Below are 72,089 nucleotides of genomic sequence, written 5' to 3'. Positions count from 1 at the left end.
AAGCTAGAAGGGCCTGGAACAACATTTTTCAAGCCCTGAAAGAAAATGGATGCCAACCAAGAATCTTATACCCAGCAAAACTTACCTTCAAATTTGACGATGAAATAAAATCCTTCCATGATAAACAAAAGCTAAAAGAATTTACAAAAAGAAAGCCAGCATTACAGAACATTCTCAACAAAATATTCCATGAGGAAGAGATGAAAAACAAAGAAGCAAATCAGCAAACGGAGGAATTATCCTAAAGGAATTGTCAAATAAAGGAGGAAACAAGTTGTGTCAAACAAATAAATAAATAAAATTTAAAAAATGAACCAAATGACCAGGAAACCAAATCATATCTCTATAATAACCCTGAATGTTAATGGCCTGAATTCATCAATCAAAAGACATAGACTGGCAGATTGGATTAAAAAGAAAGATCCAACAATATGTTGCCTGCAAGAGACTCCCCTCATAGAAAAAGATACCCATAGACTAAAGGTGAAAGGATGGGGAAAAACATACCATGCACATGGACTCAGCAAAAAAGCTGGAGTATCCATCCTCATTTCAGATAATGTGGACTTCAAGTCAAAGTTAGTCAGAAGGGATAAAGAAGGTCATTTCATACTGCTTAAGGGAAGCATAAATCAGCAAGATATAACAATCATAAACATCTATGCCCCAAACAGTGGCTCATCCATGTATGTCAAACAAATCCTTCTCAATTTCAGAAACCAAATAGACCATAACACAATAATACTACGTGATTTTAACATGCCTCTCTCACCACTGGACAGATCTTCCAGACAAAAATTGAACAAAGAAACCATAGATCTCAATAACACAATCAATAATTTAGACTTAACAGACATTTATAGAATATACCATCCAACCAAGAGCGAATACACTTTCTTCTCAGCAGCACATGGATCCTTCTCTAAAATAGACCATATATTATGCCACAAAGCTAATGTTAGCAAATACAAGAAGATAGAGACACTAGCATGTATTCTATCACATCATAATGGATTGAAGTTAGAAATAAATGAAAGAGTAAAACACAGAAACTATTCCAACATCTGGAGATTAAACAATATGCTATTATATGATGAATGGATAACAAAACATATTAGGAAGGAAATTAAAAAATTCTTAGAGGTAAATGAGAACAAAGAAACATCATATCAAAATCTCTGGGACACTATGAAAGCAGTACTTAGAGGGAAATTTATTTCATGGAGCGCATTTAATAAAAGAAGTAAAACTCAACAAATAAACGACCTAACACTACAGCTCAAAGCCCTAGAAAAAGAAGAACAGAACAGCACCAAAAGTAGTAGAAGACAGGAAATAGTTAAACTCAGAGCTGAAATCAATGAAATTGAAACAAAAGAAACAATACAAAAATTGACAAAATAAATAGTTGGTTCTTCAAAAAAATAAACAAAATTGATAAACCTTTAGCCACACTGACAAAGAGAAGACGAGAGAAAACCCAAATCACTAAAATTCGGAATGAACAAGGAAATATCACAACAGACACGATTGAAATACAAAACATAATTAGAAGCTATTTTGAAAATCTATACTCCAACAAAATAGAAAATTTTGAAGGCATCAACAGGTTTCTAGAGACATATGAATTGCCTAAACTGAATGAGGAGGACATAAACAATTTAAATAGACCAATTTCAAGTACTGAAATAGAAGAAGTCATCAAAAGCCTACCAACAAAGAAAAGTCCGGGACCAGATGGGTTCTCAGCCGAGTTCTACAAAACCTTTAAAGAAGAGCTCATTCCAATACTTCTCAAAGTATTCCATAAAATAGAAGAGGAGGGAACCCTCCCAAACTCATTCTATGAAGCCAATATCACCCTGATACCTAAACCAGACAGAGACTCATCAAGGAAAGAAAATTTCAGACCAATATCCTTAATGAACATCGATGCAAAAATTCTCAACAAAATTTTAGCAAATCGCATACAAAAACATATTAAAAAGATAGTGCACCATAATCAAGTTGGTTTCATCCCAGGGATGCAAGGTTGGTTCAACATCAGGAAATCAATAAACGTAATTCACCACATTAATAGACTTAAAGTCAAGAATCACATGATTATTTCAATAGATGCAGAAAAGCATTTGATAAAATACAGCACCCCTTCATGCTCAAAACACTAGAAAAAATAGGGATAGTGGGAACATTCCTTAACATTGTAAAGGCCATTTATGCTAAGCCCATGGCTAATATCATTCTAAATGGTGAAAAATTGAAAGCATTCCCCCTAAAAACTGGAACAAGGCAGGGATGCCCTCTTTCACCACTTCTATTCAACATCGTTCTTGAGACTCTGGCCAGAGCAATTAGACAAACCAAAGAAATTAAAGGGATACGAATTGGAAAAGAAGAACTCAAACTATCCCTGTTCGCTGATGACATGATTATATATTTAGAGGAACCTGAAAATTCCACCAGAAAACTCTTAGAACTCATAAGTGAATTCAGTAAAGTAGCAGGTTACAAGATCAATGCCCATAAATCCAACGCATTTTTATACATAAGTGATGAATCTTCAGAAAGAGAAATTAGGAAAACTACCCCATTCACAATAGCCTCGAAAAAAATAAAATACTTGGGAATCAATCTCACAAAAGAGGTGAAAGACCTCTACAATGAGAACTATACAACACTAAAGAAAGAAATTAAAGAAAACCTTAGAAGATGGAAAGATCTTCCATGTTCTTGGATAGGAAGAATTAATATTGTCAAAATGGCCATACTACCTAAAGTGCTATACAAATTCAATGCAATTCCAATTAAAATCCCAATGATGTACCTTACAGAAATAGAGCAAGCAATTATGAAATTCATCTGGAAGAATAAGAAACCCAGAATAGCTAAAGCAATACTTAGCAGGAAGAGTGAAACAGGGGGTATTGCAATACCAGATCTTCAACTCTACTACAAAGCAATAGTAACAAAAACGGCATGGTATTGGTACCAAAATAGAAAGGTAGATCAATGGTACAGAATAGAGGACATGGACACAAACCCAAATAAATACAATTTTCTCATACTCGACAAAGGGGCCAAAAATATGCAATGGAGAAAAGATAGCCTCTTCAACAAATGGTGCTGGGAGAATTGGAAATCCATATGCAACAGAATGAAACTAAACCCACATCTCTCACCATGCACGAAACTAAACTCAAAATGGATTAAGGACCTCGGAATCAGACCAGAGACCCTGCAGATTATACAAGAAAAAGTAGGTCCAAATCTTCACCTTGTTGGTCTAGGATCAGACTTCCTTAACAGGACTCCCATAGCACAAGAAATAAAAGCTAGAATCAACCACTGGGATAGATTCAAACTAAAAAGCTTTCTCTCAGCAAAGGAAACTATCAGCAATGCGAAGAAAGAGCCTACAGAGTGGGAGAATATCTTTGCCAATCATACTTCAGATAGAGCACTAATCTCCAGAATCTATAAAGAACTCAAAAAACTCTACTCCAAGAATTCAAATAATCCAGTCGACAAATGGGCTAAGGAAATGAATAGACACTTCACAGAAGAAGATCTACAAGCAATCAACAAACATATGGAAAAATGTTCAACATCTCTAGTAATAAGAGAAATGCAAATCAAAACCACCCTAAGATTCCATCTCACTCCAATTAGAATGGCGATTATCAAGAATACGAGCAACAACAGGTGTTGGCGAGGATGTGGGGAGAAAGGTACACTCATACATTGCTGGTGGGGCTGCAAATTAGTGCAGCCACTCTGGAAAGCAGTGTGGAGATTCCTTAGAAAACTTGGAATGGACCCGCCATTTGACCCAGCTATCCCACTCCTTGGCCTATACCCAAAGAACTTAAAATCAGCCTACTACAGAGACACAGCCACATCAATGTTCATAGCTGCTCAATTCACAATAGCCAGACTGTGGAACCAACCTAGATGCCCTTCAATTGATGAGTGGATAAAGAAACTGTGGTATATATATACAATGGAATATTACTCAGCCATAAAGAATGATAAAATGATGGCATTTGCAGGCAAATGGATGAAATTGGAGAATATCATGCTAAGTGAGATAAGCCAATCTCAAAAAGCCAAAGGACGAATGATATCGCTAATAAGTGGAGGATGACACATAATGGGGGGGAGGGAAGGGTTAGTGTTATGGTTAGAGTTAGGGTTAGGGAGGGGGGCAACTATGGAGGAAGGAAGTACTGTATAGAGGGTAAAGAGGGGTGGGAGGGGTGGGTGGAAGGGAAAAAAATAACAGAATGAATCAAACAACATTACTCTATGTAAATTTATGATTACACAAATGGTATGCCTTTACGCCATGTACAAACAGAGAAACAACATGTATCCCATTTGTTTACAATAAAAAAAAAAAGACTTATTTTGGGAGGCAAAAGAATTGAGCAAGGTGTATCGAGGATACAAGAGCAGGTAAGAAATTTAGAAGCAGTTATTTCTTTTTTTTTTTCTTTTTTTATGTTTTTTTTGTTTTTTGTGCTACTGGGATTAAACTTAGGGTCTTGTGCATGCAAGGCACATACTTTACCAACTGAGCTATATCCCCAGCCCTAGAAGCAGTTATTTCTATTGCAGTCATGTTATTAAATTTACACATACCAATTTATTGGTTGGACCAGGGAAGAACATTTGACCAAAACCCCACCAATGAGGCTCCTCCTCTAGGGAACTTTGAATGGGAACCAGTAATCACAGTTACTCACATGTTATGGTTTGAATCTGAGATTTCCCCCAAAAGCTGGTGTGTGGAAAACTTGGTCCACAAAGACCCAGGTTTGGGGAGGTGACTGGATCATGAAGGCTCTAACTTCATTAATGGATTAATTCATCGATGAATTAATGGCTTACCTATGTGCTGAAAGATAATGGAAACTTTAGGAGGTAGGGTCTTCTTGAAGGAATTAGGTCATATGTAGTGTGTGCTTGAAATACCCTTCAATATACCCATTGGTCCCTGATCTCTTTCTCTTATTTTCTCTCCTCTTCTTCCTCTCTTCCTGACCTGTTTATTCCTGGCCGCCATGAAGTTCACAGATTCCTCAGCCTTCCCTTCCACTATGATGTTCTGCCTCACCACATGGCTCAGTGACCACGAACCTAAACCTCTTAATCTATGAGCCAAAATAAGTTTTGCCTCCTTAAAATTGAATTTCTCTGGTATTTTGTCACAGTGATAGAAAGCTTACTAACACACCAAGTGTTTGTACTGTGGGGCATTTCTACCATGTGCTTAGAAAAGAACAATAATCAGTCAACCTATAGAGAGAGCCTTATTTGCTAGACTAGGCAACCCCAGGAAAAGAGGAGTGGACTTCTTTGTTCCTGGCAGGTTTCAAAACCCTGGTTTCAGTTCCATGTGAGACTCCACTGTGTGGTAGGAAGACAGCCTATACCATCCAATAACTTCCCTCTTTGGGCTTAACTATACCATATTACTTCAGCAAGACCAGCTTGCTCATTGACCCCCAAATACCTCTGGCATTTATTTCTAAGAAATGCAAGTTTACCATATCCTTCCAGCATCCCAACCAATCCTCACCACACCTGCCCCAACCCAAGCCTCTTGGTCTCAGTAACATCTCCAATCTCTACAGTCAACATGAGTCAGTAACATGTAGATAACTCCTGGGAAAATACTGGAACTGGAAATAAGGTTTTAGTCTTATTTTACAAAACAGTGTCTCCCCACATACACTGCAGCATGAAGGGTCTTTGAAATTCAATATTTATTTTACTTTTGGTACACATTGTAATTTGGACTAGATACATTTCAAGTGCTCCATCATCGCATTTGGACAGAAGCTACCAAACTGGTCAGAATTGTTCTAGAGTTTGAATCTGAACTCTGCTTCATCCTTACTATGTTAGCCTGAGTAGAAAACTTAACTTCTTTTAACCTCATAAAGTTGTTTTGAGTATTATATGATATATTACCTGCAAATTCTTTGACATAGTGCCTGTGGAAATCTCTCAATAAATATTAACCCATAATTTTATCACAAATTATAAGGGTTAAGCTGAAGGGAAAGTCAGAGAAAGCTTGTGTTTCAGTGGCACTCAGTAAACCACATTTAAAATGAAGCAACAAATGAATAAGAACTCTTATGTCTGTTAGAATTTCTTTGTTTTTTAGTGGTGAAGAGCCGGTTTGGGATTCACATCCTGGTTCTGTTACTCACTAGCTGTATGCAATTGGGAAATTCATTTAACCACATGATACTTCAATGCCTTCATCTGCAAAATGAAAATAGTAATGGCTTTTTAACTGACATGATTGGAATGAGGATCAAATGAGTTTGTAACTGTAAAGCACTTAGAACAGGGACCAACACAAAAGATAAGCAGTAGCTGTCATTATCATTATTGTCATCATATTATTATCATCATTGTTACTGTTGTTGTTATTCTGCCATCCTGTAGTTAATGACACTGTAATCATTGGGTCTTGGCTTCTCAGCTTTCATTAAACACATGCTGACTTGCAGGTGACCCCAAATCAAATAATCTATTGTGCACATAATTGTGAATTTCTCTATTCACTATATAGTGTCACAAAAGGGCAAAAGTATAATGACAACAGACTGGTTAGAAACATCTAGTTCACAAGCATCACAATCCATTTCACAATCATAAGCACTGAGATAAAGAACTAAGTTGCTGCAACTGGGCATTTAAAATGACTAACAGATGCTCTCTATTGACTCTCCCCTCTCCCCCATCCTCTTCTTCACACTCTTCCATCCTCTTAATTCCTAAGGGAATTAAATGTCACATACTCAATGGCCAGCACAGTACTGGGTCTGGTTTGGTTTATAACAATGAACATCTCTCATTGTTATAAAGTCATTCAAGATTTAGACGGCAGAAAGGAGACAGAATTACTCCTCTTCCTATGCCAACCAGGCAAGCATGTGAGCTTCGTAAGTGGGGTATTAGTAACCGTTTCCGTGTTCCCTTGAAATCTGGCCCCTAGAGGCTGCAGAGGAGCTATGGAGTCAGTGGTGATGCCATCGGCTCCTGACCTCTGAGTGGCATCAGCAGATCTCTCTGGTTGTCCTTTTGACTTTTGCTTCTTCTGTTCTCTCAGTGATTGGTGTAGGCACCTTGTTCCCCATATTAAATCTTGTTCTATGTGAAACACCTAGAATGATTTCTTGTCTTCACTGAGGCTGATGTTACTGCTTTTCTCTGAAAACTGACCTTAACCCCTTAATCTAGTTGATATCTCTAAGAAATAAAGGTAGTAAATGTCACAGATGACTTTAGAAGTTCTAATTCACTTACGAAGTTTAACAATGATGGCAACAATGATGAAAAGCAGAAGTCACTGCCATTTCTAAGAGGCAAAGTAAATAAACGTTTTTTCTAAGAGAACTCTTTTCCTTTCCCTCCACCTCAACCAAAAACCATGGGACAAGTCCAAGCCCTTAATCATTAGATGGTATCTACCACATTCTATCATAAGTGAGAAATCACTATTCATTGGGGAATTAGACTTGGGTCATATCAATACCTACACTCAGACTCCAACATCAGTGCCATCCCCATGGAGAGAAGCTGCATCCATAGTACTCAGTTTAAAATCTTGCTTTCTTAACCTCAGAAGACATGGTCCCTGAATTAGTATGGTCTTTCTCATTTCTGGGAACAGAGAGACTAATGCTCAAAGACTCTACAGGTTCAAAATAAGTCTGAGTTTAAGATGTATTCACTTGATCCTAGATTGAAACGAACATATGCTTGGATTCCCAGCAGTAATTTTTGAAAACCGTGTATCACAGGAAGATTTTTGCTTCCATCTCATTTATAAAACCTTATCCCAAAGTAGCCAAGTTTCCCACACTCCCAGGAAAAAGATCAGGGGTGGAGCCCTTCTTTATGGAGCAGGGTTGAACAGCCTATCTTACTAAGCTCCTTTTGCTAATAGAGACTCAAAGCAGAAGGATGAAGCAGCTGGGATTAGAACTGAGGCTCCAGACTCTGTTTCCACAACAACATCATACCTAGAGAAAAGCAGTCTTGTGTTGAAGCCCAGCATGTCTGTCTCCATAACAACAGGATCATGGCAACTTGGCTGTGATACCTCCCTCTTTCTCCTCAGCAAGGACCATGGTAATGATGCCATACACTTTCACTTACCAAATAGACCAATGTCCACCTCTGAACTCCTTTGATTGATGTCTTAGGTCAGATTTTTCAGTTGTTAACCCTGAGATTAGAGTTTGTGTGCAAGCAATTTATTAAAGAAGGACTCCAAAGGGAGACCAGAAAGGTAGGGCAAAGTGGTATGGGAAAGGAGAAAGGCAGCAATACCACCTGGACACAGCGCTACAGACGATAACCTCAACCCATCCTATGAGGGAAATCAGAGAGAGTATCAGTGGTCCCACAGAGTTGCCTGACTCATCTGTCATCAGTTAAGGTCTATCCCAAGGGGATGTCATTCCCATGTACTTTTACCTTTATACCTTTTTGAAAAATTAGACTCCAGGGACCAGAGCATTTTGAAGATAGGCTGCAAGTACTGGCTTTTAAAAACACAGTAAAACCAAGTGGTGCACAAAAAATGGTAACACAGCGTTCAGGGGTGTCTGAGTGGAGCAGCACCATTATCTAATATGTTGGAAAACTCTAGAGAAGCATGGAGAGACCGATGTAAATGAAAAAATGAAGTTAGCCAAACCTTCTTTCTCACACATCTCAGATGGTGTTTGCCTGAGTTACCCAACCTTGGCTTTAAACAACCAAGATCAACTAATAGCTACTGATCATCCCTATTTGTCTAGCATCAGAGTCAGAATTACAGAAATATCAAACAGCAGGACACCTTGGCCTGGTATAATAAGCTTGGACTCATGCTACTTAGAAAAGGACACATTTTGATGCAAGAAGCAGGAAATGAGGAGTTGGGCAACTTTTCAGCATGACTTCAATGATGACCACTCGATGTGGACATCAAAAAGAGAACTCAAGTTAACAGGAAAAAAGAAAAAAAGATACCAAAGTGATTTGAAAGGGATTGTCCCTCAATTATGGCATCCAGGAATTTACAACCTGAGTTTTGATCCTGCCCTAATCCTAATTTTCTGTGTGATCTAAGACAAGTTAACATCTTTCAATATGAGATGTTTCTTCTAAAAAATGAAAATATTAAAACCACTCTGGACTTTCACTTTTGTGAAGATGGGATAGACTTAAATTTCCCTATTCCTCTCATTCAGTACAACTAGAAATTCTGGATGTTATATCTAAAACTAACAAGAATCTAAAAGAAGAATCGAAAAGGTGGAAGGAAGAAATCAGAGTGGTTAGGGACCTGAGAGCCCAAGAAATAACACAGTGATGAGATTCCTGAAATTTTTCTCTTTTTCTTTTTCTTTCTTTCTTTCTTTCTTTTTTTTTTTTTTTTTTTTTTTTTTTTTTTTTTTTTTCTTTATATGTCACAGACTTGAAACTGAAGGAACTGGCAGCCTGGAAACACCAATGAGCACAGGGAAAACAAAAACAAAAGCTGCTCTCTCAGCCAAAGGACTAAATGAGCAATCTAGCAAGACAGAAAACTTTTCAACAGTAACTACTCTACTCCAGCCAAGTACCACAGAAAACATTATGATCCAACCACCATCCATGCCAACAAAATCAAAGTGGATTCAAATTCAGTTTTAAAACGCCCGAAAACGAAATCTCCAGGCCCAAATGGTTTCATTGGAAAATTTTATCAAATGTCTAAAGAAAAATTAACACCAATTCTATACAATCTCTTAGTTTGTGGAAGAGGAAGAAACACTTCCTAATTCATTTTAGAAAGCAAATATACCCTGATACCAAAATCATACAAACACATTACACACAGAAAAATAAGTAGAAGGAGGGGAAGAAGAAAGAGAAGAGAAGGAGGAGGATGAGGAAGAGGAGGGGGAGGAGGAGGAAGGGAGGAAAGGGAATAGGAGGAGGTCTGATTGCAGTGGTGTACACCTGTAATCCCAGCTATTTAGGAGGTTGAGGCAGGAGGATTGAAGGTTTGAGGCCAGCCTAAGGAATTTAGTGAGACCCTCCCTGTCCCAAATATTTAAAAAATGAAAAGGGGCTGAGGATGTAGCTCAGCAGTAGATGTGCTTGTCTAGCATGTGTGAAGCCTTCAGTCCCCAGAGATGAAGAAAAGAAAAGCAAGTCATTTAAAGACCTTGAATAAATGGATTTTCTTCCTCATCTACAAGACTTATTAAACATTCTAAAACTAATCAGTGTAATCTAGCATATTAAACAAGCTAAAAAAGAAAAAAAACTCACATGATCATTTTAGCAGATGCATACAATCATTTGACAAAATTCAATACCTCTTCATTTAAAAAACTCTAAGAAAAATAGACATAGATGAGTAGCTCCTCAACTGATAAGGGGCTTCAACAGAAGTCCCTATCATTAACCTTATACTTGATGTGACACAGTGAATGCTTTAACTGAATTCAGGAACAAGGTAAAAATGTCCATTCATCACTCTCATTCAACATAATGATTTGTCTAATGTAGAAAGTTTCAAGAAATCTAAAACTAAAACAAAACTCTCACAATTAATTACCCATTTTGACAAGGTCACAGAATACAAAATAAATATACAAAATCAATTGTACTTCTACATATGAGTGATAAACATGTGGACACCAAACTTTATAAAAACACTCACAACTGCTCAAAAAAATAAATATTTAGGTATAAGCCAACCAAATCATGTTCAGGCCTTCATTGTGAACTGAATATTTGTGTGCCCCCAAATTTATATGTTGAATCCCTAACTCAGGATGTGATGGCAATAGGAGACAGAGTTGGGAGATACTTAGGTTTAGATGAAGTCATGAGAGTAGAGTCCTTATGATGGTAATACCAGAGCAAGAAGATACCAGAGCTCTGTTCCCATCTGTAAGGACACAGTAAGAAGATAGCTGTCTGTAAGACAGAAAAGGAGATATCACCAGGAACTGAATTGGCTATCATCTTGATCTTGGAATTTGCAGCCTACAGAACTGTGGAAACTAAATATCTATTGCTTAAACCACCAAATCTGAAGTATTTCCTCATAGCAACCAGACCTGACAAAAACAAAAACTATACAACAAGACCAAAACTGATGTAGCAGCATAACATGTTGTTGAATCAGAAGACTTAAGATAGTAAATATGACAGTTCTTCCCAAATAAGTATACAGGCTTAATGCAATTCCTATCAAAATCCTGGAAAGATCTTTTGTAGATATAGACAAGATTATTATAAAATTTACATGGAAAGGCAAAGGAGCAAGAATAACTAAATTCTGAAGAAAAATAAAGTGTGAGGAATCAGTCCACCTGATTTTAAAACTTACTATGTAGCTACAGTAATCAAGAATGAAGGGTATTGGCAGAGGGATAGAGACATAAATTAATGCAATAGAATAGCATCCCCTATAGATATGTGTGTTGGCTTGTCATCACTATGACCAAAATGTGGGACAAGAACAAGTTAGAGGAATAAAAGCTTATTCTGGCTCATGGTTTCAGAGGTTCAGTTCATGGTTATGGCTCTATCATTCTAAACCCAAGGTAAAGCAGAGCACCACAACTGAAGGAAGCAGCAGAGAAAAACTCCTCAACTCCTGGAGGGCAGAAAGCAGAGAAAGGGGAAGGGCCACAGGGAAGATGAACCCTTCCAAAGTACACCTCCAGTGACCTACCCCTTCCAACCATGTCCACCTCTCTACAGTTATCACCCAGTTTAATCCATTCAAACTGGAATTTACTGATTAGGTTACAGGTCTCACAATCCAATCGTTTCGCCTCTATGCATTCCTGCATCAACACAGGAGCTTTTGGAGATATTACATATATAACCCGTAACATTCCATGCATGTTCCTCCCCAAAATCATGTTCATCTCACAATGCAAAGTGCATTTAGTTCATTTCTAAGAGTTTCCAAATCTTAACAGTTCTGGCTTTGCCCAAAATTCCAAGTTCAAAGTCTACTCTGAGACTCAAGGCAAACTCTTTGCTGTGAGCCACTGTGAAAATCAAAAGCAAATTACATATACCCAATATATAATAGCACAGATCAGGCACTCCCATTTCAAAAGGAAGGCATAAGGGCATAAAAAAGAAGGGATGGGACCAAAACAAGACTTAAATGCAGCTGGGAAAATAGGTCTTTCTGGTAATTCCATGTACAGCATCTAAGACAAATGGCAGCAAGAGGTACTCTCCAAACGGTTTGGGCAGCCCCCCTTCTTTGGCCTTGCTCATTTTTCTTATAGCCACCCTCTTAACCTGGCTTCCTCTGCAGCCAGTAGTTTTTTTCAGCAGAAAACCCATATTACTGGCATCTCTTAATTCCCAAGAGTCTCCATCCAAACATTGGCTTCAACTTCACAGCTTCACACTTTGCCCTCTCAGGGGCAGCAGGAAGGGATTCTGACTCTGCTACATTTTGCCTTTCAGGCCTTCCTTTGAAGTCTCTGTTGAGATGACCCTTAACTCCAGCATCCTGCATTACTGCAAAACCAGCACCATGTGGATAATACCAAGGTTCACGGCCAGCTCATGCAGTAACTAGTCCACTGGGATCATAACTACAGCAGTTCCTGAGTGCCTGAGCATAGTAAAACAATTTTCTAGTTCCCCCACACACACAACCATGCAAACAGGATGCCTCAGGATCTCTTATCAAAAGAATTTTCTATTCTATATCTTTAAGCCTGCAATGGGTGTGGTCTTGTAAATTTCTGAGAGACCCTTAAGCCATCTTTCCTATTTTCTCTGTGCCAAGTACTTAGCACCTCTTTGTGGCTGTAATCTCTTCAAAAACCACATCCTTCCTAGCCCCAGTTCTACATACACTTTTATGCTCCAGCTACAAGTTTTTAAAATCCTTGGGCCTGTTTTCTGCTCCCAGTTTTCACAGTAAACCTGGCTAAAAGCTGACAACAAAACCCATGCCACTGGCTGAATGCTTTGCTGCCTTAAAATTTCCTTCATCAGATTAATTAGTCCATCACCTTTAAAGTCAGCCTCACACAAAGTCTTAGGACATAGGCAAAATGTAGACAAATTCCTTACTGAATATAATACAAGTTGATTCTAAGAAACTCCCAATAGAATTCTCATCCCCTCTGAAACTCTATGAATACTGTCTGAATTCTAGTCTTCTGAAATCCCTACAGACTCTCCCATTAAACTCTGCTTACAACATTCTAAAGCTTCTTTAGCCTGCAACTCCAAACACTTCCAAACTCCTCCCACAAATATATCCAATGTCTTCTGAATCACATGATCAAGTTAGTCATAGCAACAACCCCATTTCTCAATACCAGTATGTGTGTTTGTCAGCTTTTTGTCACTGTGACCAAAGTACCCAACAAAAAAGCAGCTTAGATCAGAAAAAAACTTATTTGCCCTCATGGTTTCAGAGGTTCAGTCCATGGTCACAGTTCCATCACTTGGACCTGAGTTAAGGTGGAGCATCTGGCCAAAAGGTGCAACAGAGGAAAACTACTCAGCTCAAGGGGCTGGAAAGAAAGAAGGAATAGGAGCTACAGGAAAGATGAATCCTTCCAGGCCTTGCTCCCAGTGACCTACCTCCTCCAGCCATGTCCCACCTACCTATAGTTATCACCCAGTTTAGCTCATTCAAACTAAAATTTACTGAATAGGTTATAGCTCTCACAATCCAATCACTTCACCTCCAAACATTCCTGCATTAACACAGGCATTGGGATAGGGGGAGAGGGGGAGGTGGTTGTTTCCAAACCATAACAATATGACTAACCTTTTTTTTTACAAACATGCAAAAGCAATTCAATGGATAACCTTTGCAACAGATGGTACTAGAGCATTGTACTGGTCAAAAAATAAATCACAACCTATATCACATTTTATACAAAAACTAAACCACAACCTTAAATGTAAGACATGAAACTGCAAGACCTTTAGAAAAAGATAGACTATCTTCAGAAATCTTGGGCTAAACAACAAGTTCTTAGACTTTAAACTAAATTCATAAAAATTCATAAAAGGAAAAATTAATAAACTGTACTTAGCAAAATTTAAAACTTTTGCTCTTGTATAGATCTAATTTTAAAAAAGGAAAAAGCTACAAACTGGGAGAAGATATTGGCAAATGACACAACTGACAAATGACTAGTAAGCAGACTATATAAAGAACACAAACTAAATTAAAAAAATTAGAACATGCAAAGAACATGAATACATATTTCATCAAAAATGTTAATACTGAACTGTTTTTACTAACAATATTTCAGACACAAAATATATGTTTTTTCCTAAACCAATCAATTTTCTGATCGCTAGGGACACAAATTGACAATTCTGCAATTCAATTCAATTTTGACACTAACAACCTGGAGTGAGCATCAGAATTCCCAGGCTTAAAGACTCATCCCACGAGACTGCCCTCACTTCAGATACCAGTTACAAGTATTGGGCTCCCAGATTACCCACACTTCTGTCCCAACCTGGCTTCAAATCATGAATTCCCACATTACCCTTCCACCACCACTACCACCCTGTCAGTTTCAGTAATTTATAAAAGACCTCTAAAAACAGTTTACTTACATTTATTTTTTTTATTATAAATGACACAACACAAGAACAGCCAAATGGAGAAGTAGGGGACAGGGAAGCAGAGCCTCTGTGTCCTCTCCAGGCCCATCATCTACCCTTCCAGCTCCAGGAAGCACTCTCAACCATATCTTTTGGGAGTTTTTTAATGGAAGTTTCATTAATTAGATATGATTGATTAAACCATTGGTCATTGGTTATTAATCCAATCTCCAAACCCTTTCCTCTCCCCAGAGGTTGGAAGTAGGGCTGCATCCAATCTTATAATCATGCCTTGATTTTTCTGACCCCTGAAGCTATCTAGGGGCTCCCAGGCACCCAGCATCCCATTTGCAAACAAAAAACATTCATCACTCCTGAGATTCCAAGTGTTTTAAGATTTCTGTATCAGGCACCGGGGACAAAGACCAAATATGTGTTTTTTATTATACCACAATTACATATAAACTTTTGTATGCTGCACAGATAAAAAGGTGGAGAGATGGATAGACAGACAAGTAGGTAATTGACAAAACTAAGTCAACTCGTTAAGTTGAACATTTGCATAAAGTATGCTTCATTTATTCCACCCTTAACTGTATCTGCAAAAGAAAATCTTGGCCATGAACCTTAGGAGGCATGCACAGGAATGTTCAAAGCAGCACTGTCCATAATGGCAAAAATCTTAACACCTTGGATAAAATGCTATGTTCAAGTGTCAAAAGAGTTTACAGTAGTAAAAATGAATGAACTATAGCTATTACATCATGGATGAACCTGAGCAGCAAATGTTGCATACAGAGTACATGTACAAGATTTCATATACTCTTTTTAAAGCTTAAAAACAGGACTGGGGATGTCGTTCAGTGGTAGAGTGGTTGTCTAGCATGTGTGAGGCCCTGAGTTTCATTTCCAGCCCTCCCTGGGGTATGGGAGGGAGTTGGTAAGGTTTAAAAACAAACTAATAGTAAATAATGTTGTTTTGGCATACATATACCCACATATGTATGTAGGAATGTATATGCCATATTTATGTGAGTGTGTATACATAATATTCATGTGTGTATGTACATATTAATAGATAGGTTGAAAGATAGATGGTAACACTTTTTAAAAGAAAGGCAACCATAAGCACAAAATTTAGGATTACTATTATATCCAAGGGGAAGCAGGACATTAGGGTAGAGAGAACCACACAGGAAGATCCAATTTTTACTGTTGTGCTTCTTGAGTTAAGTGGTGGGTTAAAATTCAAAACAAAAATCTTTGGGAAAAAAGGATAAAAGACAAACCTGCTGGCATGAGCCAAAAAAAAAAAATCAAAGATAACAATTTCAATATTAGATTAAAAAAGGACATACAAAAGGTAAGACATGAGGTTATGTATTGATATTAGGAATAACAGACCAAGAAAATTTAATTATGTATTTGATAATGCAGTTAATAATGCAAATTTAAGCTTATATGGAACACTAACTGTCAGAACAAGAGAAGAAATTATTAATCATTCTACTTGGAGATTTTTTAACTTACATTTTTGTCTTTGTCCATTCAAACTGCTATAATAACAAAAATGCCATATGCTAGGTGTCTTGTAAGGAACAAAAATCTATTTCTCTCAGTTCTTGAGACTGGGAAGTCTAAAATCAAGGTGACAACATATTTGGTTTCTGTTAAAGTTCAGTTTTTATTATACCACATTTATTATAAACTGTACTTTCTCACTTTGTCTTCACATGAGATCAACCAGCTCTCTGGGGATTTTTTTATGAAAGTACTAATCCAGTTTATAGAGGCTCCACCCTCTTGATCTAATCACCTCCCTCAATCCCCACTTCTTATTACTTTCATACTGAAAAGTGGGTTTCAACTTGTGCATTTTGGGAAGACACAGACCATGGCACCCATCTGAGAAACTGATAGCCCAAATAAATAAAGGGGGCAGGAAGAAAGATACAGACGAGTTTATTCCCAAATTAGTAGATACACAAACTGAAATCAAGAGAGGTACATAGGACATTATCCCACACTCAGAACACATACACGAAAATTACCTATGTTGTAGAGCACTGAGGAAACCTATATGCAGATATTTAGATATTATAAATACTGATATAGTATCATACTGATCATGCAAGGATAGTAATCAATGTAATGTAATGTCTGGAACTGAAAGACATGTTACAAAACATAGAGGCAGAAATTACATCACCCATTCCAAGGAGTTTGGGGCTTTCTGAGAGCTGCCTTTGTTCTTTTCATACATTTTTACCATTTAGCCTTGAAAAAAGAGTGGTAGGTGTTTCCAAATCCGGTGAAGAGTTTTTTCAAATTAAGGAACAAATATTTCCACTCTCCCCTGAAGCTACCAAAAAAGCACAGGATGTTCTGCAGCATACAATTGGCCTGACAGCATCATTCTAACAAAGATTTGTAAGACACCTAGAAGTCAGAGACTGTTATTACCTCCTGGGGAAATAGTTCCTCAGCTCTAAGAAGCTGAGAAGGCTGATTGGTTGTCTTATAATGTGTTGCCCTGGTAATATTTAAATTGGCATCTTAAAAATACAAATACTTGACTTTCTTTATTAAGCCAGAAAGAGATCATTGGCACTTAACATGCCTAGTAAAATGACTTTCAGAATGAAAGTCTCATCCTATTTAAATAAACGATTAATGCCAGGGTTAAACAAAATCACAGGGACAATTATAAGCTACTTAGAGATGAATGACAGAAAGCACTATATATTAAAAAACTGAGAGATTTACCTAAATAGCACTTAGAGAAAATTTCTGAACTATGTTGAAGGAAGATTAAAAACAAATTATGTCTCTTCTTCCTCTTCTTCATCCTTCCATTCTTTGTCCTTCCTACCCTTTCTGAAAAATTCAGCCCTAAATATATTAAATGAACTCAAGAGAAGTAGGCATCCACTCCTTTGGAATGGAGAGAGGGCCAGCCTTGGTGGCTCAGAGCCCAGAGTTGGAGCCTGAGGAGGGTGAGAAGGAGCATGCAGGTGAGGGGCCCAGCGGAGGTGGAAGGTCACCTCCAAGCCCTGACCTCAGGATTCAGAGCCTGAACAGGGTGAGGACCGCATTCCCAAGAAGGGGAGGCCCAGCATGGGAGGAGGTGGGAGGGTACAGGCAGGAGGGCACCCATACCAGGCCTGTAGGGCTTGGCTATCTGTATGAGAAGGTAGTTACACGGAGGGGATCAATGGAAGAAGCAAACAAAGATTGTTCTAGAATTTGAACTTTAATAACTTCTGCACCATAAGTTCTACAGACTTGTAAAAAATAATTAGAATGTTGATTTAAAGTTCTTCTATAATAATGTTTGTATACTTTGAGTGATATTTAATTTTACATTTATGTTTCAGTCTCTCTGATCCAAGAGTGCAAATGTTGACTGAGAAAAAGATCAAATTAAAAATGTATTATTCGAAATTCACAAAAATAAATAAATGGAAAGGAAATTTAAATAAACTTTCAAATGATGACGGAAAGGGCAAAAACTAGATTATACCTGTGTTGTTAGATTGGAAATGAAGATTTGATGCAAATTGTGGTTTTCAATTTATGAATACAAAAAAAAGGTGTATTTGTGTGTATGTGTGTGTGTGTGTGTGTGTGAGAGAGAGAGACAGAGAGAGAGAGAGAGAATATTCACCAACACTGTCCATTAACCGGCACTGGAAGCAGTTACCTCAACATCAAGGGGCACACTTAGCTCCCAGATAATATCATTCTCCACTTTAAGAATACCAGGACTTCTTGGAGAAATGGCTGACTCAGGACTGGGACTAGGTTAATTCAAAGATGAACCTATGTCATATTGTAGCAGAAAGCAAAGAAGCCTTCAAAGAATGATAGGACATGTTGACAGAACACACATACTATCTAGAGGGCTTCCACTGACCAGTTGGACACATTTTGAACATCAAAACAAATAATAATAGGGAAAAATTTTAATGCACTGAGTGAAATAGGCAACATGAGTCCATACGAATATAAACAAATCAACAAGTAAATTGGGAGTTTAATGAGAAATGAACTATTTATGTAGTTTCAAATGATCTCCTGGAAAATATTAATCAAAAATAATAAGAGAAATAACTTCACAGTGGAGTGGTCTGGTATAGACACCATATTAATCAAGCAATCAAAATTTATATGATTAGTCATGGAAGGAGCATCATGCATGTGTCATCTGGTAGGACACAATGAGAGGAGCTCAGCATCCCTTCTATGATGTTCCTGTCAAAAGTGCGTAACCTAAATCTAATCATGAAAAAACATCAGATAAATCCAAATGTAAGGACATTCACAAAAAAAAAAAAAAAAAAAAAAAAAAAGTTGTGATCTTCAAAGTACCAAGGAGATGAAAGTCAAGGAAAAACTAAGGAACTATTCCGAAGAGACATGACAGCACATGATTATGAACTGGACTCTTGTAATAAAGGACATTAAGACAATTTATAAAACCTGAATGGCTTCTACAGATTAAATAGCAGTAATAAATCAATATTTCTTGCATGAATTGCGTGGTTGTTTGCAGTAGTAAAGGAGAATATCCTTTTGTGTTTGAAATATATAACTTAAGGCTACTCTTGGCTCTGGATCCCTATCAGCAAGAAGTGTTATTGACTTTATGTGTTTTCCAGTCTGACAGATATTAAGTAACATCTCACTGTTACTTTCATTTGTGTCTACTGATTACTACTGAGTTCAGCTACCTTTGATATGACCATTGCCATTTGGGGAAAAAAACACACACATACAAGTATGCATGTGTAAGCATGTGCACTTGTGTACACACACACACACACACACATATACACTATAGACTTTGTGTGTTTGGTCTTGCTTGAGATGTTTTCCATCCTTAAATAGTAGTTTATTACAATTCTCTTGCAGAATTTTCATTATGATTTCTTTTCTTTGTTTACATTTTTAAATGATCTTGAAATTTTATCTGTATATTGTATACTATAATGTTAAATTTCACTTTCTTCTAGAATTAGTATTTGCTAAATAATTCTAATCTCTCCCAACATATTAAAATACCAACTTTTGCATTTTAACTTCTCTTGTATGCTAAGATCTATTCCACCCTCTCTATTTTGATCCATTTGCCTACCTGTCAATTCCTAGGCTACTATCACGTTGATTTGATTTGAATGGCTTTTTAGTATGTTCTAATATCTGACAAGAAACACTCTCCTATGTCAGTCTATGCTTTTACATTTTTGACTATTATTAAGCATCTCTTCTTACTCCAAAACTTTAAGGTTGTTTTACCCTGTTCCAAAAAGATTTTTTAATGCCATATTGGTATTATGATCTAAATTTCATCAAGTTTACATTAATTTAGGGGAAATTAACATTATTATTATATTATCTTCTCATTTTAAAATATTATCTCATGTAAATCAAAGGGGGATCAACAGAGTAGAAGAGGTGGCGGGGAGGAGCAGAAAGAAAGGGGAAATACTGGGAATGATATTGGTTAAATTATATAGTTACATTGTGTGCATGTACAAATATGTAATAAGAAATCCCACCATTATATACATCTATAATGCACCAATAAAAATGTTAAAACAATAAAATGAAAACCTCATCTTACCATTTATTCAGATCCATTTAATGCCTGTTATGGTTTGGATTGGTGTCCTCCAAAATCTCCTGTGTTAATGCAGGAATGTTCAGAGGTAAAATGATTAGATTATGAGAGCTCTGACCTTATCAGTCCATCCGAGTTTCAATGACTGAATGGTAACTGTAGGCAAGTGGGGTGTGGCTGGAGGAGGTGGGTCACTGGTGGTAAGCTCTGGAAGCGTGCATCTCTCCTCTGCCCCTACCTTCCTCTGCTTCCAGACCCTGCCACATGAGCTGAGCATCTTTCATCTGCTGCATCCTTTCCCCCATGATGTGCTGGGATCACCTTGGGCCCCAAGCAATGGAGTCAGTCATCTATGGACTGAAACCTCTGAAATCATGAGCCCCAAATAAACTTTTCCTCCTTTAAGTTGTTCTTGTCAGGTATTTTGGACACAGTGATACAAAGTTGACTAAAACAATGTCATACAATAAATTAGTATCATTTCCTTCATATTGTTCCTATGCTTTCCTTTTAAAAATTATTTATAAGTACTGTATCTTATAACTTACATAAATGCTATTTTTTCCGTTTCTCTTACTCAGTGCTTATTATTAAGAATTTTTAAATGATTCTTGTATATGAATCTTATGTTGGTCACCTCACCAAATTTTCTCATTAATTTTTTGTGTGTGTTTTATTTACTGAAGTCTCAAATTTCATCATCAGCAAAAAAAAATGATAGTTTTCTCTCTTCTTTTCTAATATTTATGACAACTATTACATTTTCTTGTCTCTTTATCACTGACAGGGATTTCCTGTAATGTATAAAGCTGCTCCCCCGCCCATCAGGTACAGCCATTTTGCCCGCCTCCCAACCACTTGTCAATCTGTGAACATCCTAGCTAGCTATTGGTTCATTAGTCAGCTTGCAAGTATCCTTCTCGGATATTGGTCCCTGTTAGCCCGGCAGAATTCAACTGTTTTACTGTAGCTTCCCCGCCATCTTTTTTCCTTTCTTCTGTCTGTCCTACTCACTTTTCTCTATCCTCCTGGCTTTCCACTCTCTAGCGCGTGCCCTTTCTTTTCCTTTCTCTTTTCCTCTCATTTTCTCTCTCACCCTGCAGGGAGACACTCTGATTGCTTAATAAATTTCCTTATGTGATTTCCCATGTCCGGCATGGTTTTTGTGGGATTCCTTACATTTCCCACTCAATAGTAAATAACAATGATAATAGTGAACATCCCTGATTAATTCCCAATTTTAATAGAAAAAATTTTATAATTTGATTTTAGGATAACATTTGCTGTAAGGTTTTGGTACACACTGTTTCTATTTAATTCTGTAATGGAACTGGAAATAACAAAGCACACCAGTAGTTAGTGTGCAAACAAAGGCATAAAATCATAGGAGGAATTCATCATTAGGTTAATCTGCATACCTGCATGCCCTTGACCTTCAGTCTAGATGGTGCATAGTTTTCTACCATCAAAAAACTGTTTTTCTACAAACAAACAACTAAAATCTCATAACATTTTATATCACAGGAATTGGGTGAATGTTATGAGCATTTTGTAATGGAAAGAAATTCTGTAGTTAGCTTAAAAAAGGAAACCTGGTCTGGCTAACCATTTAGTTGGCTAGCTATTTGAAGTGAGTTGGTGAGCAAGTTCAGAATATAAATATTTTGTCATAAAGATATGTCAAATCTGGTTCAGGTTACTATAACAAAATACCATAAACTGGGTGACTTATAACAATAGAAATTTATTTTTCACAATCTGGTGCTGGCATTATCTAGTGAGGGCCTACTTCCTGGCTTACAGGCAGCTATGACTTTGCTTTGTCCTCTCATGGCAGAAGTGAGCTCTCTGAGGTCTCTTTTGTAAGGGCACTAATCCCATTCATGAGCCATCACTCTTATGGTGATCTAGTCACCTCCTTTGGCCCCACCTCCTAATAACATCCCTGTGGAGATTAAGATTTTAATATATGAATTTGGCGGGTGGGCATAAATTTTGTTGCAGTAAGAAAATCTAATTTTCAAAATAGGATAAATAATGGTTATCAGCTAAAATGATGTCCACAAATTTCCTTCTGTTCCTAGTTTACTTATAGTTTAATTGGCATTTTTGGTATGGAACTCATGATCTTCCTGCCCCCCCCATCCCTAGTAGCTGGGATTACAGGCCGGCCAGCACTATTATGCCTGGCTCTTTTTAGTTTAATTAGGAACAACTGATTAATTTTATCAAGTACTCTTCCATATCTATCAAAACAGTAATGTGATTTGCTAATATGATAAAGTATGTTGCTAGAATTCTTGCTATTAATTCATTTTTACATGTCTAAAATAAAAATATTTGATCAAAAGTATAATTCTTTTGATTTATTGCCAAATTATTTTTGTTAATACTTTTTGTAATTTTTTGCTTGTATAGTCATAAGTGAGATTTGTCATTGTCACTTATCTTTCTCAAGTTTCAGTATTAAAGTCATGATAGCTTCATGAAACCATCTGTTGAGATGTTTCTCTTTTTAAATGGCCTGGAATCACTTGGAAAAACAATGAAATTATTCATTTTTTAAAGCTTAGATAATTGTGAATTCATCTGTTCTTGGAGTTTTAAAAAATAGATCTCAAAAAATAAAAATAAATAAATAAATAAAAAATAGATCTCTAATCACCTTTCAGTTTTCACCAGTAGTCCATATCATCTTTCTTTGTGATTATTTGTATCTTCTGAGAAACAAATTATTCCCTTCAGTCTTTCAAATTTGTTATAATGAAATTGCAAGCAATACCTCTTAGGACTCTTAATTTCTCTAATATATATGTCTCTGTCCCCTTGCTTATATCTAATTTAGTGTGTATACTTTTCTCCTTAGACTCAACAAGTGGTTTATTGGTCACTTTTAAAGGTAGTTTTTTAAATTATTTTATTTCTAATTCAATTCATTATAGTTTTACTTTTAATTCTTTTCCTTCTGCTTGATACTGTTTTTCTAATTTCTTAAATGAATATTAATTTCTTTTTGTAGCCTATCTTCCTTTGTACTAATAAAAATATTTCAGGTTATGCATTTTTCTTTGGGTATGTATTGCTTTTGTAGTGTACATTGATTTGGCTGTGAACTATTCTCTTTTTTTATTCCTTCCTAGAAAACTTATAATTTCCCTTTTGACTTATTTAGGGATTATCTAGGTAGTAGCCCTTGTTTTAATCCTAGTAGTAAATCAATTTTAGGTTACCAATCTATCTCTTTGTTTTTACTGGTTTATAATCTGAGAATGTGACATGTAAAATCTTTACTCTTTAACATTTAAGGCTTTCTTCGAGGTCAAGTACATTAATTTTTATAAATTATCCAGTTACAAATGAAAAATGAATGTTCTCCATTCAAACAGTTTGTTTCAACAAATGCCAATTAAATTAAATGTATTAAAAGTAGCATTCAGCTCTTCCGTGTGTTCATTTAATTTGATTACTAAATATCTTTCATTGAAAGAAATGTTGAAGTCTCCCACAATTATTGTGTCTTTGTCAAGTTGTCCCAGGTGTTGGGGGAGGTGTTAAGTTTTAGAGAGAGCAGTTGGGGAAGATGAACCCAAATCCTGAGGGTTAAGAGGTCAAGTCATGCAACCATTTGGGAAAATAGGGTGCAGGCTGGGGGTTATAAAGTCTCTCATCACCAAAGATCTGTTCCTTCTGTTACTCAGAGTGTTTAACAGTGGAGTAAGACACAGAGCCCTGCCTGATAATGAGTTAGAACAGTGAAAAAAGTGAGAGGCAGCCTCAGAACCCCAGCAGCCTCTCTCTCTGTTATAAACACTGTTCTTCTCATCGTCAGTCTGCATTCTGCACAGCATTATGTGGCTGCTCTGCACGGGTCAGGGGAATGGGCGAGACAAAAGTGAGTTTCTATCTACCACCTACGTGTGACCTTCTGCTTCATCCCCATGTAGAACCACTCTAACCTCATCCCTGGATGCAAGTCTCTTAACTGGTCCTCTGTTCCTTGCTTCTCTAGCAGCTATCCTCCAGACAACCATACGAGTAAATTAGATGAACCATCTTGCTTAAATTTCTCCAGTGTTTCCCAATGAACCAGAAAAATCAACACTTCTTACTACAGCATTCAATGACAGCAGAACTGACCACCCCTTAATCTCTCTGAATGCATCTCGCTCTATTCATTCTCCAGCCCTGAGCCCCCACCTCTCCGTTTTTCTCCCTGAAGGTGCCAAACTTGCTTGCACCTCAGATCCACGCAATGCACCTGCTGCTCCTTGAACTTGGAATGCTCTGCGCCTCCCAGCCTGCCGCCCCCCACCCCTCATCACTACATGCTTTCCTCCTCCCCAGTGTCTGTTTCTCAACTCCAACGGCACCACTTCAGAAAGGCCTGGTGGGACCAGTCCCAGCCCAGACACTCCTCTTCACAATACTATACTTTACCTTTCTTATAGTACTTATTATTCATTCAGAGTTACCTTACTTCTGCATTTGTTACCTGTCTTCTTCCACTAGAATAAAGCCCTTTCAGGGTAAGGACCTCATCTGACTTAATTCTCAGTGCCTATTCATAGTAAATATTCATCAACTATATATGACCAATTACCATTACTTTCTGCATAAAATCCAAATGTCTTATCCCAACAGTCCACTTCTACTTCAGATCGTGCTGGCTCACATCTTCAGCCTCATCCCCTGCTTTGCTATCCTCTGCCATGATGCAACTGGGTATCATTGAAGTGTTGCTGGTCTGATAAACCTAAAAAGAGTAACCCTAGTTATATGCATGGTTTATATAAAATTGTTAGCACAATCCAAATACCAAGAAGGAAGTTAAGAAGGGAAGGGTGGACAAGGAAGAAAAGAGGAAAAGAAAAGCATTTCTATGTGCTGGGCCTATGTCGGGGTGGATGAAGTTACAAAAGCACCAAGATAGTTTATTTCTCATAGAAGAGGATTTGAATCAAGGGACAAATGAGAATAAAAAACAGGTGAACTTCTACTGCACATAGAAAATTATAATACAAGATAGAAGATGATGTAAGTGTTATAAGCAAGAAAGGTATTTTAAGACACTGATAATTTACTGTGGAAATTTTAAGCATTTTAAATCTCCAACTAGAGAGTTTACCAAAATCAGTTGTCACCTACCTTTCTTCCTCTCTTTCCTTTATTTCTTTCAGATTTCCTTCTTTCCTTCCTTTATTTTCGTGGAATCCCCATAACCTTGAGTATAGCATTCCTCATGCAGGAGGAAATCAGTAAAAGCTTGCTGAGTGTAAATAGATGAGTGCTCAGGGTTTTGGGGGTAGAAAGAGGATAAGAAATGGATAGTATGGGTAGAATGTGGCAAGGAAAAATGGGTGCCTCCTGCTATGCAGTCAAGAACATCACCTTGGAGGTGGCCATGAACCCATCCTTGCAAAGACCAGGGTCAGAACCAAGAGCCAACCTCCAGCAACAAGTGAAAAGTAGTGGAAAATATGTCCTGCCAAGAGTAGATGTAAGCCTACAAAAGCATCCATTAATGTAGAGAAAAGGAAACCTGTACCTGGCCCTCTGATTGAAGCTACTGCATGCTTTCAGAGCAAAGCGATAATTTTCAAGCACCAGAGCAGAAAACACTTAACATAATGACTGGCCAAAAAGCACAATTATCTCTTCTAACCTCCCACTCCACCACAGGCAGAAATATGGCTGCCAGGGTCAGCTGTAAGGGCGCGGTGAGACTGAACAGCAGCTGGAGGGAATCCGCCTATTTCAACAATCTGTGGAAATGCATTCCCAGAGCATCTGACAAACGATGCTAAGTGCCTGGGAACAGCAGGCTGATGGGGACAGGCCACCCATCAGTTCCTGCTCTGCTTTAGTGTCTGAGCAGCACTTTCCTCTGGGCATGTCAACAGCACTTGTCTCTCTATTAGATGAACAGCAAGTACAGATGTTTAAAAAGCAGAAGCATATTCTCAGTTTAAAAGCAAGGGGAGGAGATGTAAAATAAAATTCTTCAAAAATAGTGAAGAAATAATTTCTCTCTCCTTCCCTCTCCCACTCCCTTTATCCTTCCTTTCTCTCTTCCTCCCTCCCTTCCTTCGTTCATTCTCAAGTGAAAAATCCCAAGCACTTTGTGACTATGAACTCATTAATCCTTGTAACATCGCTATAATGTAGGCACTTTAAACCTCTATTTTATGAGTAAGGTACCTGAGGCATAAAGAAGTTACATGGCTTGTCAGGGTCATGAATCAAAGCAAGAATTCAAAATACATAGACAGCCTCCAAACACCAGCCTCTTAGTCAATGATATTTTAGTTCTCACGGTTATGACCTGCTGGTACCTACCCTAGAATCAAAGTCTATAAGAAAACTAATCAGTACATTGTTAATGTTTGTTATGAAAAATGCCAAATATATAGACTAGCAGATGAAATAGTATTTATTTGTATTTATATCTCAGTTTCAACAATAATCATGTCACAGCCAATCTTTCTTCATTCAGAACCTTAGCCCCTAATAATGAATTATGTTCAAGTAAATCCCAGGTATCATGTCACTCTATCTGAAATCATTTTTTGTAAGTAACATTAGCAGATTTGGGAGGGAGGGTACCAGGGATTGAACCCAGCTGTGCTTGACCTCTGAGCTACATCCCCAGTCCTTTTGTATTTTGAGACAGCGTCTTGCTATGTTCCAAAAGTTGGTCACAAACTTGCGATCCTCCTGCCTCAGTCCCCTTAGTTGCTGGGATTACAGGAATGTACTACCAAGCCCTGCTTTGCAGGTATTTTTTAATAATACCTTTATTAAGCTATAATTCATGTACTATAAAATCACTGAAGTACATAATTCAATTGGAATTTTTGTATACTTACAGTTGCCTGATTATAATCACAATTTTTAAAAACTTTTTATCACCAAAAAAAAAACCCATAACCATTAAAAGTCACTCCCTATCTCCTCCTACCCCTTGCTGCTAGCAACCACCAATTTACTTTGTCTCTATTTGCCTGTTCTGCACACTTCATATTAATGGTATCATATAATAATATGAGATTCTTTTCTACTGACTTTTTTTTGGGGGGGGTGTTGGGGACTGAACCCAGGGCCTTGTGCTTGCGAGGCAAGCACTCTACCAACTGAGCTATCTCCCCAGCCCTTTACTGACTTCTTTTACCTAGCATCATGTTTTCAAGCTTCCTCCACATTGTAGCATGTATCAGAGCTTCATTCCTTTTCACAGATGAATAATATTAATAATAATGTCCATTCATCAGGTGATGGATCTTTAGGCTCTTTCAACTTTTGGGATGTTATGAATACTGCCACTATGAACATTCATATACACATTTTTGTCTAGACATATGTCTTCAGTTCTTTCAGGTATATACTTAGGAGCAAAACTGCTGGTTCATATGCAACTCTGTTTGAACTTTTAGGAACTGTCAAACTATTTGCCAAAGCAGCAGTACCATTCCTTATCAACAATATTGGAGGGTTCTAGTTTCTTTAAATCCTCATCAATATCTTTTATTATCTCTCTTTTTTATTCCAGTCATTCTAGTAGGAATAAAATAATATCTCATTGTGGCTCTGATTCCCTGATGGTTCATGATGTTGAGGGGTTTTTTTATGTGGCTAGCAGATTTAAATCAGTAGAACTTCCATTTAAGTCTTTTCTTTGAACACTTTCATTCTAAAATGATTGTTCTCTCACCTTCTACCAATAAAATGTTCATCTACTCTGATACCCTATTTTCTGCTTCCTTTATCCCTCGTCCTCACACTTCCAACAAATCCAAACTTATTGTCTAGCAAAGACCCATAATGAGCTACTATTTTTTAAAAAATAACCCCTCCAATATTGTGTAATCTTACTCATGGGGGGAATCATAAAAACTGATCTTGTACAAGTTTAGAATAGGTTATCAGATACTGGGGATAATCAGGTAGAAAGGGATGAAGGAAGGTTGATAACAGGTACCAAGTTACAGGTAGATAGGAGCAAAAAGTTCTAGTGTGCTATTGCAGTCAGGTGACTGTGAATAATAATGTACTACATATTTCAAAAGCTAGAAGGAAGGATTTGGAAAGTTTTCACAAGAAATCAAAACCAAGGGGACAGACATGTTTAATCTGATTTAAACATGATACTGTGTACATGTATGTGTACTGTGTACATGTACATAGTAAATACTCCATTTATATGTGCAATTTTTATATTTTTATGTATCAGTTAAAAATAAATTTAACAAAATAAAGTAACCCCTCTGCTCTCTAAAATAATAAGTAACACTCCAGTCTGAAACAATATTATTTATTTTTAACTGTCTTTCCAAACACACTAAAATATAAGCCTTTCGAGAGGACAGACCACTTACCATTGTGTGTTGCCCAGTGCTAAAGGAATCATAGTAAAAGTTCAATAAACATTTGGTGATTAAATAAATAGTTCTCAGACTGTGGTGTTCTTATTTGATTTTGTTATGCCACAGTGAACACTAATCTTTCTTACTACTTTAAATAAGATGCATTTCATAAGGATAGCATCTGAAACACAGGCCACATATTGTGCATATCACTCTTCATCACACCATATTTACAAATGAAAAACATCAGTAGTGCTCTAAATGCTCAACATCTATAAATTGAAACACTGTTCAAGACACTTAAATGATATTTACAGAGAGATTGTAGTGTTACAGGGATATGTTTGCACTATCACATGAAAATTAGCAAGATATAAATATGGATTACATTATGATCACAAACAGGTTGTGTGTGTGTGTGTGTGTGTGTGTGTGTGTGTGTGTGTGTTTAATGTTTAAAGAAGAGATTGTAAAGAAACAAACCAAAAATCTCAGAGGGTGTCTCTGGGTGGTACAATTAAGGACCACTGTTTTTCTTTCTTCTTTTCTACATAATCTAATTTTCTATCATGAACATGTATTACTCTTAGCATAAGAAACAAAAACAGCTTTAATAAAAATTGTCAGTGTTACATTGGAAGATCTTGTTGCAGCTATCTTGGACTATTCAATCTGCCACATTTTGCATCCCCCTTGGTAAGCGCATTTGATTATCTGGCTCTGAACAGTTTTCAGTTATCAGCAAGACAAACAGTGCTTTTCCTGCTTACCACTATCATCTATTTGGTCCTGCACACCTCTTAGATTCCACATGGTTCCAAAGCTCACATTAGTACAGTAACGGTGCTGCTGGCTCCCAGACCCCTGCCCTTACTCCTTGACCTCTTAATCCCTCCTGTAACCCTTGCCATTCCAAAATGTATACATAACAGCAGATTGCATTGGTCATATACTTTTGAAAATACTCTGCCTTTACAGACCTGACCCAAGAAGTACAAACAGACAGATGTGAAATATGTTGGCAATAGACATGCTTAATTAAATTTTAGAACTATTCAATGATTTTGCTTTCTCGATGTTGGTTTGTGTGACTATTATATAATGGACAATAAAAGTCCTCAGTGTTGATGTCCTGAAAAAGCTCTTACTTTTAAATACCAGGTAGGGGGAAAAAATCATTCTGCATAGATTTCTGTCACTAAAAACATTATGGCACCCTCTACTGTCAAGAAATAAAGTATAAAACTACCTGATTTGGGGTGGGGGGTTATTTTTTGTTTTCCTGGAGCATTCTCTAGCATCCTTGTACCATAGGCTGTGTCAGTCATCTCATTCAGATGTGAAAGAATAATTAAAGAAAGGAGAAAAGGCATGGGTCTTCATGCAGTCAAGATACTAAAGGTAAAAGAATGAAAATCCAATCATTGTATGTAGTTGAATGGTAATAAATAGGAAAGGGGAAAGGAAGCTATATAAAGAATCTCAAGAGTTAGTAGACATCAAAATACAGCTACCTTTGTCTAAGCCCTTTACATAGTAAAATTAATCTTGACAAATAACTCATGAAACACAGAAAGTTGAAATGTGTACACAAGGTCATGCAGCAAATAAATAGTTGAGCCAAGATACAAACCCCACTAATCTGTCTCCAGAGTCTATATTTTTAAACATTCTTTTGCTACTGCCTAATAAGTAATTAAGACTACTAATGAGAAGCACAACTTCCTTAAATATGTCAAGAATTATTGTTAGGGATTATTGGTCTTACCTGAAAGAAAACTGATTGCCAGGAAAATTTTTTGCCCCATACTAAGCAGAGAAATTAAGAATTCAAGTCTCCCACCCACAATTAAGTCATTTTCCCTTCTATATTTAGAAACAAATTTGTTCCTTTGAGAAATCAAACTTTCTTACAATAACCTGAAAAGTAACGTCCCTCCTCACACCACCATTAGAACCGGTCAGCACCTATAACAGGCTTGAGGCCTATGCAGCCTGTTTCATCCAGCAGCAAACTAGTCAAGTGAGCAGTCACTCAGAGAATTCCAAACACAATGACTGATCCATTCGCCAAGTGACAGTGAGGTGGAAGTGGGGAAAGAGGGCAAAACGTTCCCATCCTCCTCAGTGAAAAAATGAACCTAATTGGTCTGAGCCAGGATGAGAGGGGGCTGGAGAATTCCAGGCTGCAGGCTTCAGGCTGCATGGGGCAGGATGAAACTCTGGTATGGTACTGGAAGAACTACCTGTTCTATGAGACCCTCAAGGCAGAGCAAGGCCCAATCCATACAAGGCCATTTGTCTCTGGGAAGACTCCCAAGTCCTCCCTGTTCAGAACCCAGGTGATTAAAGGTAGGACCTAGACTGTTCCAGTCACTGGATTCTTGGAGAAATTGGTACAGCTCACTAGGAGCATATGCTGGAAACCACCTCAATGCAACAAACAGGAGGAGCCAGAGCGTAACATATACTGAGGCTCCAGAGGCACCAGCACAGACCCTAGTGCATTAGACTTCATCCTATTTCAACCCTGCCACGTAAACCCCATGAGGTTGTGACTCCTATTCCTATTTCACAGAGTGTCTAAGAATTAAGAACTGACCCATGGTCACACATCAGTGTTAGAATTCAAATCTCTCTGCGCTTTCAAAGTTAAGCCACATCTATTATATCAAGTTGCCTTTGCAACAAATGATTCCTGAGATTGGGAAACTCTGAAAGTCGTTTCTGGGCCCTTGCTCTGAAATTTTAGACCAGTCTTAAAAGTCAATATTTTCCACCTTGGTTGTGAAACCACTGTGATGAGGGCAGGAAGAAAACCAGCCTGGAGAGGATGTCTCCCCTATTTACTTCTCCATGGTTTCCCTTCTCCTATCCTAGATCACCTCTCTTGATCTACATGTCTTGGGTAGGTGTTTCTCAAAGGGCACAACCCTATTATTCCAGCATCCATTGTATTCATGTATGGAAACTTAAAGGAAATAGATGTTGAAAATAAAGAATAACTTTTCCTTTGCAGGTCTTCTAAGAGAGCTTGGGCAAATAAATTGAAGTTTTCTGGGCTTCAGTTTGGTCAGGCAAAATTAGACTAGGTTGGACTGCATGATGTCTGATTCCATTAGTTTAAATAAATCCATTAATCTTCACAATGAAATAGCCCCAAATAAATACATCAGCTCATAAACAGAAAGATTTATTCCAACAAATACTGCTTTGTGCCTGGGACATCGATGATTTTAATCAAAAGATTTAAAGTGCACAGATTTAACAGTGGCCGGCACTACTTCATTCCTAAGATCAAAGTGGAAAGGGGTCTTGCACGGTGCCACAGTCCACTCTCCCCAGAGGTCAGGCCAATTTTAGTCTTTTCTAGTAAAAAGTTATTTATCAAATCCACCACAATTTTCCCCATGCACAGGGACTGATTACCTTCCATCCATAGGTGCCATTGAGGGCTGCATCAGTGTCTTTGGAATGAGGACCTTTTCGTTTTCTTTCCTCAGCAAATCAAACAAAATTCTGCCCACTTTGCCAGTATTTGGGAAGAAAGCATGGCCTTCCCCAGGCAACTGCAGTGCTTGTGACTTGATGCACCCCTCTCCAGGGGAGGGGGCCTGTGGAAGTAGGCCTACAGTCAATGACTGTGTGGGTGAGTCCAACTTAGAGCAAAGAAGTACAAACTCAATTTGATTGGGATTCTAAGTCACAATCTCTTTTCCAGCTTTATCATCAATATCTGCTCCCCATACCCACATCCTAATTGATTCAGAATTCTAGAGGAGAAACATAGCCCTTTAACACTATAAGAGAAGACATAGATCACATTAAGTTCAATATCAGACACCATACTAGAAGCTCTAAAGGAATTTAGAATTCAAAAGGGAAGTTACCATGCAAATAATTTAAGTAAGGCAGAACATAAACAAGCCCATCCAAGATTCAAGTAAATGCTATTGTGCTGCCAAGTGAGAGGTGTGGACAAGTGGGTGGTGGACAATAGTTCAGGACCATCAGGGATGGGTTTCCACAAGAAATCTTTTGATGTGGGACCAGGCCCTCTGAGAAGACAGAATTGTACCATCTTTTCAAGGATCTCCAGGCTCAGGCAGATTCAGCTTCTCAAGGCCCCTATACACTTGAGAGGAGCCAATGGCCAAGTTCTACCTAAGCCAGCTCTGCTGGCAAAGGTTGGAACTACAGAAGCCTCCAAACAAGCTTAAAGGTGTTTCCATTCATAGCACATTCCGAATTCTGATTAGAAAAACAGAATATGCACGATGAGGAAAAGGACAGAGTGAAAAATGGGACAGGATAATTGGAAGCACGGGGGTGCTAACAGGAAGTTTTGACTCCAATTTGAACATCATATATTGTTTGCCTCAAGAAAAATAAAAGTGGAAGCACCCAGTTTGATCCTGATCAGAGGTTTATAAGTCTAAATGCTTGGCATGCCCAAGGTGCAAAATATGGGTAACTCCTTACTGAACTAAGGAATTGCCACTCCCCCACCTAAAATAATTTTTTAAAATTTAAAAAAAAAAATGGCCTGGGATCAGGCCAGGGATCCCAGGCATCACCCATCACATGCCAGACCTCTCTGTTAATTAACATCTATAATTGCTTATTTAAAAGAGAGAACACACAAACCACAGCCTTACACCACCCAAAGATGATACTTTTGTGGTCCCTATCTGGCACAACCAAGCCAAAAATTTGTTGTGATGAGATCATTTCTAAGAACTCCCTACTGACAGTCACTAATGTTAGAAATTAGTCCAAGCATTTTGCATTAATCTACCTCTCCTAGTTTAGAAATAACTTGAGGTCATTCACTATGTCTTACTCATATACTTTATAACCCAGCTCTAAATTGTGTCTGGCATGTAACTGGTCCAAAATAAATTTTGTTAAATGGAATAAATGAACCTATTAGTCAGATTTCAGCATAATTGATCCCTGTCTTCTAGTTTGGTCAAAGTGTGATACAACCACATTTTAATCAATGTTCATTAATAGACATTTCTTTATTTTTTTAATTAATTAATTTATTTATTTGGTACTGGGAATTGAACCCATTTAATTGGACCTTGTGCATGCAAAGCAAGCACTCTACCAACTAAGCTACATCCTCAGCCCCAATTAATAGACATTTCTGAGGTAACTTTTCAAAAAGTCTTTGTATGCATACATATACATATAATCTAACCACATTCTCAGATACAGTGAAAACTTGGAACATGTTACTTTTACACTAGAAATTCAACAGATTCTTATGAGCATCTACAAAGCTAGATACTAAAAAAGTGAAAGGCTCCATCACTGTCCTCAAAAATAGGCTCTTCCTCTCACCTCCCCCCTTGGGTTGGGGTCCCTCCACAGCCTACCTCACTTACCACCCACTTAAGTCTTCCTCACCATTATCTCCTGTAAGTCACTACCAGCAGCTATAGCTCCTTCAGAGTTGTAGCTCCAATCCCCTAGCCCAGCTTTTATCCATGGTTTTATATACATTGTTTAAATGAGGGGAAAAGCAAAAATTGAACCATAATAAAGGAAATGTTTAAGTCCTTTAAGACTAGATCGAAGTGCTATAGAGTTTAAAAGAGGGTGAGGTTACAAAAGAATCTGGGTATTAAATGATAGTTATGGAGAAGGTAAACTTTGAGGTGGACCATGAAGACCAGGTCAACATTTGACTACATTTTTTAAGAATTGTTGCTCCAGGTCTGGGATTGTGGCTTAATGGTAGAGCACTTGCTTAGCATGTGTGAAATACTGGGTTCTATTCTCAGCACTGCATATAAGTAAATGAACAAAATAAAGGCCCATCAATAACTTAAAAAGAATGACTGCTCCATAAGGGAACCATACACACAAAGGCAAGAAGCAAGAAGTTAAAAGGAGGATTGTTTAAGAAATATATGTAAACGAATAATAAAAAATAGAACTAAAAAAGATAAAATTGGAACCATAAATATATCAAAATGAAGAATCTGGGCTTAATAAAATAAACAGTAGGACTCTATGTACTATTCCCACCAAAATTGTAATAAAGCCCAAGCACAGAAAAATATAGCAAGATGGACACTAAGGGGAGATAAAGTGAAGCCAGATGTAAGCCCAGGTAGGTATGACACCACCATGAAAATGCAAAGGGATGTATAAAAATAAAGGACAAAAAGCAGGTCTGCCAGTGGATTAACTAGACAAACACAAAGGGGAAAAAAATCCATGTTATAATGATAGTAAGAAACAAGTTTGCTTAATAAGAAATTCAGGTGAATATGATGAAAACAGCAAAAATAAATAGAACTTAAAAGGAGATGATTAAAGTGGCGTAAGTTTCTCTTAAAGATAAACAAAATTAACAGAACTTTGGCCAGCTTAAGAAAAAAAGAACACTCAAATTATAAATCAGAAATGAAAGAGGAAGGGCTGGGGACATAGCTCAGTTGGTAGAGTGCTTGCCTGTCAAGCACAAGACCCTGAGTTCAATCCCCAGCACCACACACACACACACACACATACATACACACACACACACACACACACACACACACACAAATGAAAGAGGAGACAAAATAACAGGTATTACAAAACTACAAAGGATGAGTCTAGTATGAATAATCATACACCTACAAATGAGAAAACCTACAAGAAATGGTCAATTACTAGGAACATATCTACCAAGACTGAATCAAAAAGAACCAGAAAATATAAACAGACCAACAAGGAAGGAAACTGAGTCAATAATTTAACCTCCACCACACCACAAAGCCCAGGACCAGGTGACTTCACAGTAGTATTCTACCAAACATTTAAAAAACTAATACTAATTCTTCACAAACTCTTGTCAAAAAAATCAGAGGGAATATTTTCAAACTCATTTTATAAGGTCATCACTACCCTGATAACAAAGCCAGACAAAGACCCTCTTAAGAAAGGAAAATCAGGGGATTGGGGTTGGTGTTCAGTGGCAGAGCACTTGCCTACCACATGTGAGGTACTAGGTTTGATCCTTAGCACCACATAAAAATAAACAAAGAAAATAAAGGCATGCAGTCCATCTATAACTACAAATTTTTTTTAAAAAAAGGGAAAATCATAGGCCAAAATCACTGATGAATACAGATGCAAAAGAAAATACTAGAAAACTACATTTAATAGCACATTAAAATGATATTCAATATGAGCAAAGGGAATTTGTCTTGGAGAGTGCAGGATAGTTCAAAATATGAAAATTAATAAACATAATAATACACTTAACAGAATGAAGGCCTAAAACAAGTGATCATCTCAATAGATCACTTGATCACTTGAGAAAAAGCATTGGAAAAATTCAAAACCCTTTCATGATTAAAAAAAAAGAAAAATTGTCAATAAATTAGCTATAGAAAGAATGTACCCAATACAAAAAAGTCATATATAAATAGCCCATAGTTAGCATAATATTCACTTCTCCTTGAAGATCAGTAACAAGACAATGATGCTCACTCTCACTCACTTTTTTTTTTAACCCAGTATTGGGAAATTCTAGCCAGAGCAATTAGAAAAGAAAAACAAATTCAGAGATATTTAAATATAAAGGAAGAAATGAAATTATCTGTTTGCAGAAGACATAATCTTATACACAGAAAACCCTGAAGACTCCATCTGAAAAATATCAGAACTGATAAATGAAGAAAAAATAAAAAATAAATTCCATCCACAATCACATCCATAAATACATACCCACACATACACACTTAGGAGTGTTATCAAGGAGGGTAAAGATCTGTATATTAAACACTATAAGACATAGATGGAAGAAATAGCAGACAACACAAATAAGTGAAAGATATTTGATCTACAGATTCAACACAATCCTGATAGCAATTACAATGTCATTTTTTACAGACATTTTAAAAATCCTAAAATTTCATATGGAACCAAAAGACCACCTCCAATAGCCAAAGCAATCTTTAGGAAAAACAACAAAGCAGGAGCACCATGCTATCTGATTTCAAAATCTATTACAAAGCTAAAGAAATCAAAGCAATATGGTACAGGCATAAAAAATGACACATTAACAATGGAACAGGACAGTGAGCCTAGAAGTAAACCCACACACCAAAACTCAACTTATTTTCAACAAAATGAATACACATTGGGGGAAGGGACAGTATCTTCAAGAGGTAGTGCTGGAAAAACTGGATATCGACATATAGAATGAAACTGAAACCTTATATCACACCACATTCAACAATCAACTCAAAATGGACTGAAAACATAAACATAAGATTTAAAACAACGAAACTGCTAGAGGGAAATGGCAAAATGTTACTTATTTCTCTGAGCAAAGATTTCCTGGATAGAATCTTAAAAGCACAAACAACCAAAGCAAATATACATGGAATTCCATCGAACTAAAAAGTTTCTGCAAAACAAAACAATTAATAGAGCAATGAAACAACCAACAAATTGGAAGAAATTACAAACCATGAATCTCATAAGGGGCTAATATTCAGAACAGATAAGAAACTCAATAGCAAGAAAATAAAGAAGCCAACTTTAAAATGCATAAAGACCTAAACACACATTACTGAGAAGATATACGGATGGCCAGTAAACATACGAAAAAATTATGTTCATCAGGAAAATGCAAATGAAAACCATAAGAGACATCACACACTTGTTAGAATGGCTATTATGAAAAAGGTGAAAGATAAGTGTTGGCAAGAATGTGGAGAAAAGGGATCCCTTGCACACTTGGTGGGAATGTAAATTAATAAAGCCACATGGGAAACACTATGAAAGTTCCTCAGAAAACAAAAAACAGAATTTCCATGTGAATCACAATCTCACTTCTGGGTATGTATCTGAAAGACTTTTAATCGGAATGTTAAAGAGACCTGCACTTCTATGTTCACTGCAGCATTACTCACAATAGATACAGAATCAACCTAAGTATCCATCATTGGATGAATGGGTAAAGAAAATACATACACACACACACACACACACAATAGAATAGTATTCAGCTGTTAAAAAAAAAAAGAAATTCTATTATTTGTGTCGACACAGATGATCCTTCTGCAGGGCACTATACTAAGCAAAATAATCCAAGCACTTCACAATCTCACTTACATGTGCAATCCAAAAAAAATTGAACTCATGGAAGTAGAGAAGAATGGTGATTACCAGAGGCTGAGGGAGGGTGATGGCTAGGTAAAAACAAAATATTGATCAATTCAAAATTTCACTTAGACAAGAGGAATAAGCTTTAATGATGCTATTGCACAGAATGGTAACTACAATAAATAATGCACTGAATATTTCAAAATTACTGATTTTAAGTGCCTCCATCACACAAAAATGGTATGAGAGGTAGACTTATTAACTAGCCTGATTTAATCATTCGACAATGTAAAGATATATCAAAATATCACACCATACCCCAGTACATAATGTATACAATTATTTGTCAACTAAAAATTTTACAAAGTGTCATAGTTTTGAACATCTATCATATCAAACAATTTCATTTCAAATCAATCTATTCAACTACTAGATCCCTTTTAAGTGTCAGGTACTTATAAGTTGGCTCCTAAATACTAATAAATTTATTTTAATTCATGACCAAAATTTAAAGAAAGGAAATTTAAACACATACGCAACATGAAAATAGGTTTTAAGAAACAAAAACTGAGCTTGATTTTTAAATACATTATAATGTACAAAGCTCCATTTACTAGTTAAGACCACACTAGAAACTAAAGATTAAAAATGAGTATCTTGATACATATTTCTTTAATGACAAAAGAAGTTGATAAGTAGCTATGCACCAAGAAATTCATAAACATTGAGCTACTGATTCTTAAAATAAGTAAACCAGAGATACAAATTTTGTGGCAGGGCAACCTGACTTATTTTAGGGACACACAATTCTACCAAACCATTTCAGGAACAAACTATTATTTTATTATTCTAAAGATCAAGCCAAGTGTTAACATTCCTGAAAGTTTTTAAAGTCTCCATGTACAGTAAAAGAGGGAAGTTTCTGTTAAAATACTGAAAGTATTTATACTGAAAGTGAGTTTTTTTTACCTTTGCTTACTTCTTTCCTACAACAAAAATATTTTTGAAATCAAAAAAGCAAAAGAAAATTAAGTATAAGATTACATATCATTATGTATTATTATATGCTAAGGGATTGTGAATAAGATGTGAAATGTGATTGTGAATGAGAATTGCTGAAGCATTTTAAGCACTGGGTTGACATATCATGGACAAATCCTTGAATAAAATGAGTGCTACAGCGTAGACACTCTGAGGACAATTGAAAACTATTCCAAGTACGTAACTGGATACCATTAATAAGTGATTGCATATTACTTGGCATTATCTTAGACAAATTTGAATACTGAATTGCAGATAAAATCAGATTTTGAAATCAGATATTTCTAACAACTACAGTCATCTAAAAACAGGTTGATCAATCAAATCATAAGCTCTTCAAAAATAGATGATTAAGACTGGGGTTGTAGCTCAGTGGAGAGCACTTGCCTAGAACATGTGAGATCCTGGATTTGATCCTAAGTATCACATAAAAAAAAATAAATAATATAAAGGTATTGTGCCCATCTGCAACAAAACAATATTTTAAAAAACCAGACAATTAGCTACTGATAAGGGGCATTTTACCAAAATGGTATAGGGAGTTTGGAGTCACAGACCTGGATCTGATTCCCAATTCTGACATTTAGTAACTGTTATTTACTTCAGTATGTTAACTTCTAAATCTCAGTTTCCTCATCTATAATATGAAGACAATAACTACTTCACTCCTATCTGAATATCCAATGAGCCTGAGTAAAAGCAATAGCATCATTTAAATTAGTTAAGCAGGATGAGAATCTTTCTGTACCCTGTACACTGACTAGTAATACCTGGCAACATGTACATCTTCTCCAAATCAAGGCAACACTGCTGATTTGTTCAGGCCAAGGAAACACATGAAGGGAGAGAACACAAGAATATAACATAGAAGATAGAAAAGTTGGTGCTATAGTTTGGATCTGAAACAACAAAAGTCTGTGTGTTAATGGATTGCTCCCTGGCCTATAGTGATACTGAGAGATGGTGGCACCTTTAAGAGGTGGGTCCTAGTTGGAGGAAGTTAGATCACTGGGGGCATGCCGGTGAAGAAGCTATCCGAACACTGGCTCCTTCATCTCTCTGCTTCTCAGCTATCACAAAGTGAATGGCTTTCCTTCACCACGCTCTCCAACCATAATGTTCTGCACTGATACAGGTCCAAAAACAACTGAGCCAAGTGACCTTGAATTGATCTCTGAAACTGTAAGCTGAAATAAAACTTTTCTCCTTTTAAAGTTTATTATCTCCTGTATTTTGTCACAGCAACAGAAAGCTGACTAAAACAGTAAGATAGCATAAAAATCTGAGCCCCAATACCACTACCTTTATCCAGTTAAAGAGATTTCAACCATAAAAAATAAATGTACCTGAACTGTTAGGATTTCTAATTAGAAGACTATCTTCCTTATTCATAGGAGATTCAACTAGCATAAAATTGGAAATACAACTGGTACATAAGTACTCATCATTGAGTATACATTTTACTTCCTAATGCTGTGTACTGAGAACTGAGATATTACTGCAGAAGTCGACTAGATCATCAAGAATGTTTGTTAATTTTGTTCCTGAATCAAGAAGTACATTTAATTCCATTATACAAGCCCCCCCAAAATATTACAAAAACCAATCTTGCCAGGCATATCCAATGACCATTCCATTCATTTATATACTACTTACAAGAATTTAGGGGAGAAATCAACCATTCATTTACAAGAAGGACATCTAAGACTTGCATAAAAAACAAAAACAAGGAATGTGCTAATCAAATATGACAAACACTAGAATGTACAACCATGAGGGGAGGGACTTCTGTCTTTATTGTTCACTGCTGTCTCTGCAGCATTCAGAACCATTTCTGGTATATAACAGTTACTCAATAAATACCTGCTGAATTATGAATTATTCTTTGAAAAAATAATTTTGGGCCACCTAAGAAATTATTTTCAATATTGCTATTTAATCAAGGTTTTGAAAAACATTATTTTACATAACATTTTTTCTAACTATTCTTACAAAAGAATACCTCAAAAGAAAGGAGGATTTCTTTTACCTTATAAAACTGATTATGTTGTCGTAATTGAGTCAAAAATACACAACCTTGAGAAAAAACTTCTATAAAATTTTTTTGATATAATTTTATTATCATTTATTACATCAAAATTCACTTATAGGATCCTAAGGACTGTCAGAAAAATTGAAAGCATAGATAATTTAGGTTTTAACAATTAGGTAGAACTTATTCTCATTATAGCACAGCCCTTAAAGTTAAGAACACTACTGAGAATTAAGTGCAGTTCTATCAATTCTGTGCACAGTGTCGCTTAGTTCCATGAAAATATAACATAGTTCTATGAATGTGTATATCAATGGCAAACATCATTGGCTTCCAAACAACTGACACTAAAGGAATTTCCAATCAAAACACAAGCAAAGAGGTTTTCATCCAATAGAGAGCTAATTCTATAAAGAGACCCTGAATCCATAAGTATTTGTAATATGATTTTATGCTGTGACACTAGTACAAAACACATCAATTCCAATGCATAGATTATGACACATTATGACAACAGCCACAGAGCTTTTTTCTATATCACAAAAGCTGAGTTTTCCAGTGAAGTAGAGACTGGTTATTGCTGATCTAGTGAAATTCTACGTCCTCCAGCTTGAGCAGTATTGTAGGATTCACAGATCTTACATTTCATGCCTAAAATATGGAACTGGACTGTAGATCGCCCATTGCAGTCATTGCAGAGAATCTGAAAAGTGAAGATGAATTCAAGGTAAGTATTTTCAATGTTATTGACATAAGTGGCTTCTCTGCTCATAATAATCTCTTGAAAAGCATATTAAAGATGCAAAGACACACATACTTAAACATTTCCACAAGTAGAAATCCCTTTTTTCACTGAAAATTCTAAGGGAGTATTAAAAACTTCTAACTTAGAAAATGAAAATGCAATACCAAGCATAGTGGCACATGCCTATATTACCAACCTACACTGGAGGCTGAGGCAGAAGAATCACAAGTTCTAGGTCAACCTCAGCAACCTATCAAGACCTTGTGTCAAAATAAAAAAAAAATAAAAGACCTAGGGAAGTAGTTCTGAGGTATAATCCCTAATATTAGAAAGAAAAAAGAAAAAGAAAAATTTGAGCACGAAGGGCTTATTTTAAGATGGTTCCCAAACAGTTTAACTAATACAAGCAAGAAAATTAACCTAGGCATAACCAGATCAACTAATACTTATAATTCAATATACCATACATGATTTTTTCATTCTTTCTTATTGACACTCAGAAATTTCTATCTTTTAGCTAATAAAACAAATTTTTACACATGTGTAATATTTTTGCTTATTTTTTATATTTAATATGCCAAGTTCTTAGCCCCCTATGCCTTAGAAACATGGTAGTTAAAAAAAGAAAGATTTCTAAAATTGAGTAAGAGGAGGCCCTTGTCTCATCCTCAAAATGACAGTAAAATTCCCTTTAGGAATTAATCTCTTTTGGTGCTAAGTGAGCTCCTAAAAAATGATGTATTAACCTGAAAATAGATCAATATCACCACTATGCATTAAAAGCATTCACTTCAGTCATACTATCATTAGAAAATTTCCAAATTTGCTTTAAATTATAATTTGGAAAACTGTTCTTATTCTTTTAAAAATACTATCTCAAAGCAGAAAGATTAGTGTTTGTCTAGGCCTGAGGGGCCTACTGACTGCTAATGGATACAGGATTTCTTTGGGGGTAATGAAAGTGTTCTAAAATTATAGTGATGTTTATACAATTCCATGAATATACTCCCAAAGGAAATGAGCTGCATAGATGAATTATAACCTAGCAAAGCTATTATTTCAAAAAATTATCTACATGAAACACAGCACGCTTCAGCCTCTAGTAAAACATCACGATTATGACATATAAAAGTAATCATCTTTCATTGTTCTTAATTCAATTACCCACATGAATTTAAAAAAACTTTCCAGAGTGAATAAAATTTTTAAAAATTGGTTTTTATCCTTGTGTGAGGAAGTATTTGAAAATATTCAGCAACTTTATATGTCCCAAAATTATTAAAGTACCAGAAAGTGATCAGGCTTTCCCCTTCCCATCTATAACTCAATACTATGCTGAGAACACACTAGTAGAGCAGCAAATCTCAATTAGTGAAAAAAAAAGATGATCATTTTCTGTAAAGCAAAAGGCACAGAAATACTTCTTATACTTTAGGGTATAGGCATTAAGACCAAATAAAGTAAGCCTAAGATAGAAAAAAAAGGTAATAAACTTTAAAAACCAAAACTTAATCTTTAAGAGAACATGCTCTCCTGCAATAAAAATTAGAAATAAATAGAAATAAAAATTAAAATAAAACATCAGTGATCCACCTCTACCCAGTTTCATTAGTGACTGGCAGGTAGTGTGCAAATAATTCGAAATCAAGTTTTTGCCTGCCATCTAGTGTTGGGAAAAACCACACAAAGAGATTCTTAGGACATTTTTCCTCTGGTCTGAGCATAACTAAAATTTAAAAATCATTTTTGTCCTTCCCATTAATCATCACAATGGCATTTATATCAAAGCAGGATTTTTAGACAAACATAAGTAACTGGACAAAAATTTTAAGAGTATCAAGAAGAAACCTGAAAAGTTTTATGAATTGATTCTACTCACATCCACAGTCATGTTCTGATATTCTGATGGCATAGGAGTCTGTGCTACCTCATCATCCAGCTGTCTCCAGTACCGAGTCATATCTAAAGCAGAGTGCATACATAATGGACATCTGTAGCCTCTGAAAGAGTCAGAAAAGTTATTTTCCAAATATTTAATGGAGAGTATATCAACTTGAGCATATAAGAAGATGCAAGCTAACTGGAACATAAGCCACCCAAGATAGGGCATTATTCTATATTTCAAGAAAATCTTGGAACCTTTACATTATAAAGGTTTTAAATTAAATCCTCTATCTTATGGTATTTTTAAACCGTAAGTCTTTTTTCTCAGTTCATTAAAATGGAAAGGAATTAATCCATAATCTTTGTAGAATGTATTAAAAACACCAGAATATATTAAAAACACCAACTTCAAGTTCTTAATACATTCATGCAAAGAAGAAACTATATTCCCTAAAAAATATTCAGATCATATTTCCTTTCTAAAAATTTGAGAATGTTTTCCTCTGTTTGGCTATTAAATCACAAGTTCTGGTCATCAATTCATTATATAGTCTCCCCTTTCCTATCTATTTCTCAACTCATTTTAGTTCCAGTTTTAGATAATCTCTTTATCAATTTTCTTTGCAGTTCACTACTGGAACCACCATAACAACCAAACAAAAATTATGGCAACATTCCTCAGTCTTTCAAACACCATTAGACTGTGTTTCTGGTAAGTATACCTAGATAACAAGAGATACTTGTCATGGAAGGAGATGAAGCATAATAGAGACATGGGGACAAATGCGTAGCTCTGTCTCTTCCAAGATGCCTTACCTGATTTAACACTATTCATCTACCCTATTCATGCTGATTTAAGTATCTGTCATGCCTAATACAATGTAAGTAGCAGTCATATCTGCCTACCTCTCTACCCCCAAAAGTATGCCAGAAAAGACATCTCACAATTATTTAAAATTTCAAACACTTACTCTTTCAGCATTTCTTCATAACATGTTCTGAAAGAAAAAAATAACATTATTTTAAAATGTAAAAACTAAAACTCTCTCCACTATTTTCAAACATCTTTGAGGGACAAGTTATTTTACCTATGTAAAAGATGTCCGCATGGCAAGACATGAGCAACAACACGGGATGTGTGAATGTCCTACATAGAAAAAAAATGTTTTAGTGCCTTTTGATGATACTATAAACATTCCAGTATTCTAAATTCAAGAAGGGCGATTTCCAAAGAGAAAAATGTTTTAAGCTTACCTCCAAACATATTGGACAATTCTGCCGGGAAACATTTTCAATACACTGTTTTAAAAGAGATACATTAACAAAAGCTTAAATAGATAAAAAGTGTCAGATATAACAATAGTATTAATAATAAAAATGATAAAAACAACTTATTAAAAACAATAGGTAACCCTAATACACATTTCTTATACATGCCTAAGGCTGAGATATAGCTCAGTTGGTAGAGCACTTGCCTTGCATGCACAAAGCCCTGGGTTCAATCCCCAGCACCACCAAAACAAAACTCTGTCAGGGTGGACACAATATCTCAAACAAGGAAAATGCTCTATAAACCTGAACTATTGCCTTCATTAAAAGGATAAAGAAATCGAATCGGGGAATCAAGATACTTACCTACCTAAGATTCAAAGATGGTAAGGTTTAGAAACTTTCTATCTTGTGTGTGTTTTACTACAAAGTAACTGCTCTAGATTAGTAGGCTAACCCAATAAATAATAATATTAATTAAAAAAATAGTTCATACTGAGATTTACTATATGCTATTTGTTAAGTACAGTACCTTACATAAGCTCAAGTAACTCTCAACCCTAGTTGATAAAGAAAAAAATTATAACTTCATTTTATAGATTAGATATTAGAGGCCTCGAGAAGCTAAGTAACTGGCAAAGTTAAACATGCTGGTAGAATTAAATCTGAGTCCCAGGAGACTGGCTTCAGAGCTTGAGTTTTTATCTTGGTATGGCTTAATGTCTGACTACATAAAGAGAGAAAAAGGAAAGCATCATAGCATCCCTTGCTTTTAATGGAAGCACATGAAGAGAACTTAGTAACATATAGGCAATAGAAGATAACTGACAAAAAAGAGAATGAAAAGACCACAAAAGAAAATATGTATAGCTTATTAAAGACAGCAGAGTATAATGCAGAGAAAAGTACTCAAATAATAAATTTTAAAATCTGGACTGTAATCCCTGCTCTAACATTTATGAGCTCCTAAAATTCTGGACAAGTCATCACTTCTTTATTTTCCTTATTTAATAAAATAAAACTAATACTTATTTCATTTTGTTCTAAAGTGCATGTCACACACACACATTTTAACATCTCTGCAATCATAATGTATCTGACAACCAATGGCATCTTTGAGTTAATAAAATGTAAAAGATGCAGTGAGCATGCAATGAGTTGGTTGTGTGCACATACACAAACTATACATGCTTTGGAATACAAAACAGTACACAACCTATACAGAACAGGAACACAATCTGTAAGAGGCTATTGACTCCAAGCTCTTCCCACTAGCTTATCTTGCTTTCACCCCAAAATTAAATTTATAAAGCCAAGCTTAATCTTTAATCTCCAACAAATTCACTATCTACTAATCAAGTACCTTAAACCAGGACTAAAAATCTTGGAAGTCTTTTTTAAAAGCCCAATTCTTTTTTCCTAATTCTCTATTACCATCTCCTATATGTTCATTATTCATCTTAATTTCCTTCACCACCTCATTATTTAGGCCAGGTACTATCTAATATTATATTTCTATAAGAACCTCTTATCCTTGTCTTCTATTGAACCTAGCTGAATGCTAAGTAAATTATTTCAAATACTTTCTTTCCAATCTCTAACACATATCATGTTGCTACTCAACTATTCTCCCTTATCTGGAATTTCCTATACCTATAAAATATCATTTATACTTCACTCTGCACCAATTCCCCATTCTCTAAATTCATATAGTAGGTAGAATCAGTACTATAAGTTGAAACTTTTATTAGGCAGTTTTTAAATAATAAGGGAGAGCCTGTGATTATAATAAAATGCCTATATCCAGATTTAAAATGTCTTAATTATGAAAAGAAATAAAATACTTCCTAAATTTTCAGAGTGCTCTGTGAATAGGTTACACTGCTCTGTATTTCTTCTGTTAATTACAGAAGCAACATCAATGATCAGAATCTATAAACCAACTTAGAACTTATCAACATTATGCTAATAACTGATCTCAGCATTCTTACACTACAGAAAAGAAACTGTAGATCAGATGTTCTGGGCAGATATTTTAGAATATCTACTTAATACTACTTTTTAAAAAAGTAAGATATAGAGTTGTACTTGCTAATATCTGAAAATTAGCATACTTCTAAAACATTAGAATTTCAGCTGTTTTTTTTAAAACATTGTAATACTTTAAAAATTATGCAAACTGATACCTTATGTTTTCCTTGAAGATTCATAGCTAGGCATAAGTTACATTTCAAACAGTGGAAAAAATCTTCCTTTGGACCAATCCTAACAAAACATACGAAAGCCAAATGATTAGATTACTTTTTACTACAGTGACAACCTTTTCATTATATAATACCTAAATTTAGTTTCACTGTAAAAAAAAATATTCAAACACTGAGAAATATGGGGTAAACCCCCATCTTGACAATTTCCCTCTCCAAATTTAGCACTGTAAATTGAATGGTAGCTGCCCTTCAAGGCTTTCTCTTTTCCCTATAAAATTAACAATACAGGGAGAGAAAGAAGTGTGAAAGTTACACACAAATTTGCATTATACTCCTTATACCAATAGATTCCTTCCATATATGCTGTTCTGCAACTTATTCACTTAAACAATTTATCATGAGGATTATTTTATGTCCATCTGAATGAAACTACTTCATTCTTCTTAATAGCTACAAAATATTAACATGGTATGGATATATGCTAAATTTTAAAAATTTATAATCTTTAGCTACAATGATATAATAAACATGCTTGTCCACATAACACTTAGCCTACATTTTGATTATTCTTTACAAGATTCCTAAAAACAAAACTATTGATTCAGAGGGTATTGGATCATTAACTGTGATGCCATCAAACTGCTCCAAAAAGGCAGTACTTTTCCACCAACAGTGCATAACAGCACCCTTGTACCCCATAAACTGCCCAAAACTGGTTACATGTATGACAGTCTTTATAAAACATGCCATTTTAATTTGTGTTTTTCAAATTATGAGAGGGAATATACATTAATGTTGATGAACCATGAGGATTTCTTTTGTGGATTGTCTGTTGATATGCTCTGCCAATTTTTTTTTTTTTTTTTTTTTTTTTTTTTTTTACCGGAGTATTTCTCTTCTACCAAGTTTAAAGGCAGTCTTTATATAGCCTGGACATTAACCTTTTTCATTTGTACATGTTATGTTTACTTTTCTGGTATCATCTCTTTGTCATACAGTCATTTCTTTCTTCCTTCCTCCCTCTCTCCTTCAACAGGGTCTCACTATGTTGCTCAGGCTGGCCTCAAATTCTTGATCCTCCTGCCTCGGCCTCCTGGCTGGGACTACTGGCTTGCTATCACCATGTCCAACTATAGCCATTTTTAATCCCTATGTACTAAAATGACATCAAATGTTTCCCTTTATAGCTTTTGCTTTCTGACTATTTTTCAGGAAAGACTTCTGTAAACTACAAATCATAAACACACCCCCCTTTATCTACTAATACTTAGAGCTTTTCATTTACATATTTTTCTTTAGTCCATTTAAGATTTGTTACATATGGCAAAGGTGACATTGCTAGTTGTCCCTCCCTACATTTCTATTTTCTACTTATTCCACAATAATAGAACATTTAGCTTGGCACTGAGCTATTTAAAGTTATCCTAAATAAAAAATATTTTCCAACTTTTTTGGAGGTTGTGAACAGATGAGACAAACAAAATTCTGTACGGCAGCATTAAGAGGAAAGGACATGTCTTCTCCTCACCAACCCACTTTCCACTGGCCCAAATACAGGCCATTAGACTACACAGGCAAGAAAGTGCCCTAGAGATAGAAGAACAAAAACAAGAGGAGACTGACTCCTGTTTAACTATATAATTTAGACTTTTCCATGAGAAATAAGATCTATCTTGCTTAAACCACTATTATTTTATGTTTTTTTCACAAGATGCTAGAACTACATTCTAGTGAAAACACAGTTTAAGAGTCAATATTTTTGTTTCCCAAATGGACAATTATCCTAATACCCTTTCCTCTGATTTAAAATGTCACTTTTGCTATAAATTCATAAGCATAGATGTGCATCAGATCTTTAAATAAAAATCTACAAATTCATACACTAATGATATTTTTATGAGAGGGTTTCGAACAATGCTGCCATTGCACAAACATCTTTTAATTTGTCTTTTGTTTTTATTTAAGAACAACAGTAATTTGTCACCTCTGACAAAAGATAGTCTTTAACAGTCAATCTTAAGAGATCTTGCTCAAAGTATCTTTTAGCAAATTTTTGAAAAATCAAAACAGAGTTCTACAACACGTGGTGAATTTTCATTGTGCCACTGGCACTCACTAAAAACAACTGCAGAAGAGATTTCGAGAATTTTTTTAAAATGACAATGGATGTAATACCTTCTGAAATACCCACTTGAAGTGACCATTTGTCTACAACCTGAGTCACATAATTTTATAATACTATAAAATATGAAACCTTTTTATTTGAAAACTTCTTATGTACTCTAACTAGACATTACCAATTATGTTCCAGTGAATGAGAAAAGGACTCTATAACCAACTATTAAAAACTTAAAACTCTTGAGAATTTATACTGCATAATTAGCAAGCTAAAAGTCTGAGGAAATATGTAAATTAATTCAGCCTTTATCAAATCTTTATAACTGCAAAAGCCTTTATCATACAACATCCAGTCTATGATCACACCACCCTGAATGTGCCCAATTTTATCTGACCAGACAACATCCATTCTGTATCCTGGGTCAGTTCTTTTTATAATCAATTCTATTTTAAAGATTAATAATTTATGACATAATTCTTTCCTAGAGATCTCAAAAACAAAGAGAAAATGTACTTTCTTCAATAAGCTAAACTCTTTCTGTTTTGTGACTTATCATATGGGTTGCTGAACCCTTTTATAAATTTGATTTATGGGATCTTAATGATGTTGTTTTTTTCTATACCTTGAAATATTTGGATATTTCAGTATCCAAGTAATTCTTTCACACTATTAATTTTTCCCATTGTCCCATCCAAAAGACTGAAAAGGGAAGTATGGATGGATCACCTGAAAGTATGATACAATATGAAATTAATCTCTACTGCAAGATCACTTTTCATTTTGCGCTGTATTACCTATCAAGAAGGTATTAGAGTCTGGAAACAGTTGAAAGATCCAAATGTTTCCTTTTTTGCCCATAATAGCAAGTGGAAAAAAACAGAAGAAATTTTAGACACAGCAGAAAACAAATGCAAAGAGGCAGAGAGTAACACTCTAATCTGGGGTTTCTCCACCACTGGGGTACTAACATTTTGGACCAGATAATTTTTTTTTTGGGGGGGGGGGGGGGGCAGTCTCACTAATTTGCCAAAGCTGGCCTCAAACTTACAAACTCCTTCTGACTCAGTCTCCCAAGTTGCTGGGATTATAGGGGCATACCAACATGCCCAGCTGGACCAGATAATTTTTGTAGTAGGGAACTATCTTGAATACTGTATGATGTTTAGCATGTTTGGCCTCTATCCAACAAATGATATGGTATTGCCACATTCCTGGTTGTGACAACCAAACAGTGTCTCCAAACATTGTCAAATATCCTCTGAGGGAAAAATCATCTCCATTTGCAAACCAGTGCTCAGGACCTCTAATAATGATGGTAAAAGTGATCCTCTAATCAATTAATCAGATTATGGTTTTCAGATGATGATATCCTAGATGAAGAGTCTCACTCAAAGAAAGGAGAAGGATAGAGATACAGCTCAGTGGTAGAACACTTGTGTTGTACATGCAAGGCTCTGGGTTTAATCCCCAGCACCTTTCCCCAACCCCTAAAAAAAGAGAGAAAGAAATGAAGCAGGTATTTCTAAGAACAAAAAGGATATATTATGGTAGTCTCATCTAGTCAGTCTTTTATTAGGAAGGACTTTAAGTCACAATTTAATAGGAAGAAATTCAAATCACAAATATTTTGTAACAAGAAATTACACCATTTGCCAGGTACAGTAGTGCACACCTGTAATCCCAGTGGCTCTGGAGGTTGAAGCAGGAGGATTGCAAGTTCAAAGACAGCCTCAGCAAAAGCGAGGCACTAAGCAACTCAGTGAGACCCTGTCTCTAAATTTAAAAATGACAAAAAAACAGGGCTGGGGATGTGGTTAAGTGGTTGAGTGCCCCTGAATTCAATCCCCCATAACAAAAACAGAAAAAGGATGTGAGAGTAGCCTATCTTTATAATGTTTTTACCCAAAATTTACTCAATATGGTTTATAAGTTGTCAAATGCTGAAGGCAGATATATAGGCAAAAGTATTTAGAAGGAAAGAGATAATATAAAAATGAAAAAATTCATAAAAATATTCTGCAATTATGGAATAAAGAACATATTTTATGTCCCAATGTTAAAAATATATAACATTCCAAAGTTAAAATTTAAGATAGCTGCACAGAGGTGGATGGGAAAATTAAATGGTTTTTACAAGAGGTGTGAAAAAATTTCTTAGAATAATGTAACAGATATATAGATGCAGATAAACAGAGATAGATATCAGTAGAAAAAGATATCAAAACTCACTAGACACAAATGAATTTTATCAGTTGTAAATGATATCACAATAACGTTGATTTTAAAACTATGATTGCCCAGGTACATTATTAAAAAAGATTATTTTACATACCGTACCTACAAATTCCACAGTTTTCACAATGATACTGCTTCTTATCTTTATCAAACAGATGGCATATACTGCAATAATATTCTCCAAACAATGTGCTACATTCTTCACAAGTCTGTTGGGCCTAAAAGAGACACAAGTAATTTAAAATTAAGAGTTAATTTCAGAAAGTGAAAGGTCATATGTTTTCTCTCATGTGTGGAAATTAGAGAGGAAAACCAGGGAAAAAAAGGTGGGGGCAAGGGATCTCATGAAAATTGAAGGGAAACCAGTAGAGTAGAAGAAACGGATAATGGGAAGGGAGGAAAAGAAAAGGGAAAATATTGGGGAATGATACTGGCCAAATTATATTGTAATATCATATGCATTAATGAATATATGACAATGAATATCACCATTATGTATAATGATAAGGGGCAATAAAACATACAAAAATATTTTCCAAAACATTTTGAACTACTATTTGAATATCTAAAATTTTTTAAAATATACTTGCTTTTTTTAAGTTTTTAAATATCTAAGATATTGCTTACTCTAAGAGTTAGTCTGAAGTCTTATTTGCAATTTTTATTAATTTTTTTCAAACCACCTTACTATGTTTTTTGAAAAGAAAGAAAATAGAAATGTCATAAAAACTTACATGTTGAATTTTTTCACAGTTTATACACTGTACTTCCTTTACTTTAAAGCGGTCTAGCTGATGATCTTCATTGTTATCATGACACAACCGGCAAGTATAAAGCTTGTCACAGCAAGGCGCCTAATACACAGGGGACAGAAAGAGATAAAAAGCAAGACATGTTTACTATGAAAAAAAGAAAATTTCATCCTCCTCCTGGAACAAGGTCAAAGAGTATAATCAATGGATCAGTTGTTTACTTTTCATTGTTTCTTGGCCTATTTTATGTTAATTATTCCCTTCCATATTTGTATGTTGGTATAAAGTGACAAAGAACCTTAAAACATAAGAATTAAGAAGGATGGAAATTCCTAGACTGACAATCTACTAAGCAGTAGTCAGGCTACCCACCTCTTGGACATGCATTTATGTACTTCAACCCCTAAACATAAAACATTATGCTTTTATTTCACTAATATTTATTAATCATCAACTACCTACCTAATATTGTAGATGCAACAAATAAAAGAACCCCATTTTCAAGAGTGGCAGACTGACAGTTGTCCACAAAAAACTACTCTCTCCACCGTGGATGAAAATCCAGCTATACAACTGGATCACACAGACAGTAATATGCCCTAAAACAGAATGGTCATGTGAAACAAAGCTTCTTCACCAATTGGGACCACTCACCTTAGAAATGCTAAGTAGAAAGAAACTTCTTATTCTTTAAACATTATGGTTGGGTCTTTTCATTAACTTCACTCTAACTAGTTTATCAAGAGATTTCTAGACCAGTGGGCTAACCCAGGACTACACTATAATCTTGCACATCCACTCACTTCTGAAAGCTTCTATGCCATGATTTAAGCACAACATAGTTCATTCTTTGAAAATTTTAATACTTGACTTCCTTTTTTTTTTTTTCCAACACTGCTCTTGTTCTCAATCTTAGAGATCACCTACCTGCAAAGAGACTTTTTCTAATAGCCTGAACTCTCAATTCTTTGCCTTCCTCACTTTCGATGGCCTTGTCCTCCAAAACTCAGCCAATGTAGTCATACTACAGAACATGGTTCTATAGGGTCTCAGGATCCTTTTATACTCTTAAAAATTAAGGATCTCAAAGAGTTTTTTATTTATTAGGATTGTATCTTTGATATATGCCATATCACAAATTCAAGTGATAGGTTTTTAAAATATTCTTTAAAAAAAAAAAGTAAAAAGTCCATACATACAACATAAATAACAGGTTGTAATGAAAAATAACTATACTTTCCCTCTAAGTAACTGGATTCTCATATCTGTTTCTGCATTCAATCAACTGTAGTTGAAGTACATGAAGAAATTCTGGCCTCACACAAATATTTAAGTGGGAAAGTATTTTAATAGCCTTTTCAGAGAACTGTGGACATTCTAATACTACACCAGAACTCAACAGCTCTTAAAGATTAGCTGTAACACAGAATCTGAAATTATACCAATGAAATTTTCTTATTATTTCATTAAAATCCATTATCTATCTTGTACTTGGAATTGATATTTTACCCATGCACTGGTCTGGTCATTTGGAAAACACCAGTTCACGTAGTTATGTAGATCTTTCAAATTGCACATTTCACAAGCAACCAGAAAGTTACATTTATGCTGCCAATATAGCTCAGTTGTACAGAGCTTGCCTAAGATGTATGATGCCCTGGGCTCAATCCCAAATACCACAAAAAAAAAAAAAAAAAAAAAAAATCATTAAAAATCTTTAGGTATTGACAAGCTTCCAAGCTCACAAAGTGAATTCGAGTTTTCCAAAATTCTAGTTTTTGCATGAAAGCTTAAATTTTGTCACTGGCAACAAATACTGTCAGTTGTTTTTCTTGTATTGAGTGTTAAATCTTTGAGAATGTCTACCAAATACCAAAGTCTGAATAACCAGTTTTTTTTCAAGTTAAAAAAAAAAAAGTTGTTTCATGAAAAAAGCAACTAGTTCATTTCACAATCCAATTGCATAAGAGCTTTTTCCTCAAGACAACCAAAGTGCTTGATGAAAACTTACCATTTTGTCAAAAGGATATTTTTTTTAAAAAGTGTATAGTATAGTTCAGTACCACAGTGTGACTGATGCACAGATGCTAACAATTTTAATCACTGGTTTTCCACCATCAGTGTAAATGTCAACACTGAAAAGGACAATATTTTAGTATTCTTAGAAAGTAGTTTTGTCCTTACAACCTAAGAGATCTTCAGCAGTTCATTCATCACCCTGAAAACCTCTGCTTCAGAACAAGGACTGCACCTTTTCTGCATTTCAATTTCAAGCACAAAAATCTCTAACCACTACCTCCTCTTTCAAACTAACTCCAAGTCTTCCCTTTTACACTCCCTAGTTCCCTCCTCTCCTCTACATGTTCACCAAAACCAACCTGAGTTAAATCCAACTCTCTCCAACTCAACCTATAGCAGAAGTAGTTGACTATGGTTAAAATAAAACCACCAACCACCATACTGTCTGATCTCACTCTTAAGTCAAAAGCACTCAAAAAGTGGGATCTTACTACCAGTTCCTTAGTTAATCCCCTATTCTTCTAGAGCCTAAGATCTATCTAGGATCTAGATGATCATTTCATATTTTCTCTCCCTTTAAAACTCTAACACCTCTTCCTCCCTCTTAACCCTCTGCTGATGACCTTGTTTCTTCGCCATTAAACAGAAATAATCAAAGGAAAACATCCTTACAGAACTCTTATCAGACATCATTACTCTATGTACATGTATGATTACACGAATGGTATGAATCTACATTGTGTACAACCATAGAAACGAAATTATGTACCCCATTTGTGTACAATAAATCAAAATGCAGTCTGTAAAAAATTAAAAGCTAAATAAAAATAATAATAAAAAGAACTCTTATCAACCAACCTAATATACTTCATCTTCAGCCTTCCCTTCTTTTACAAAGAATCTATAGTTAGTTCATACTTGATTCTAAGGTCCACCTCTCCACTTATGCACTGGATCTCATCACCCTTTGGTTACTCAAAGACAGTACCCCTACCGTTTTCCCCGTTTCTCCTGGATTATATAGTTCTCTATTGAATTACTTCAAAGAATATACCACAGGCTGGAACATCTCCTATCTTAACAGGGAATAAACTCCCCGAATCCCACATCTTTCTCCTTTATAGAAAAATTCCAAGAATGGTCTGTGCTTTATCCTGATCTCTCCACTACAATTCTCTAGCCAAGATCACCAGTGCTGACCTCTTTATCATATTCAAACGTCAATTCTCAATTCTCGGTTCTTATCTCACTCAAACAGCTCCACTTTATCAAGCTGATCACTTCCTCCTTGAAACTCTACACTTGGCCTCTGGTATTTAAAGAAGAGGAAGGGCAGAAGTAACAAAATTTATGACAGGGCTCAGAGCCAAGTACCTTAGTGCTATGAAATATAGATTCAGTTACCTTGTTTCTTTGAAAGAGTTCAGAGCAAGATGTTAAACATCAAGTTTGAAAGAGAAATATAATATCTTAGTAAAAAGGAAATCAGAAGGATAGCATTCAATTTTCTTACTCATCTGACGAATGTCCAACTTTGAAAAACTTCAACCACTGCAGTGCAACAATGTTCACCAAACCATGGCCTACACAAAAGGGTTAAGTTGTCCTTACAGGCCTGAGATTGCCACTTGCTTCTAATTACTCTGGTCAGTGATGAGCAGGGTTGGTTGGTAAAGTAAGAATGATGTTTGATATTAGGTGATGGTAATTAACATTTACTACTCACAGCAGGAATGCAGCTACTAAACACTACACACACACACTTTAATAGGTAATCCTCATACTTTTTATGAAAGAGGAACTTTTAAGATCCCTACTTTACATACCTGGCACTTAAAGAGTAGCTTGCTCAAACATCACAGAACAATTAAGGGGCAGAGATAAGACTTGAGGATAAGGTTGCAGGACCCCAAAACTCAAGCTTGCTTTCTTTTGGGGGACAGGGGTTGCTGGGAGCTGAGCCCAGGGCCTCGTTGGCCTCACACATGCTAAGCACTTGCTCTACTTACAAGCTGCACTACCAGCCCAAAGGTCAGACTTTCTCAGTAAAATCCTTATACTGCTTCTTGCAAGAAAAATCATGAAAACTTTAGTTGGATGGGTACCGATTTAAAAAGCTCTAGATTGACTAGAACGTTTTCTCAAATAGCAAAAGTAATAATACATTCTAGGCACTTTTCTATACCGGATTTCCAATTTAATGGTAACCACACGATTGTCTTCCATTTCACACATACAGTTTCTCACTGACAGGTTTGGGCACAGGCAATGACTCTAAAATGAAACTGGCAGGCTGTAAAGTTTATTTACTCCAGGAGTTGAAACTGTATTCCGATTCTCCGCTTGCTTATCCTCCTTATTTCATTAAACACTTGAAAGGTGGCTCTGGAGAAGAGCCTAGGTCAGGCCTGACACTGCCTCAGTCTACTTCCAACAGCAAAAGGCTGACAAGCCTATTAGTAAATTCGTGTAAGCCCAAGTTCTTGAAAATCAAGAAGGGCTTTGCTTGCAAAGTACGAAGCAGAGAACCGTGAGGCTTATGGTCGCCTTGCCAAAAACATTCTCTACTAGTGGAACCCAGTTCCAGATGATGGGGCAGGTATCCTGACAAACAGCTCAACCTCAAACAAACCCAAGCCTAACCACTTTGCCCATCGCGTCCCCAGCCTGACCCGGCGGAAGCTCGTCAGAGAAGAGCCCACTGAAGTCGTCACCTTCAGGAGACATCCTCTGTCATAGTGCTCGCAGCCCCGCTGCCCTCGCTCTTGGCTGCGGACGCCATCTTCCTGCGCAGTTGCCGCCATCTCCTCCACCTCCCCTCACGCTCCGCAGACCCTTCCCCCAGGTGGAAAACCACGCCCAGAGAAGCAGCGTCGCACCGATCCCCCTCCCAGCCGCAGCTGACACCAGAGTAGATATGGCGGTCGATCACGTGACCCGGGGCAGCCGGATTTCCGGTTCCCGGGGCTACGGGGCGGAAGCAAAGGGAGACGCAATCTCCGTCTTCGACGTTAGTCGTCGTCTTCGCTGCTAACGGTAATAACTCTTAGATTGGCTCTTTTCCCCTGGCATCGCCGCCTGCCCAGATCCTGGGGCGTAGTTTGGAGCGAGGAGGACCGCAGCGGCGTAGAGACGCCGCGTCGCCCCTGAGAAAGGGACGTTCTTCGGCCGCATCGGCACCTGTGACTGGATGGCCCCTCCCTCTCTCCCTCCGGCTGCGGGGCGCCTCGAGAAAGGGGCGGAGCTCGTCCCGTGAACTAGAGCTGCTGCTGCCTCACGTTCCAGTCCCTTTTCTTGCTCTCTTTCATTCTTTCAAAATATGCATTAACATTTGTCGCGTGCAGGTTATCAGCCAAATCGTGAGGACAAAAAGTGAGACACAACAGGCCTGCCTACCATTCCTGTGATGGAACTCACAGACGGGTGGGGTTAAAAAACAATCAAAAAATCCCTGCAATAAATGTAAGATTTTTAACTTGGAAAAGTTAAGAAGTGTGTGTTCTGAGAGAACTGATGTTAGAGAGGATCTGCCTTAGTCTAGGTGTCAGGGAATATTTCCCTGGTGAGGTGGACAGGAACTGAGACTGAAAAATGAGTGGCAGATCGTATGCCAGGAGGAGTTAGTGTGCAAAGGCCTGTGGCAGAATCTGCTGTCTGTAAGGAAGTAGAAGGAAAATGTTTGTGTTTACAAATTAAACTCATACACCCAGGGAGCACAGACAAATATGTCTAGCCTTACTAATAAAATGCCAAGCCCTTAGAAAATTATATGAGCAAAGTTGCAGGCAGTTGTTGGACAAAAATATTTGCCTTTGGCCTTCTCACATGATTTCATATTTCCTGTAATGCACTGGTAAAGGTAAATATATTTCCCTTTGGCTTTGAAGTTACTAACACTGTTTCAATTTTCTTTCAGTTCTGTTATGAGTTGCTAAAATCATGGTGAAATGTTGCTCGGCCATTGGATGTGCTTCTCGCTGTTTGCCAAATTCCAAGTTAAAAGGACTGACATTTCATGTGTAAGACTGCTGTAGTTAAGCCAAGTATTTTTGAGTTTTATAAAAAGTAAACAGTTCTACTTAAGGCTTCAGTTTAGAACTTTAGTTCCCAAGTTCTTTTTAAGTAAACTTCTTGTTAAATTTGACACCCGTACACTTAAAAGTGTAAATTATAAGTAATTTAGTGTAGAAGTTTTAAGATAACCACCAAGGTATCAGAGACTAACAGATATATCATCAAACTCATTTTTTGCTAATGTTATTACTTTGTGTTTTAACATTGTATTTTCTTTAAAGAAGTTCAATGTTTACATGTAGTTTACAATCTGAATGAAGGATCTTAGCTCAAATATATTGTCTTTTCTATTTAGAAATAGGTGATAAAATATAAATAAGTTCAGACTTGTATTCCAGAATAAATCAAGATGATCCACATGTAGTATTTTAGCCATTCCCCTGACAGCCATAGGAGAATAATAGAATTCAATAATTGTTCAGCTCCTAAAGGTTTACTTTGCTGCTGTTGTGCCAAGCACTGTACTGTGTACTAGAGAAAGATCTGCTAGCTACTTTGCTAGGTATATGGAAAATGATTATGTGTACCCCACTTTATTCCAAAAAGATTTCAGCCAGCTTAGAAAATTGGAAGAGATAAAATGATTGGGCTCCAAATCTCTCAAAATAGTTCTGATCTACAGAACTCAGTCCTGCAGCTAGCTATTCTCTGGATGCATTTGCTAAGCATTTATGGACCTTCTGTATATTAAATGCTGTACTAAGCAATCTTTTGATACTGACAGAAAAATAAATGTACAAAGGCCCTATTCATCAGGGATGAATTCTGGATATCACTTCAGATAAAAGACCCAAGTGATATTCCTTATCATCTCTGGATGAAGAAAATTCATCAGTTGCATATCTTACTATAAGGTGCTGAATATACATTGGAACTTTTCTTCTATAAAACATGACAGGAAATTTAAATGAAGGCCATATGACTGCAGAATGATTGGCAGAAAATATGAGTATTAAAACTGAGTTACACAGCATGAATCATAGTTTCCTAAATATTGCAGTTCTCAAGAGTAATAACAACCTAAGGGGTCAGTTTAGCCACAGACATTTAAGAAAGATTTAATTCAAGGATATATCAATAGTATATATATATATATATTTGGTTTTAAAGTATTTTTGTATTTTTTCCTAGATTCCCCACAGATGAAAATATCAAAAGAAAATGGGTTTTAGCAATGAAAAGACTTGATGTGAATGCTGCAGGCATTTGGGAGCCTAAAAAAGGAGATGTATTGTGTTCAAGGCACTTTAAGAAGACAGATTTTGACAGAAGTGCTCCAAATATTAAACTAAAACCTGGAGTCATTCCTTCTATCTTTGATTCCCCATATCATTTACAGGTTTGTTTACAAGATGCTGCTTACCATCAGTACTCACTTCCTGTGGTACTTTTGAAGAACCTGCACTACTCTTGCCTTTATTTTTATTATTTGCTTATTCATTTGAAGCATGTTCTTTGAGTTTTTAAATTTGTAGAAGGCAGCTTCAGCTTTTGTGATGTATAGTAAAAGTAATTTAAATTAGTAGCCACTCATAAATATTCATTCATTACTATGTAGACTTGATAAAGTGGGCCAACTTTAGGAATCAGCATAACTTATTTGTGTCTAAAAAGCAGGGGTTAACTTGAGAAAGTTGAACAGAAATTCCAAATTAGCAGTCCTTGAGAAATCAAGAGCTAAATTACTTAACAGGACCAAAGTATTTTTCCATGAGCAGCCACTACACACAGTTTTAAAGCCTAGATAGGACAAAAGAGAGAAAAAGACATGAAGAGAAGGATAAGAACAGGAGAAGGAAAGGAGAAAAGAAAATACAAGGGTTGAGAAACTAAACTCTAGTTGAGTTCTGTTTTTTTCTTAGTGATAGTGCCATGGGTTCACTGCCTCCCCTCAGTATCTCTCTTTGTATATTTATACCTGAGAATGTATTTACTTCCAAAATTATGGACTGACTGATGGATTCAAATGTGGAAAATTCAAAGAAATATAAAAGGTATTTCCTTCCTCACAGTTAGGAATATGGGAAATCATCCAGAAGCGCACCTGCTCCCATGCAGTCTTGAGCGCTCTCTACAGCTGGTCACAGTGCCTGAGTGACCAAGTAGAGACTGCCTCACTTTCTTCCATGTTAGTAAGTGTACAAAATCTTATGCAGTTTGCTTTAAAGGTTTTTCTTCCCTGCCAGCAGAGTGTCATCTAGCTGTTAAGTAAGAAATTTTGTGGGCATAATGAATAAACCATAAGTAGCTAACTTTCAAAAATTATTTCCTTTTTCATTATAGGAAATTAAGTAAAGAAGGAAAAGCTCAAATAAAAATAATAATCGGATAATCCAGAAATAATAAACACCTGGATGTGTAACTTTCCAGTTGATTGGATGTATACATTTTGTATAAATTCATCTATGTGTAGATAATCTTATAGAATTTCGGTGTCCTTTTCTTTATTATTTTATTTTGTGTTTTTTACATTTATATAGTGCTTACTGTTTATATGTAAGCATTTTACATATGTATTAACTCATTTAGTCCTCAGAACAACCACATGAGGTAAGTACTCTTATTATTCTCATTTTATTACTTTAGGAACCTAAGACCCAGAGAACTGGAATGCCTTTTCCAGAGTCACACAGCTTTAAAACAGCAGAGACTGGATTTGAAACTACATTTGGGTTCCAGAATCCACTCTTCATAATATGAAATACTTTCCCACAACAATGCCTTTCAAACTTTAGTCTACATACATAAGTTATCCAAGGATTTGTTTAAAATACAGAATATTATGCCCCAATCCCAAAGTACTTGATTAAGTTGTTTGGGTTGGAATCCAGGAATCTGTACTTTTTAACAAGCATCCCACATGTTTGTACTGCACATTAAGATCACATTTTAAGAGAAACTATATAGAGTATTAGTCTTTTTAATTTAAAGTATGTGTGTATGGAAAATTGAACACACCCTAAGTATGTAGATCACTGAGTTTTCAGAATGAATATACTCATCAAACTCCCCTCAGACCAAGGTATAACACATTGGTAGTTCCCCAGACGTCTCCCTCTTGGTCTTCCTCAGTCACCACCGTCTCAGAGGTAACTACTATCCTGACTTCTATCATTATCAGTTATATAAAGGGAGTCTTACCTACAAGTGACACTGGCTTCTTGAGCTCAATCTTTTGTGTGATTCATCCATGTTGTGTGTAATAGTTGTCCATTTATTTTCTTTGTTATATAGTATTCCTTTGTATTAATAAACTAATTTCTCCATTTTGTTGGTAAACATTTTGAGTTTTTTTTTTTCACTGATGCTATCATAAATGCAACTGTGAATATTTTTATTCATGTCTTTTGGTGGATTTATATACACATTTTTAATAGAGTACATGTGTATATATTTCTGTTAAAAATAGGAATTGTTGAGTCCTAGGATGAATATGTTCAGTTTATGTAGATATTGCAATAGTTTTCCAAAGTAATTTCATAAATTTACAGTCTCGTCATCAGTATATAAAAGTTCCTCAGGAATTTTTTTTTTAAATCATAAATTTACATAGGGCCATGTTGTTTGATTCATTCTGTTATTTTTTCCCTTCCCCCCCACCTCTCCCACTCCTCTTTTCCCTCTATACAGTCGTTCCTTCCTCCATTCTTAACACCCTCCTTATCCCTAACCCTAACCCTAACCCTAACCCTAACGCTAACCCCTCCTACCCCCCATTATATGTCCTCATCCGCTTATCAGCGAGATCATTTGTCCTTTAGTTTTTTGAGATTGGCTTATCTCACATAGCATGATATCCTCCAATTTCATCCATTTGCCTGCAGATGCCATAATTTTATCATTCTTCATGGCAGATCCTTCAGGAATTCTTGCCAGTATTTGGCAGAATTTATAGCTCATATTTAATGACCATAGAGCAGTTAATCCTGCATATATGCACAGTAGTTTATGTAATCAAGCCCCAGCATTGCATATATGTTATCATCTAGTAACAGGAAAATGGATATTATTGTAGTGATCATTATTCATATCCTTATTTTATTGAACTGAATTCCTGGAAATAAAGTTGTAAAGTCAAAGATTACCTAGATTTTTAAAGATGCTCTCTATATAGACCTACCAAAGACTCACTATAAAGCTTGCACAGCCTACTCCCCCATTGGCTATGCCAGTGTGTCCACCTACCTCAATTCCTGGTGTAACTTGTTTTCTTAACCTTTGTGAAAATTTGATAGAAAAAAAAAAATGAAATCTTAATGTTTTATCTTTGAATACTGGTGATTTCTACATTTTTTTCATGTGTTTTATTGGACATTTGTATTTCTTATGAGTTACTTATTTGGGTCCTCATGTATCTTCATCTTTTTCTTAGCTGCTATTTGAAAACATTGAGAATATGAATCGTTTAGCTGTTACCTTTGTTGCAGCTACCTTTCATTATCATTAGTTCTGATTATGGCATGGGTTTATTCTGTTTTGATTTTTTCAATTCGAACTTTTGTATGTAGTCAGTTGAATATATTTTTTTGCGTTGTATGATTTTCGCCTTCTCTACCTTAAGATGATATAAATATTCCCTACATTTTAATAGTTTCTTGTGGTTTTCCTTTTTACATAAATTTTCAGTACATAGGATTTCATTGTGGTTTGTTATTTATAAAAGATATAACTGCCTTTCCTCAGTCTGACTCTCCCAACGGAGCTGTTTTGCCACCTTTTTTGCTTTCCTTAGTCAGTTGATTTTTATAACATGATTTATAAACTTTCTGTACTTATTTAGAATGCCACTTTCATCCTGGAGGCATTTATCTACTTGATCTACTTCTAGATATTTCTTTCAAGTTCTAAGAAAGTAGCACGCTATTTTGGCTATTATCACTCCCCCACTGGCTATACAATATAATGTATTTTTAATAGTTGATATTAATTTCACTACACAAAGTTAAGAAATAAGAATTTGAGAAAAGATAAGACTGTCTCAATGATTGTTACTAACTGTTCTTAACAGGAGAAAAAAGAAAAGCTTCATTGTAGAAAAAACTTCACCCTCAGAACACTTCCAGTCACAAACCACAGTCACCAGCTTGTTGGTTCTTCCTCATGTATTGAAGAATTCCAAGCCCAGTTCATTTTTGTAAGTAAAATTGCTTACTGAACTAATGTTAATACTTTCAGGATGAACATGTCCTTTTAGACTTTTTCAGAATCTTGGCAAAAACTGGGGATTTAAGTTTTTCAGTTCTTTTTATAAATACGTAATAATCTCCCGATAATATTGCTTCCCAGAGCCATTATAATTTGTATATAGGCAGAACAATATAGAAGTTGTTCATTCTTTGGTTACATATTTAATTCAAAGAACGCTTTCACCAGGATATTTCTACCAAGAAAATAATTCTTAAATACTACATTTTCTATGTGAAAATATCTAATAAAAATAGCTTTATCATTAGATTTTCTTGAAAAACAGGCATACATATATAGAGATTCAGACTTACATTTATATATTTGTTGCCTTTATATGTTATGGTCAGACCTGGAATATAAATCTGTTACATAGCTTTATAGTAATTCTTAAAATCAGGCAGTGTCAGTTCTTACACTTCATTCTTTTTCAAAAGTTGTTATAGCTATTATATGTTCTTTTTTTAGGCATTTTAATGTGAGTTGTAGAATTACTTTGTAAATTTCTACCAAAAAACCTGCTGGAATTTTTGTTAGTTTTGTATTGAAGCTATAGATCCATTTGGGAAGAATTGATAGTCTTTCAACATATGATCTCAGAATATTTCCATTTATTTAGGTCTTTAACTTCACTCAGAGTTGTATTATAGTTTTTATTACATGGGTATTCTACTTTGTCAGATTTATCCCTTAGTATTTTATGTATTTGGATGCTGTTATAAATGGCATTTTGTTTTTTTCTACTAGAATGCAGAAATACAATTGATTTTTCTGTATTGATCTTATATCTAGTGAACTTGCTGAACTCATTAATTATAGCAGATTTTTTGTAAGGTTATCAGATTTTGTAGATATTTCCACATCATCATATTTTCTGTGATTAAAAAGAGTTTTAGTTCTTCTTTTCTAATATGGATGCCTTTCATTTCTTTCTCTTGCTTATTGTACCACCCTGAACCTCTTAGAGTATGGCAAACAGAAGAATTAAGAACTGCCTTATTCCTGATTTTAGGAGGAGGGCATTTAGTCCTTCACTGTTAAATGTGATTTAGATATGTTTTTCATAAATCCCTTTTATTGGGTTAAATGCCCTTCCATTCCTAGTTTGTTAAGACGTTTTATCAGAAATAAATGTTGGTTTTGTCAGATGCCACTTCTGTAGCTATTGAGGGCTCAAATGATTTTTCACTTTTAGTTTGTTAATATGATGAATCATATCAATTGATTTTCGAATGGGAAATCAATCTTTTTTCCTGGACTAAACCTTACTTAGCGATGCATTATCCCTTTTATATATTGTTGGACTTGGTATGTTCAATTTTTAACCTTTCTTTTTTGTATGTTTAAGAGAGATACATAACCTATAGTGTTTTTTTCCTTATAATATATTTATCTGGTTTCAGTATCAGAATAAAACCTCAAAAAGTGAGTTGTAAAATATTGCCAACTTTTTCAGTTTGCTGGAAAATTTTGTTTTCAATGATAGTTTCTCCTGTATTTGATATACTCCATTAAAGCTATCTAGATCAGTGGTTTTCTTCATGAGAAAAAAGTTGTTTTTTTTTTTTTTTTTAAGTAGCTTGTGATTTTCAAGGAATTTGTCTATTTATCACAGTTGTTCATAACATTTACTTATTAATCATTTTAATACCTATAAAATCGGTAGTGATGTCATATCTCTCATTTCTGATCATTTCTGGCAATTTGTTTTTGTTCTTTTATGTTGCTGATTAGTCTGCCTATAGATGTAACAATTTCATTGATCTTGTCAAAGAACTTTCATTTTCTTTCTACCTCACTGATTTCCACTTATCTCTATTATTTCCTTTTTTGTACTTATTTAAGTAAAATTTACTTTTATCTTTTTCTAATTAAGGTGGAAGCCAAGTTAATTGTTGAGACTTTTTTCTCCAGCGTAGGTATTCCATGTGTTAATTTCTCAAAGTATTGCTTTAGTGGTATTGGTCTCTCCAAAAGTATGGTGTTCCACAAATTATATATGTTGTGTTTTCATTGTCATTCGCTTCAAAATAGTTTGATTATATTTTGATTTGTTATTTGAACCATGTGTTATTTAGAAGTGTATTATGTAGTTTCCATTATTGAGAAGTTTTCAGTTATCTATTACTAATTTCTAATTTAATTCTACTGTGGTCAGAAGATGTACATTTTATAGGTTGAACCTTTCTAAATTTATTGAGATGTATTTTATAACCCAGAATATGGTCTATCTTGATAAATGTTCTTTGTCCATTTGCAATGACTGTGAGTTCTGCTGCTGGTGTTAGTTGGAATGTGCTGTAAGTATCAAGTAGGTCAAGGTGATTGATAGTGTTGTTCAAATCTTCCTAATCCTTACTGAATTTCTGTCTACTTGTTTTATCTATTTTTGAGATAGGGGTGTTAAAATCTTCTCAAATAATTGTGGATTTGTGTTATTTTCCTTGTAGTTGGAATTAGTTTTGTATATTATATTTTGAAGTACTATTATCAGGTATATAAACATTTAAGATTACTATGTTTTGATAAAATAAGCCCTTTATATTTAAGAAATGATTTTCATTATACCTGGTAGTGGACCAGGTCTGAAATTTACTTTGATATATTATACACACTGTAGCTTGCTTTCTTATTAGTGTTATTGTTATCTTTGTGAAGTACAGTATTTTTAGGCAGCATATATTGTTGAATTTTGCTCTTTTTATAAAATCCAATCTGATTATTTCTGCCTTTTATTTGGGTTGTTTAGACTATTTATACTAAAGGTAATGATTGATATAGAAAAGATTAGATCTGTCATTTTCCTATTTCCTATTTGTTCCAGTGGCATTTTTCCCCCATTTTCTTCTTTTGCTGCCTTCTTTTGGATTAATTAATTTTTATTTTATTTTATCTTCTTTTTTCACTTATAAACTGTAATTCTTTGCTTTATTTTAGTAGTTGTATGTAGGATTGTAACAGTATAGCTTTACCCTGTCACAGGCTACATTCAAGTGATAGTCCATTCACATGTGTGTATATGTTTATAAAGTATGTATTATGAATATATATGCATATATATAAATGGTATAATAGTATACTTCCGGTACTCTCAGTCTTTGTGCTATTGTTACATATTTTAGTTTTACATGTGCTATAAACTATGCACTATGTTGTTACTATTTTTGTTTGAACAATAAGATTTTTTTGAAGAGATTAAAAAAACAAAAAAAAATCTTATTTATTGTTCATGTAGTTGCCATTTTTACTGCTTTTCAGTTCTTTATATAAGACCATATTTCCATCCGGTATCATTTTGCCTGAGGACCTTATTTTAATATTATTTATGGTATATCTGTGTTGGTAATGAATTACCTCAGCATTTCTGTGTCTGAAAACGTCATTTTTAGTCTTCATTTTTGAAAATTACTTTAACTAGGTGTTAAATTCTGGATTGACAGTTTTGGGTTTTTTGTTTTTAGTGCTTTTAAAAATATTACTCCATTGTATTCTTACATGCATTATTTCTAAAACTCCTATCATATTTTTTGCTTTTTCTTTTTTTCTCACATTTTGCATTTTTTGCCTTTTTGCTTTGTGTTGGTTTAGTTTTCTTTGTTTCTTGTACTTGGGATTTGTTGAGTTGTTGAAGGTTTTTTTATTTTTGTTTTTAATCTGAGCTCATATTTTTTATCGAATTGGAAAAATTTTGTCCACAAATATTTCTTCCTATTCCAACTTTCCTTTCTTCTTCTTTAGGGAATCTAATTACATATATGTTAGGTGTCTGGAATTGTACTACTAGCTCTGCTTTTTGTTTTGTTTTTTTACTATTCCCTGTTTTTCTCTCTCATCCATTCTCAGTAGTTCCTTTTGTTATATCTTCACATTCACTGATCTTTTCTTCTGAATGTCTAATCTGCCACTCTCTCCAGTATATTTTTCACCCCATACATTGTAACCTTTAACCATAGATGTCCTATGAGTCTTTTTTATATTTTTCATGTCTTTACTTAACTTTTTTAATATATGTAGTACAGTTTTTTTAAATAGCCTTAATTCCCTCCTGTGTTAATAATTAACATTTATATCAGTTCTGGGTTAATTTTCATCAATCAGTTTATCTGTTGTTATGGCTTTTTTTTTTTTTTTTCTTATTTATATACTTAGTAAATTTTGTGTGCCATATAATATGGATTTTAATTTTCTAAATTTTTGTATCCTCTTTCTTGAGCTTTATTTTTGAATATAGGTATTTAGAAACAGTTTGGTCCTTTCAGATTTGTTATTCTTGGCAGGAATAGAACAGTGCTTAGTCTCAGAGTATTCATTATCCACTAGAAGCAAGACCCTTTCATGTATACTACTCAGTGTCCCATAAATCTTAGTTTCTCATCTGGCTGGTGGGGAATAGTGTCCGTGCCCTGTGAGCTCCTTACATTGTGATATTTTCTGATTGGCCTTTCCTCAGCCTTGAGTAGTTTCCTCACATGCATCTACTTATCTTACTCAGTGCTGTATTCAAGACGGTGTCTCTGAAGATCTCCAGAGTTTTCACTCGGGGAGACTTTCTCCTTTCTAGTACTTCATTCTGTAAATGTTAACCAACTTGGTTTCCCTGGATATTTGGCACTCTCTCCTCACCTCTTGTCTGCCTATCTCTGCATGGGTTTCCCCGTCTTTCACTGAGGCCTACAAACTCTCTGGAGCAATCACATAGTTCGCCTCTTTGTTTTCCCTTTGTTCATAGTAGAAGCTACCTTCCTTGCCCAGAATACATTATCTTCAAAACTTATCTTTCAAGTCTTTTAGCCATGCATTGTTGTTTTGGGGTAGGAGTCAAGCCACTCTTTTACTTTATCTTGGCTAGAAGCCGAGAAGTCTTCACTAATTTTAATATTAAGCAGCAACTTTTCAAAATTATTGTATAGGAACTGTATAAGATATGTCAGTGTTATTTTCTCTATTTTCAAATCAAAATGAAAAAAATGTATGCCCAGCACACTTAAGCATAAACATAATAAATATTGAGAGGAGTTAAATTATCTCTTTAAAATACCAAGACCAGAGTCCTCTCTAAATACCTAACACCCAACCTGAAGAGCTGCTCCAGTACTCTTTCTCATCTTTTACAGAGTGAAATATTCATCAAAAGTAACTCAGTTAAAAATTTAACAATTTAAACATGGGTAATAAAAATTAAGCTTATCACTGCTACACTTAACAAATGAAAGCTGTATAATCGCAGTGTCGTGAAGTTCATAGCAGATATGAACCCCCAGATAAGAAGTGCTTCCCAGCCAAATGTTCTGTACTCAGGTGTACCTAGCCTTAGAAAAAAAGAGAGATCTGGGCACTCTGAATGTTGTCACTAAACCCGTCTTCTCCCTAAATTCTTTAAGTCTTTATGTATCACCAACTTAAAGATCTCAGCACTTCATAAATGGAGAAATAACCGAAGCCTAGTAATAAACATTTATCTTAGTACTTGTCTGTCTGATTTAATAACTCGGTGTTTATATTTTTAGGAACATAGCTACAGTGTAATGGACAGTCCAAAGAAACTTAAGCTTAAATTAGATCATGTGATCAGCGAGCTAGAGGATACCAAGGAAAGTCTACGGAATGTTTTAGACCGAGAAAAACATTTCCAAAAATCATTGAGGAAGACAATCAGGGAATTACAGGATGAATGTCTGATCAGCCAAGAAACAGCAAATAGACTGGATGCTTTCTGTTGGGAGTGTTGTCAGGAAAGCATAGAATGAGACTATTTCATGAAGTAATTTCATGTTCTACCTAAAATTGACATTGATACAACTTTTTAGAAAACAATTCTCATGTACCATCACTAAATAATATCCATCACTGACGGTACTTTGGATTCTCTGGAGCATTATGCATTGTAGTTGTTTTCCAAAGACTCTTTTGAAGATGTGCAGAAATATTACAGTTATCATGTTTTTGTGTGACTTCTGACAATTATGTTTTTACAGACTTACACTAGTGCCAAGTCACTGTAGTAAGATGTTAAAAACTCAAGAAAATTCCACCGAAGTAAGAAAATGACATCAAATTAGCTACGTTAAGATAAAATAGCAGGAACTGGACACTTACTCAGTGGCATCAGATTTTTAGCTTCAGATGAATACCTTGAGTATACTTTATGATAAATACATTGAAATTTTAAAAGTGTTGTACTATAAAGCAGAATTCATTTATATAACACACATCTACCTTGGAGCCAATCCAAGTTATTCTAGTTACTTCTAATACTAAAGGATCTTATAAGTCTCTTTTTTACTGCCCATAATCCTGACCCTGAGAATAACACCTAATAAAGATTTGCTAGCTATTAAAATTATTAAGAGCCAATTTAAGAAGACCATTTACAAGGTCTCAGTTTTTCAGTAGAGTGTATCATTCCTTCTGTTGAGGGACACGTTGATGTAAACCAAAATAGTTTTTAAAACAAAAAAAAGGGTCATAAATGTGATCTTTAAACGGTTAGCTGCATTAACAGCTCTCAACATTTTGCTTCATGACTTATTTCATAAAAGTATCTTCATAGTCTGAATGCCAGACTTAGCTGAATTCTTACAGTGTTGCTTTGTATTTTATAGAAGATAATATTGCTGAAATTTTAAAATCTACAAAATGTAGAATACAGCATTAAAAATAATAAATGGGTCCTTCAGTGGAAATAGGAATTAGAAGAGTAGATTTTTGGTCAAAGGCTTTTTTTTTTTTGGCGGTGCTGGGGATTGAACCCAGGGCCTTGTGCTTGCAAGGCAAGCGCTCTACCAACTGAGCTATATCCCCAGCCCTGTTCAAAGGCTTTTATTGAGAGAAATAGGTATGTAAAACAATTTTAGAATAACTTCTTACCAAATATACAAAGGAATAACTTAGCTGTTTTCTGAAAGATCCAAGTGTCAAGAATTTAGCTTCTCTCCTAATTTCTTACTAGAACAACTGGACTTATGAGCCATTAATACTGTGGTTAGGATAAAAGTATTGACCAAAAGTCATAATGTACTTTGAAGCACATGTACATAAATAAGACTCATTCAGAAGTTCATGCTGTGGTAGTAAGCATTTGAATATCAGTTGTTTTCTGTGTGTTAATAAGAAATGAACTGCATTTTGTGCTCATTTGTTCATGGTAATTTTATTTGTGTTACATTAATATCAGTAAGGATATGGTCACTTGAATTTTTTCATATTTAAGAATTTTCTGTTTTAATGCATTTTTTTATGTAGGAGTCCAAACTGTCCCTCTAAATCAGATTTTACCCACATTTGAAAGATAAGCAGAATGCTGAGAAAATCACTAAGATCATATCTTTTTACTACCTTAAAAAAAATATATCTTTCATTAACTGTTATTTACTTCAGCTATTTAATTTTGAATTCATGATGAATAATGAAATGTTTGGGTAAAATCTTAGGTTTTATGGAAATACTTCCATAGAGATTGAGACTTTTTTTTTTTACCCTATTTGTGAGCATATAAATTAAAGCAAGTGCAGTCACTTTCTTCATTATCCAGTATAATGAAGAAAAGTAAGAGTTCAAACATAGTATCTCCAAGGTCTATCACTCTATTGGCTAATTGCAGTAAGTCAAGCCTGGGAAACCTTTCCAAGAGTAAAATCCCAATTTTTACTTTCCATAGTCACTTGTGCTACTTGTACTCATGATAAACTTAGCCCATTCTTTTTTAAATGGACCCAGTATCACTGAGAAATAGGTAACTATGGGTAAAATATTAGTTTCATTAAGGACCCAGAGCTTCCCATTTGTTCTTTACTCTTACACAGAAATGGTTACAAATAGAAATCTGCCTGAAAAATAGGGTCCTCACCACCTGCCACTAAAAACAAATACCTAAACAGTATATATCTCAGTTCTTTGTCCCACAGATTCCTGTCCAATTCTTCCTGGAAGAACTGTCGTATATGATATAAAACCACATCATCCCCCATCCAGCCAAAGCTGCCCCAAGGGTTCTCATTGGTTTTTAAAGCTTACAGTGGCCACTAAATCCCAGAACACACCAATACTGCCAGTTCAACTTCAGTACCAAATCAGATGTGAAGGACTTCACATGGTATTTTTCTCTATATCAGGTTAAATTTCTGAAAATAGATTGGTTGCTAAAGGTAACTACAGTTATACCATAGTCTTTGAGAAAATATGAAAATGTACTAAATATATATTTAATTTTAATAAAAAGATAAAAATTCTTATAGAAATAATTGTGAAAAATCCATTATTTATTTGAAAAATAAAATATTTTCTCTAGTAATGTGTCTTGTGATTTTTTTTCACATCAACAAAATGGACAGGGAAAAATGGAGAGTATATTCAGAGGTTTTGCTTTCATTTCTTCTACATCTTTTCCTCCATCAGTAACTCCCAGTTGGATAACCCAAGTGGCAGTCTTGGGTCAGACCACAATAAAAATTGCCCATATACCCCCCTCCTGTTTTATACCTCACCCAAAACTCATCTGGTATATAGGCAAGAGCAATATTCCTAGATGTGAAATAGACTACCTTCAAAATCCAAACACACCTATTAGCCATTGTGCTTCCTTCAGAGTAAGGCATACAAATTGTAATAATTTGTCTTTTCACTTTAGAGAGGGATGTACTGGATCACTGGACACACCTCCCCCAAATTTTTAACGATACTGTATATGCCCCTGAAATTTTTATAGATTTTTATCTCACCTAGAGTATGGATGCTTTATCTAGGCCTCCATTTTACTAGTCACTTCTTGCTTATTTCATTGGATTAACATAATCCATTCATG

General features: G+C 35.5%; 2 protein-coding genes across 4 annotated transcripts; one reads left to right on the top strand and one right to left on the bottom strand.

The window, feature by feature from the left end:
* Positions 1-41,152: 41,152 nt before the first annotated feature.
* RCHY1 (ring finger and CHY zinc finger domain containing 1) lies at positions 41,153-56,886 on the bottom strand. Of its 2 annotated transcripts, XM_079153861.1 has the most exons (9): positions 56,746-56,886; positions 51,995-52,114; positions 51,363-51,478; positions 46,886-46,964; positions 44,685-44,729; positions 44,519-44,577; positions 44,402-44,428; positions 43,426-43,546; positions 41,153-41,504 (listed from the first exon to the last, which is right to left on the bottom strand). In XM_079153861.1, exons 1-9 carry the CDS (start codon positions 56,833-56,835, stop codon positions 41,376-41,378), a joined length of 786 nt encoding a protein of 261 aa, XP_079009987.1. In that variant the 5' UTR covers positions 56,836-56,886; the 3' UTR covers positions 41,153-41,375. The 2 variants fall into 2 exon arrangements, with proteins under 2 accessions (XP_079009987.1, XP_079009988.1); XM_079153862.1 differs by lacking the exons at positions 51,995-52,114; positions 56,746-56,886 and having other exon boundaries at positions 51,358-51,478.
* A 77-nt stretch (positions 56,887-56,963) lies between these two features.
* On the top strand, positions 56,964-70,791 carry THAP6 (THAP domain containing 6). 2 transcript variants are annotated; one of them, XM_079153863.1, is made up of 5 exons: positions 56,964-57,067; positions 57,948-58,050; positions 59,237-59,444; positions 63,114-63,239; positions 68,797-70,791. In XM_079153863.1, exons 2-5 carry the CDS (start codon positions 57,971-57,973, stop codon positions 69,034-69,036), a joined length of 654 nt encoding a protein of 217 aa, XP_079009989.1. In that variant the 5' UTR covers positions 56,964-57,067; positions 57,948-57,970; the 3' UTR covers positions 69,037-70,791. The 2 variants fall into 2 exon arrangements, with proteins under 2 accessions (XP_079009989.1, XP_079009990.1); XM_079153864.1 differs by having other exon boundaries at positions 57,008-57,493.
* The last annotated feature ends 1,298 nt before the right edge of the window (positions 70,792-72,089 follow it).

Source organism: Sciurus vulgaris (genome assembly GCF_902686455.1).
Source record: "Sciurus vulgaris genome assembly, chromosome: 9".
Classification (NCBI taxonomy): domain Eukaryota; kingdom Metazoa; phylum Chordata; class Mammalia; order Rodentia; family Sciuridae; genus Sciurus; species Sciurus vulgaris.
This window is presented reverse-complemented; position numbering and strand designations above follow the sequence as displayed.

Excerpts from the sequence above, each read along its gene's own strand:
- RCHY1 (XM_079153861.1), bottom strand. The coding sequence starts at position 56,835 with ATGGCGGCAACTGCGCAGGAAGATGGCGTCCGCAGCCAAGAGCGAGGG. Across the intron at positions 52,115-56,745 it reads ACAGAGGATGTCTCCTGAAG|GCGCCTTGCTGTGACAAGCT; the intron begins GTGACGACTTCA and ends CCTGTGTATTAG. Across the intron at positions 41,505-43,425 it reads ATCAGAACATGACTGTGGAT|ATTCTCTGCAATGACTGCAA; the intron begins GTGAGTAGAATC and ends TTCACTTTTCAG.
- THAP6 (XM_079153863.1), top strand. The coding sequence starts at position 57,971 with ATGGTGAAATGTTGCTCGGCCATTGGATGTGCTTCTCGCTGTTTGCCA. Across the intron at positions 58,051-59,236 it reads AAAGGACTGACATTTCATGT|ATTCCCCACAGATGAAAATA; the intron begins GTAAGACTGCTG and ends ATTTTTTCCTAG. Across the intron at positions 63,240-68,796 it reads TCCAAGCCCAGTTCATTTTT|GAACATAGCTACAGTGTAAT; the intron begins GTAAGTAAAATT and ends TTATATTTTTAG.